At 42.2% G+C, this 60,948-nt stretch overlaps 7 protein-coding genes and 1 pseudogene across 8 annotated transcripts; 3 read left to right on the forward strand and 5 right to left on the reverse strand.

Moving 5' to 3' along the window:
- Positions 1 to 8,841: 8,841 nt before the first annotated feature.
- LOC127784042 (heavy metal-associated isoprenylated plant protein 23-like) lies at positions 8,842 to 10,540 on the forward strand. The gene is made up of 2 exons (XM_052311222.1): positions 8,842 to 9,242; positions 9,837 to 10,540. Exons 1-2 carry the CDS (start codon positions 9,077 to 9,079, stop codon positions 10,151 to 10,153), a joined length of 483 nt encoding a protein of 160 aa, XP_052167182.1. The 5' UTR covers positions 8,842 to 9,076; the 3' UTR covers positions 10,154 to 10,540.
- A 7,954-nt stretch (positions 10,541 to 18,494) lies between these two features.
- LOC127784495 (SNF1-related protein kinase regulatory subunit beta-3) lies at positions 18,495 to 22,046 on the forward strand. The gene is made up of 4 exons (XM_052311819.1): positions 18,495 to 18,580; positions 19,044 to 19,121; positions 21,379 to 21,435; positions 21,520 to 22,046. The coding sequence occupies exons 3-4, from the start codon at positions 21,409 to 21,411 to the stop codon at positions 21,826 to 21,828; spliced, it is 336 nt and encodes a 111-aa protein (XP_052167779.1). The 5' UTR covers positions 18,495 to 18,580; positions 19,044 to 19,121; positions 21,379 to 21,408; the 3' UTR covers positions 21,829 to 22,046.
- A 559-nt stretch (positions 22,047 to 22,605) lies between these two features.
- LOC127783724 (putative disease resistance protein RGA3) lies at positions 22,606 to 24,656 on the reverse strand. Its single transcript, XM_052310904.1, has 2 exons — positions 23,417 to 24,656; positions 22,606 to 23,324 (listed from the first exon to the last, which is right to left on the reverse strand). Exons 1-2 carry the CDS (start codon positions 24,654 to 24,656, stop codon positions 22,606 to 22,608), a joined length of 1,959 nt encoding a protein of 652 aa, XP_052166864.1.
- A 705-nt stretch (positions 24,657 to 25,361) lies between these two features.
- Positions 25,362 to 27,671, reverse strand: LOC127783725 (trihelix transcription factor GTL1-like). The gene is made up of 2 exons (XM_052310905.1): positions 27,175 to 27,671; positions 25,362 to 26,526 (listed from the first exon to the last, which is right to left on the reverse strand). The coding sequence occupies exons 1-2, from the start codon at positions 27,393 to 27,395 to the stop codon at positions 25,362 to 25,364; spliced, it is 1,386 nt and encodes a 461-aa protein (XP_052166865.1). The 5' UTR covers positions 27,396 to 27,671.
- Positions 27,672 to 29,127: 1,456 nt separating this feature from the next.
- Positions 29,128 to 29,844, reverse strand: LOC127783727 (probable sugar phosphate/phosphate translocator At4g32390). The gene has a single exon (XM_052310906.1). The coding sequence runs from the start codon at positions 29,842 to 29,844 to the stop codon at positions 29,128 to 29,130; it is 717 nt and encodes a 238-aa protein (XP_052166866.1).
- Positions 29,845 to 36,644: 6,800 nt separating this feature from the next.
- On the forward strand, positions 36,645 to 39,653 carry LOC127785436 (putative disease resistance RPP13-like protein 1). Of its 2 annotated transcripts, XM_052312888.1 has the most exons (3): positions 36,645 to 37,077; positions 37,219 to 38,980; positions 39,082 to 39,220. In XM_052312888.1, exons 2-3 carry the CDS (start codon positions 37,664 to 37,666, stop codon positions 39,082 to 39,084), a joined length of 1,320 nt encoding a protein of 439 aa, XP_052168848.1. In that variant the 5' UTR covers positions 36,645 to 37,077; positions 37,219 to 37,663; the 3' UTR covers positions 39,085 to 39,220. The 2 variants fall into 2 exon arrangements, with proteins under 2 accessions (XP_052168848.1, XP_052168847.1); XM_052312887.1 differs by having other exon boundaries at positions 37,219 to 39,653.
- A 9,692-nt stretch (positions 39,654 to 49,345) lies between these two features.
- LOC127785235 (putative disease resistance protein RGA3) lies at positions 49,346 to 54,068 on the reverse strand. The gene is made up of 2 exons (XM_052312668.1): positions 53,783 to 54,068; positions 49,346 to 53,655 (listed from the first exon to the last, which is right to left on the reverse strand). The coding sequence occupies exons 1-2, from the start codon at positions 54,013 to 54,015 to the stop codon at positions 49,809 to 49,811; spliced, it is 4,080 nt and encodes a 1,359-aa protein (XP_052168628.1). The 5' UTR covers positions 54,016 to 54,068; the 3' UTR covers positions 49,346 to 49,808.
- A 1,774-nt stretch (positions 54,069 to 55,842) lies between these two features.
- On the reverse strand, positions 55,843 to 57,639 carry LOC127783728 (zinc finger protein GAI-ASSOCIATED FACTOR 1-like; annotated as a pseudogene).
- Positions 57,640 to 60,948: the final 3,309 nt, after the last annotated feature.

Here is a 60,948-nt window from a genome sequence, read left to right on the forward strand (position 1 = left end):
GTACAATCATCATTAGACAATATTGCTGTTGCCCCACTAAACGCTGCATGCATTGCACTATATATACCAAAGTACCAAACAAAACCAATTACCAAGAAAATCAAAATCAGAATTGAACAAGTTGTGCATACCGAATCTAGTTTAAGTTATTCAGGTTGTCAGGAACATTCAATTACACATAAAACAATTCAATTCATGTTAAAAAAAAAAAGCACTACTCCCTCCATCCTAAAATATGTGCTCATTCTAACATTCAAAAGCTAAATTATGAGGTGAGAAAAATGACCCTGGATGTCACTTATTAAATCCCTAGATTATTGGAAGTGGAAGGGTCGTTGGGATAAGACGGGGAGAAATTTGAATAGTGATTGATGTGATAAATAATACAAAGAGCATTCTTTCCGAACAAATTTTGAATCCGAAAGGAGCAATTATTTTGGGATGGAGAATAATTGAATTAATAGTAAATTTCACTTTGAACTATCTTTAATAACAAAGTTTCACCATGAATTAAGGTTGCTATTTGTTACTGTTTGGACCTGTCTTTGTCCAAAATGTCACGAGACTACCACAATAGTAATGATTTAGCCCAACAAATTTGAGACAATTAGTGGCCGTCCATTATTGCGCTAAAAGTTTGCTTGCCAATAAATGGAAGTTGTCACTTCCAGTAAAAATATAATAGAAGTTGCATCGACTGTGTCATTAAGCCGACAAAGCAGCCTCTGGGTGGAGGTGGATGCTACTCCTACAAAGATGGATATGTGGCACCCCCTTTTGTTGGTCTTTTGGAAGGAGGAACAAGTGCATGTCTCACTAGCTAACTAGCTAGAATGAGTTCCAATTATTGATCATGCATATTGTAATGTGGTCACAACCTATAGCTTAGACTCTACCAACTAAATGCACCATGCTTGAGCGTGGCCAAATATATTTCTCACCAGTCACCCCAGAGGGCCAGAGACCCAAACGTGTGATCGGAATGTCTTTAAGTTAAACTTTTAAAACTTTTAAGTACCAATATATTTTTAAGTACAAATTTGTATTAATTTATCTCAAAAGATAGATTTCATAATGTTTATTAGGTTTTGCAAATGAATTGCAATAGAAGCTAGCCGCAAACGCTAATTAGCGACTAGTCCCACTCTCTTTCCAATTTTTTTTCTCTTTTTATTGAATTTTTCTTTTCTTTTGGGCTCCCCCTAAATTTATGGCTCAATCCGAGATAGCTGATTTCTTGTGTATGATTTTTTTTCTATACAAAGTTTCAACACTAGTAGAAAGTTTCTATATGCTAGTACAAAGTTTCCATATTGTATTGAACACGGCCTGTTTGCCTTTTTCATGTGCTGTTCAATTTTTTCTAGATGCATATGTATATATACAAACTCTGTATATTATGCGTACAAACTTTTTATGTCTAAAATGTATACGTGTACACAAACTTTGTATATTATGCGTGCAAACTTTTTAGGTTTAAAATGTGTATGTACACATATAATTTTATTTGATACATATATAAAAATACCCCCCCCCCCCAAAAAAAAAAAACCAAGCACGGGGAGACCATAATGGGGTGCACATGAAAATCTTTTTTTACGTCCATGAGTAACATGCATGGCGTGGAGAACAATTAATTCCATTGAAGAAGTGTATCGAATTTTCACTTTTGCTATAAAGTAGTATATGATAAAATCCTTATTTATCATGAAAGTTGACTTCTTATTCTTAACATGAATCATGTTTTGGAAAATAAAAAATTGCGTGAAAAATTCTACAATGACAAATAAGGAACAAAATATATTGAGAAGCGCAGCATGATGGTACCCTGCAATTAATTAATGATGCAAAATTTCATCTCATAGTCGTAGTACGTTCTAGTATTAAAAGATAATAAAGATGAATTTTACATGATTGTATATATCTTGCCCTATTGAACAAATATTTTTCCCACAATAAAAAAGAGAGATAATTTAAATATACTTTTTTTGTGTATTTGAAGCACGGGAGTACCCATCTTTTTGGAACTTAATTGTATATACTCCATCCGTTCCATTTTAAGTGCAACCATAAATTTTCGTGCCTAACTTTGATCGTCCGTCTTATTTAAAATTTTTTTATAATTAGTATTTTTATTGTTATGAGATAATAAAACATGAATAGTACTTTACTCGTGACTTATGTTTTTAAATTTTTTCAAAAACTTTTGAAATAAGACGGACAGTAACGCGAAAAAAATCATAGTTGTACTTGAAATGGGACGGAGGGAGTATATTAGAAGTGCTCTCCCATGCCGTGGTGCTAGCTAGAGGTAGATCTCTCTTTATCACACCTAGCTAGCTTAGCTGCCTTTTATGTCTTCTCTGCCCTGTCATTTTACTGTCAATAATCGAAATCGAAACCAATCACACTCGCGACCGACCGACGCCCTAGCCTAGCCACTGCACGCTGTTTCCAAAAAGAACGGATGAACTTTTTGATAGATCATATCGATCGATCATTAATTGGTCCATCTTTTACGATCTCGATTGATTGATTGATTATTGATGATCTGGTTCGTCGCCAGATGATCATTCATGCATTATGCACGTACGTACATTGGCGGAGCCAGAAATTTTCTAAGCCTAGAGCTTGAGTAAGGCTCAACTAATAACTAATAAGATATTAGCTTTCTCAAAAACAATACAAGGTGATTTAAAAGGATTTAGGCATGTTTATGGAGGCAAGCCTAGGGCACACCTCTGCGTACGTATGTTCTGAAGTTGAAGACAACTTATGTATGCAAATATTTAAGTTATGTATTCTTAATTCTTGCGATGTTTCATTTGTCACTTCTTAAAAATACATTTTCACATGCGCATGGCTATAAAGCCATTATTTCTACCGGCGTTTAATTACCAACCCGCTGATGGCTCCGCTATTTTCTTTGAGGGAACCGTCTATGGAAATAAAATTTTCCCATTTCAAAATATCATATTTCACGTAAAAAAAAAAAATCCTAACACCCCATATGGGTTATTATATGCCCACGCAGTTGCAAGCCACGAGTCATGCTTCCTGTAGTCTTCAACAATTGAACCCACGACCTCAAGTCTAGCATGATTCTATATTACCATCGCTCTCATACTCACAAATGAATATCAAAATGAATATTTGGACCCAAAATAATTTGAAATAAAAAAATTCAACTTCAAAGTTGTAGTCTTATCCAGGGCTATAATTTTTATATAAAGTTTGTCCAGCCTTACATTTTTAGATGCGGTTTCTTAAGATAACTGTATGCAAAAAAAACATTTTTTTTCATGTGATTTTAGACCACAAGACTACTTGTCATTATCACAAGAGAATTTTTCTATTATTCACTTTTAGAAATGAAACCAGCTTCTTTGGAAAAATCGTTTTCTAATAGTGTTTGCAAATACCAATGCAAACACATGTATACATCATGCTCTTTATTAAAGCAGCAGATCGACTTGGACATCCATTAATTAATTATCTATATATCTATTATGCATGCTCTATTAATTCCTTATTGACTAAGTTTTCGATCGCAGCACACGTAGATGAACCAGTTGACAAGCAATAGGAAGGGAAGGGAGATTCGATTTTAGGCGTGTGAAGCTTCGGAATGAGGGAATCTAGCTCGAGCAATTGTTTATATGCACGCATAAGTGTATAAATGTAACTTAAATATATACTTTTTTGTGCCAAAAGTAATTGTTGGTTTTGTCTTCGGATTACCAAGATTTGATCAACAATTTTGTTATAAATAAATTTACCATCGAAGTTGTTTCACAATTAGATTTATATAATCAAAAGTAATTTACAAATATCTAACAATCAAACTAATTCCCTTTGATGTTAGCACTTATATAAAAATATGAAGTTTATCTTCTTTCAGTCAAACTGAGAGGAAGTATCACTAGCTGAGGACCAATTACTGATGTTTGATGCCAAACTCATGACTAAATATTCTTCACCCAATAAGTGATGCCGAGATGTCAATGTCCCTTGATTTGATCTGCCTGCATACACACTACTGGTACAGCTTTTGAGAGTGCCAAAGCTCCCCAAAAATGATTTTTGAAGCTGACTGGTAGTAGCAACTACTCGCGCCGTGCATGAATATGCTCTAGGGATTAGAAGAAATAGAATTTTGTGGTGCTAGGCTTATTCTATTTTACTACTTTATAATTAATTGTAACCTCAATTTTTTGTGTGGCTGGCATGATCTTCGAAATTCACAAGCATCACACTAATATGTTTTTCTTTTCTTAAATAATTTCTGATATTGCGGAGGCTCGCAATTCATGTTGATTCGGAATTCCATTGGTCGTCTTGATCGTGAAAGTATGAATATATATGTTCCATTTTTTTAAAATGTCTGCCATTGCGGAGACTATCCATTGATTCTAAATTCAATTGGCCGGATTGATTGTTAAAATAATTTTCCCACTCTTCCTTTCTAGTATGATCTATCATCTTTCTTCAGAAAAAAAAGGATCAATTCTTCATAAAGTTTTTATTTACATCGAATAGGAATTAGTGCTACTTTGATCATGTGTCAATCACATGACATGACTTTGTTTCATTTAAGTTATCTGTGGATTTTATAGATATATAGTAATTCCTCTAAACTAACAAGAATACGGTCAAGCATGCATGTTAATAGCCATTTTGAAACTTTTCTCTGTTTGTCACATATATATGGTTCAAACTTATTTAATTATGTAATTTCGCATTTGTATATTCATGAAATGAAAGTTACCTACTGGACTACTAGTTCAGATATGGCTTTCATTGTTGTTGTGTGATAAGCATGGTTTGCAATTTCATTAATTCTTTTTTTAAAAAAAATTGAAGAAATTTTGATTAAATTCACAAAAAAAGGAAATTTTTGAAAATTTCAGCCAAAGTTGTGTCGTGCCACTGGACGGGAGGCATTCTGTTGACGGTCCTTAAGTACCAAATCCGACCGTCAATTCATGCATAAAAACAAATGAAAGAATATAAAGTGGAATACCAAACTTAGAGGTAGTGGTTATTACTAACTATTTTCACAAATCTTGGTGAATATTTGTATGCAGGTGAATTATGGACGAAAACCATCCGCCATACGATGAAATACACCTCCGGATAGTCGGACACGAATACACAAATTGGAGGACCCACATGTCAATCAAAACCACCAACAATTAAACCCAACCAAGATACAATATGCAAAGGGCCCACCAGGCAGCCCCCCAGTAGAAGGGAGGTCAAGAGGTGGGCCAAAGGAGTCGGTTGAACCACTAGGTCGGCCGAACTGCCTTTCCTTCCTCTCGCCATCTGCTGATATGTGGAGCAAGATCCTAAAGTCCCAATGGAAGTTATGTGTGGTTCCCAAATGTTGGTTTTCTGTCTGGGATGTTCTACAGATGTTGGCCTATCTTCAAGAGAGTCCTGGAGGAGCGCCGGAGTTGTTGGCCCTCTCTCCTCGTTTGTACCTCAGTTGATGCTTCTTCAATATAAGTAAGTATTTGAGATTCCCTTCTGGTATTTAATTAGCTTACTTAAGTGAGATGTATTGTCATCGTTGTGGGTTCGTCGCTTAATATTTATATTGAGTGCTCTAATACTAAGACTCTGGATAAAGAAGAAATTTTTTTGGCCGAGGCTAGAGTAGTAATCGATAACGTAGACGTGGTGTTTAGGTTAGATGTTGCCTTCGTTTGTTGTGTGCTCCATGGAAAGTGAGGTAGGCGACAGGTGGTGACAGTTCAGTCCGTCCTTCGTATCCCTCCACGTATGGGTACATCATAGAGCTACAGGTCGAACTCAGCTGGATAGACATAGCTGGGAGAGCTGGTATCCGAAGCAATCGATAGAGTTTTACCTTTAACTTAAGTATACTCCCTCCGCCCCAAAATTTAAGCATTTTTGGATTCTGAAACGGTCTCCGAGATGCTACTTTGACCAACAATATCTATAAAAGTAAGATATTTTAAATAAAAAGAGTTATATATTATGATAGTTTTTTAATGATAAATCTAGTAACATCAATTTTGCACGATTGATCTTTTTTATTTTCTTGTTATTACTCCCTCCATTCTATAATACAAGGCATAACTACTTTTTAAAGTTGTTTCATAATATAAGGCGTGCATGCATGCATGTCATTAACTAGCACATATTTTCCATTCAAATATTATTATTTAAATCCTCCACCATCAAGATCTCTAATTTTATTGGGTGCATGTATTATATTTATTAGGGTAATCCAAACTATGAGGTGATAATAATTATTTCTTGGTCTTTGGGTTAAGAGTGGTTGTGCCTTATATTTTGGAATGGAGGAAGTAATAGTCAAAGTTGAAAATATTTGACTTCTCACTATTCTAAAAATGCTTATATTTTGGGACGGAGAGAGTAATTAATTAACTCATAGGAATCCTCTAGCCTAAGCCTACCATTTATTGTTGTCCTTAGTTGAATCCTTTTTCTAGATGTACATACATATTTCTTGTGATTTGATATCCTTAAAATACTCCAAAGTGAAGTTCTATAATAGTATCCGTGCAATTGCGGACTTATCTGTGACCATAACAAATACCAGCACGCTCCGACATTGCTAGTGAGTAATCCCACTACCCACACAAAACCCCGCTGCTAGTTTCATTTCCTATATGGTAGTACAAATTTTCGAAGAGAAAATGAACTAGAAGTGAGATAAGCGGGTAAAAAAATCATGCTTGCCCATCCCACTTGCATCCCTAACCCCAAGATACTCGAGCTCCATAGATTAATCACTCTCAGCAAATTGATCATGAGTTGATAATTAACAGGGTTACAATAATATGATATAAATCTTGCTTAGCACAACCTTTAGTGAAGCAGATATTGTATTTAAGTTCAAATCATGTAGATTTTAGCTCTAGGCTAGCTGCTCTGTGCAATTGCACAATTGATGTGTGCATATACCTTCAATAATTCCATATCTTAGTGCTACTTTATCAAATTGTGTTGAATTGGTGTCCATTAATTTCTGATCAAACAAATTGGTATCCACTTAAAAGAATAAAGGCACACTATTTCTCCAAATAAAATGGACACAAATTTATTAAAAGAAGACTGGCCGGCTGGGGTCTAAAGAGGTTAGGCAACACCTTCAAAGTGAAGAAATTACTACCATGTTTCACATAAGTGGCTAGTCCTTTTCACATACCATTTTACTTTGCAAAGTAGTGTAAAAAGTTCACTTTTCAATGTAAGGTAAAACAGAGTAGCTTTCACTAGCTTAAAAAGATTAATTTTGTCCTTGCTTTCGGTTAAGTTCCAATGATTAGCGTGGAAAACACACGAGTTAGAGACATGCACAATTTATATAATATATATGGTGGTATAGCTTTTTTTTAGTGCTCTATTGCTTAAAAAAAATCAAAGTATAAATATGTTTTATGATCTTACAATAGTGAACTGATTTTGAAAAATATGCACGGATCTTATAAAGTGATCAAGATTATAGTGGCATGTTTAGTTGAAAAGGCAGTCTTACTTGTGTGGTTCTCCCGGATTCTTCACACAGATTTCTTCGACTGATAAAATCATAACCCATGCCAAAACCATGCATATATTTATGTGAATTATAATATAATAGTACTTTTTAATACATGTAATGAGTGGACTGCAAGCAGGATAGCATGCAAATTTATCACAACCAGACAAGATGGAAGAACTGACTGTATATTTGTCTTCCATAAACATTGTCATTTGCCAATCAATCATCACCTCCTCTGGCTGTATACTCCATGTGTTGCCAAACACAGATTTCTTGCAGAATCTCTGAGTGTTTTCAGGGCCAGATGTAAGGAGCAGAGAGGAACTACAATTCAGAGCCAAATCACACAATATTTTGAGACCTGAAAACTGGGGCCTTGGCTACCCAATGAGGGAGCAAAACGACAGCTCAGCAATCACCATGAAGCAGTTGGCAGCCTCTGATTGGGCTGCTCCTTGCTTACCTGTCCCTTAGTAGAACCCCACTATACCTGTTTCTGTTTGTTCTTCCTGTTGACAGCTTACTTACAACTGAAGCACAAAGGCACCACCATCATTCACACCCAGCACACAGCAAATGCATGACCCCATGTTTTCAGTTGTGCAGAATTCATGCCCAGGTTGTAGTGGCCTTTCAGAAACTGAAACCAGTTGAGAGTGGGAGCCAATGCAATCATGAGGATCGCGCCAATTTTGCGCAATATTCGCAGTATTTACCTAGTAAAATTCTCTGAAAATTAATCTTGATATAGTGTTCCGTTCAAAGAGGTGGATCAAATCCTGAACAATTTTGTTCGGTTCAATAACTCACGCTGTTTGCGCAAATATTATTCGGCTTATATTTTCTTAACTAGTATCACAATATCACTATGAAATTTATATTGCAGATTCAGAAAGGAAAGAATAATCAAATTATGAACCAAAAAGGTAGCCAGCACAAGGAACACAAGTACATCTTCTTTTCCTCCCTGGTGTCCCTCCTGCAGTTTCCTTTTGCTTAGCAGAGGGGGGATAAAACTTTTACTGCTGACAATGGCCGGCCACAGCAAAAGCCTCTTCATCTGTGGGGTTGGCTGATAGCTCCCCTGCCCTACTACATGCCTTTCCATGTCTAATATCTGAAGTCGGTTGAGAGGTGAATTCAGCAGAAAGGGGTTGTTGCAGGGGGCAAGGTATCTCAGGGGAAACTTGTTTCAGCAAACTGCACACGGTTTGGCTTAGCTGTGCTGCCACATTTTCTCACTGGCTGCAAGCAGCTTAGCTAGCTTGTACTCACTACTCCCCTATATATACACGCACAAACTCTTGTAAGGTTCAGAGAGTTCAGGTCCATTCCAAACTTGCAATCAATCTGTCTCGATTATTGCCTCTCTGCTCTGAGTGTGACTGTCAATCTGTTAGCTTAGCTAGTGACTGGCCATTGTACGAGAAAAGAACAGGTTGATCGATCATTAGGTGAAGTGTTCTTGCCCTGTTCTTTTCTTGGGTAATCAACTGGTTGGGTTCGGTGAGTTTGAGAACTTTAGAAACTGTAACAACAATGGGAGGCACCATGGATTACCTGTCTGATCTTCTCGGCGGCGGCGGGAGCAGCAGCCGCCGGAGGTACAAGAAGAGGAAGCAGTTCCAGACGGTGGAGCTCAAGGTGAGGATGGACTGCGACGGCTGCGAGCTCAAAGTCAGGAACGCCCTCTCCAGCATGAAAGGTATAAACACAACCAAAATCTCTCTCAATTCTCACCAGAAAGATCAATTTCTACAGTTCTTGGAATCATTTCATTCATGGCTGAACTGAAATGATGCCATTCTGTGAACAATTCTGGTTAATACGCACAAACATACGACCAAAAATATCTCTGAAATCATGCCAGAAAAATCAAATTTCTACTGCATGAAGGTATAAACACAATCAAACACACCACCAAAATCTCCCTGAATTCATGCCACAAACATCAATTTCTACAGTTCTTGGAATCATTCATCATGCATGGCTGAACTTAAATGATGACATTACTTAATCTCTGTGATGATTTTGGTTAATACACACAAACATACGACCAAAATATCTCTGAATTCATGCCAGAAAGTTCAGTTTATACAGTTCTTGGAATCATTCATGCATGGCTGCAATGATGTCGCTACTTAATATCTGTGAAGAATCCTTGTTAATACAAACAAACATACGACCAAAATCTCTCTGAATTCATGCCAGAAGCATCAAATTTCTGCAGTTCTTGGAACAATTCATCGATCATGCATGACTGACAACTGAATTGTTGTTTGGATTTGGATGGATGCAGGGGTGCAGTCAGTGGAGATAAACAGGAAGCAGTACAAGGTGACGGTGCAGGGGTTCGTGGAGCCGCACAAGGTGGTGAAGCGGGTGCAGGCGACGGGGAAGAAGGCGGAGATCTGGCCCTACGTGCCCTACACCCTCGTCGCCCACCCCTACGCCGCCCCGGCCTACGACAAGAGGGCTCCCCCCGGCCACGTCCGCCGCGTCGACGCCGTCATGCCCGTCGCCAGCTACGGCTCCGCCGCCGCCGCCGCCGCGCCGGAGGAGCGACTCACCACCATGTTCAGCGACGAGAACCCCAACGCCTGCTCCATCATGTGAATTACTGTAACTGAATATTAGTGTAATCTCTTCAGAGTTCAGATGAATGTATGAAATGTATGTGCAGATATGAGAGATTGTATTCCCTCCGTTCCAAAATATAAAAATCTAGAATCTGGACAGTTGTCTAGATTCATAGTATTAGAAAATATCATATCTAGTCATAGATTCTTATATTTTGAGATGAGAGTAGAAAGGAGGGATTTTTCTGCGGTTTTGGTCTCTTGTCGCATGTGCATTGGAATCTTAGCCCATATAGCTTTATTTATACTACTCCGTATATATAGTTTAATTAGGTTGGTAGATTAGATTACAATATACATATATGTATGGAGTTGTGTGCTGTTATGAGACATATGGTTGAGTTAATAAAATACATGATATGCTTGTACTTGGTGGTGCAGCTGGATTTCTTCCGTCCGGCCATTGCCTTTTGGTAATAGCAATTAGAATAAGCAAGTTAATTAAAGGTACGTTTGATTGGTTGGCGGCTACAGTTATCATTCTAAACCTTAGACGTGTCACGCTTTGTTAACCGGTTAGCTCTTATAATTATGATGATGTGCCAGTACTTCACTAGTTCTTATGTGTACACTCCATTTCTCGCTAAATCTTGTCACACTTGTGACCAAGATAGAAATTGATCATCGCACATAGCAACATTAGTCCCCAGATTTCTCTAGGACAAGAGCAAACTTCCCATTGATTTGCTGCCACTCATCCCAGGCTGCCTGTGCAAGGTGCATTTTCAGCCCATCCATGATAAGATAAAGGGTTGTCTCTCGGGATTGGAGCCATCACTGTTTGTATGCATGCGGGGTTGGGGGGGGGGGGGAGGAATTATGATGAACAAAGTTGTAAGTGCCATCCCGATCCCGATGTACATTATCACGGTAATGAAACAACCAAAACAATCCCTTCAAGAAATTGACAAAACGAGGCGACGCTTCCTATGGGTTGGAAATGAGAACATGCATGGAGGCAAATGCAAGGTCAATTGGCCCAAGGTTTGCTCTCCTGTTCATTATGAGGGCCTTGGATTTTCCAATTTAGAAAAAAAAGTAGAGCCCTATGGCTGAGGTGGCTCTGGTATGAATGGAGGGCACCAAACAAACCTTCAATAGAAACCGAAACATCTTGCGATGAACTGGATAATAACATGTTTGCAACATCAACCAAAGTCCTTATTGGTGATGGACGAAAAGCGAGCTTCTGGGAATCAAATTGGATTGCTGGCCAAATCCTAAAAAGCCAAGTGCCAAATCTTTACAGGCACTCCAAGAGAAAGAACCGCACGGTTCAGGAAGCCATGCGGCAAGGAAGATGGATCAGCGACATCCGCCACAGCCTCACGATCGCCCTTCTCACTGAATTCTTCCACATTTGGGGGTTCTAGCACAAGTACCCCCACAACTGACAGACAGAGTGCAAGACTCGATCGTTTGGCGATGGACAACCAATGGGGAGTTTAGTGCAAAATCCTCTTATCAATTCCAATTCAACGGAATGGTAATCTCGCCATCAACAAAGTTGACCTAGGAAGCGTGGGCCTCGGTAAAATGCAACGTCTCTAGTTGGCTTGTGCTGCAAAATCGGATGTGGACAGTCGACCAATTGCAAGCTAGGGGGTGGCCAAATAATTACTTCGGCCAGCTATGCTTATGAAACCTAGAAACCGTCAACCACTTATTGTTTGAATGCCGATCTTTAAGCAAATCTGGTTTGGCGTACTCATGTGGTTAGGCCAAGGACATATCATCTCGAGGTGGAACAACAGTACTGACCTATTGGATTGATGGGCACAAGGAATAAGCAACCCGGAAGCATCAAATCACAAAGAGCTCAAATTAGTCTTCTTGCTCATTGCTTGGGAAATCTGGAGGGGAAGGAATGTGAGAATCTTTAGAGGGAAAGAGGCGTCAGTGTAACAAAGAATCAATCGCAGGGGCTGGCCGACGCAAAACACATTGAGAGAATGTTGCCGTGAGGTGTAAGGAGAGTTGACTTGCAAGTTTGTTTGAACTCAAGTATGTACAATTTTCCTTTTCTTTTGGCCTTTGGCTGTGTATACTTAAACTCCCTTCTATTAATAAAACGTCAGTTGATTGGCTGTTAAAAAAACATTAGTCCCCATATCAAATAAGCCCTTAAGGGCATGCTCAATTAATGTTGACTACTTATAATATAGGTCCCACTGAAGTCATGTACAAGAGAGGATATTAAAGGGTATTAAGGTAGACCTCATGAACCCAAGACTAACCGTTGAGAGATGGAGAGAAAGTCGCACTATTATGGGAGAGGAAAGCGTGATAGATTTTTTTTTATTCCTTGTGAGTGGTCTTTATACATATGGCTAGCTCAACCAAATGTCTCCTATCATAATGTATAAGGTTTATTTAAAAAGCTTAAGACCCCCTTATGTCTACATTGTCGCTGCACTAATACCAACTAGTGGCAAGCACATACACTTTTACCTCCCTATTTCCAATCATTTGAACACTCGTCACAACTATCCCCAATATTGGGATTTGTTCGGTTAATCCATTTCCCATAGGGATTGAGGAAGGAGATAGGAGGATTAATTGTAAATATCAATATATGTAATTGAACCCCACCAAATTTTATAGACAAGGGATCGGTCTAATTCTCCCCTCTCATTTCTTACACGGGGAATAATCCACTTATACAAAATTGGCGGCCCAAAATGATGGATTGCGTTGTAGTCTTAAGCTTACTTGTGCCCTAAACTAAGCCTCTTATTAGCTCTATGGCTAATAAGTTGTGAAAAAGGAACAAAGTAACAATTAATTATTTATGAGTAAAACTTTTATTATATATGTTTTTAAATTAAGATTTAAAAGATAATGATGAAAAATGAACTACAATGAACAAAATCGTTCAAATGAACTCTAAATTAAAATTTAAAATTGAAAGTTTAGTTGCGACTAACAAATCAGCAAACAAACAGATGATTAATAGCTTTAAACTACTTTCTCCATTCTAAAATATATAAAATAACTACTTTTTAAAGTTGTTTCATAATATAAGACGTGTATACATTAATACAATTAATTAGCACCTTATCCTCCCTAAATTATGATTTTCTAAATCCTGCACTCCCAAGATCTTTAATTTTATTAGGTGCATGTATTGTATTAGTGTTGATGGAAAACACATGGCCTGAAAGATTTGCTTTACTTTAGTGCAGGTCTAATTTTTTAGTTTAAAAGCGTATAAGATGGTTTGATCCTACAACCAACAAGACAGATAAATAGCAAAAATCAGTAAACGGTAGTCTATCGGCCGATAGGGAGTATTAAAAAGATCCGGTCAAATAATCACAGCTCTACAATGCTTTGAAAAGCAGAATTTCCTGTCTCTGCATGCTTTAATGCAGTTTTAAAGATGGATAATTTTAAGCTGAAACTCTTTTCCCTCGCTTTCTCTAATTTCTGAAAGAAAACAAAAAGCTTTTCGGACGAATTTTGGTGTCGACACGAATAGACCGTGTTTCACAAAGCAAAAGTTATTTTTGGCGAAGCTTCCATGGAATAATCAAAGCATGCATCACATGCTTGCACATTCGACTAGAAGTGCAGAATTGATACTCCACAATTGACTGCCGGAGATGAAGTCGAATGAGAAGCTGAAACAAATACTTGCGCCACTAACTAAACCTGCCACGTTGGTATGGCCTCTGCGACGAAAACTGAATAATTAATTACTACTTAATTATAACAGAGGTTTTAGCTATTGGCAAAACCTTTATTACGCTTTTTACTGTACTATTCATTTGTTTAAGTTTGTGTCAGCAAGGTGCTTAAACCATGCATTCTACTCCCTCCGTTTCACAATGTAAGTCATTCTAGTATTTCACATATTCATATTGATATTAATGGATCTAGACATATATATATATATCTATCTAGATTCATTAACATCAATATGAACGTGGGAAATGCAAGAATGACTTACATTGTGAAACGTATATGTCTAGATCCATTAATATCAATATGAATGTAGGAAATACTAGAATAACTTACATTGTGAAACCGAGGAAGTAATGAATAAAATGGCGGGTTAATGTGATACGCTGCGCAAGTTTATAAACGGCGCGGTTTTCGTAAAACTTTTATAAATATGGTTTTCTTTAAAAGCCTATTTTCAACTTTATAGTAGTTCATTTATATTCTAATTAAGGAGTGAACACAAAATCATTTAGCTATTCTGCCATTCAGCTACACTACAATTATGACAAATCTTATTGTCTTTGTATTGGCTTATGATCTACTAGTACAAAACATACCTCATCTCAGAAATAGGGATGAAAATAGAGCTCATACAGACAGAAAGTGCTCATACTATATTTATTTTTTACCTTTAGCCGGATATAAGACAAATACAAATAGCTCGGATACATAAACAAATAACAATTATTTCGACAAATATAGTCAGACAGGAATACTGAAACAAATATTTCTCGCAATAAAAAAGACCTAAACTACTAATAGAGACAAATACTATCACACACAATTAGCTCGTTTTACACAAAAAAAAAGTTTCATTGTAAACTAAAAACATATCAATTAACTTCAACATGTACATCATTATACTGGTACAAAATGCATGTCTAGTCGATATTATAACATATAACATACAATGTAATTTATAAAAATATTTAAAAGTTTAAATAATATTAATAGCGGGAACTATGGTTGTGATATGGATTACTATTAAAATCTAAAGAGGTAGGTTGAAGGTCTAGAGTTAGAAAGAAATAGGTTGTGTTTTATACCTTCAGCTGATATCCGAATAGCATTGTTCATAGGATATTTGTATTATTGTTCGTATCCGTCGGAAACTCCAATATAATATTCGTATTCATATCCAGGAAAAAAAATATTCATATGCGTATCCATATCCGTATTATCCGAGAACTGTCCACTCCAAACGATATCCGTATTTGTTTTTGTCTAGAGTGGATGAAAACTATCAGCTCTGTTTTTATCCCTACTCAGAAACTTATTAAAACACCACAAGCAAAATTATCTAAAAGTGAAAAATGGACACCTTATTACTACTATATACGCAATTCTCAAATAACAGGGATGGTTAATAGGTATGCATGGAAGTATATAAGTGGAGTGTTAAGCCCATACTTCAAACACCTTAAGACATTTGAAATGGGCCGGACTGCATATCTAGATCATTGGAAGGGAATTTCCTTCTATTTTGCATGATGATTTTTTATTGGAATTTTCTTGGATGGTCTGCTAATATTTCTTATTCTTTTCCTCTTCTACATACATTTTTTTACAGGATTTCATCTCTACCTCATGTCTACTTCCTCTGTCTCAAAATAACTCAATCTACAATGCAACAAGTCTTTATCCATATTTATTGTATTATGATGAGCCATATCCATTCTTGGTTGAGTTATTTTGAAAGAGATAGAATATGAATGGCAACATAGCTACCAATTATTTAAGTAGAGATTGGGTGGTTGCTATTGGAACATGACAAATTGATAATCATTGTTGGCACCGCTATAGAAAGGCAAGCTCCTAATCTATCTAAAAGGTGGAAAGAATCGTGGAGCCACCTTCCTAACTTGCAAGCTCACTCTTTTAGAGCAAGATTCTCTTCTTTAAAAAACAGTTTTCATGTTGCACTCTATGACACTGACATGTGGGACTAAAGAAAAGTGCCGTCCACATATCGGTTACACTTAATACATACTACATACCGTAGAGGATGTGTATTATATCCCACCCTTTCAATTTGAATAATTAGACTAGCGCCTATAATACTCACTCTTATCTAGAACAAGTAGTGGTAGAATGCTTAAGATAAAAATCTAAACAGTAACTCACTAGTAAATACGGAGTATAAAAGTATCAAGACATGGTATATGAAAAATGACGCCAACAGATATTTTTTTATGAAAATACTTTCATCTAGTTATACTTTAATTATAAAACATCCTCAAAAGAAACCGATGTCATACACTCATACCTTGTTGTATTAGAACATCGGCTACATGCACGAGAGCTAGGGAAAATAACGAGAGAACCAAAGGTTGACCGCATAGTGATAGTGATGAAGTGAAAATACATCGTTGATCATGAGTCAGTGTCGATAATACCAAAAGTAAAACCCGTGAAAACAAAATAAATAAATAAATATAGTAATCACTAAAAGGTAATCGTTTACCAGTTATGTCACTTAGTTTTCTACCGTATTTACACTAAAATTTCTATACGAATATTTTATTCTAATCAATCTATCAATCATCAATAGTTCTAAAGCTGGCACTGGAACTGCAAGCCTATATTGGTCCAAGTGACAGTGCTATACTTTGTAAGATAAATCTATAAATTATACTCACTCCGTTTCACAATGTAAGTCATTCTAACATTTCTAATATATGCATCTAGACATATATATCTATCTAGATTCATTAACATCAATATGAATATGGGAAATGCTTGAATGATTTACACTGTGAAACGGAGGAAGTATAAGAGATAAAAATTAGAGAAAAGAAAGCACCTCAAGCTTCTCGATTGGGCAGAGTAATGGAAACCTTGAAATTAGAGAAATTTGCCCTCTTCCAATTGATGATAATTGTAATGATTAAGGAAAAAAAATTTAGAGATGAAAAAAATATTATATTTAAAATTTAAAATTTATATGTTGTAAATTAACTCTAAATAGAACACACGGGTTACGCAATGCTCACACCAACAGAAACAACTTAAAAAAATACCGTGATTGTGATTACGTACCCTTTATTTAATTAATTATATTCAAAACGACAACGGTTTTATTTAGAAAAAGTCTTGCATTTCGACTCAAAACTAGGTCACACATTAGGATAATAAATCCACCAATTATTTAGTTGGTTAGTCTTCTTTATTAAAAATGATTTTATCTCTCTTTGATGACTAATATTCAACATTTGTTATTGTAGTATCACTTTCTTATATTCATTATTCGATACGAGTAAATAAACTTATTTGGCCATCTACAATACCGAAATGTAAAAAAATTAATTAAACAACATAAACGGGATATAAAATATAGGCGTGCCAATTGACGCACTGATTTTCTAGTGTTTCAAATAAATATTGGGTCTATTTGGCTGCAACAAGCCAGCTGTTGCTTAGTTCCTGCAGGTAAAGAACTAGAGTCCGGCTTCGCGGAACATGCCCACTAAGATTATGTACTATAAAACATCTAAGTATAAATCCCTAGATGATACTTCTACCTAAGCTTGAATGGTGAGGTGGAGGAGAGAAGAGAGAGGATGAGTCACCCCTCATGCAAGAGAGAGGGTGTGTTCGGACTGTTGATACAGCCAACAGCAGCCCAACAGCTGTAATATGTAGCTTAATCGAACACAGCCATACTCTTTTCACAAACTTTAAGGAAGAAATGGAAAATAGTGATGTTGATCAAAGTTGTTAGTATCCTGATCTATATCTTAGTATTCTGTGATACTACAATCCTATCAAGCTGAAACAGTATCGATCCTATGTAGTATCCTAATTTTCATAGTTTCTCAATCTTATTATTCATTTTTATACGATCGTACAAAATCTTAGGTAGTAGCCCGATACTACGATCCTTGTGATCCTACCAAATATTATTTAAAATAAGACGGATTGAAAATAATACTGAAGTTTACATAAAACCAATTAAATTTATCAGAATTGATATTATATGCTTTAATTTATACAAAATATTATATATTTTATATAAAAGTTATGTATAGTAATACCGATACTATGATACTATAAATCAAAGAACAATCCTACCTACTATCTTGATACTTATTATCTTGATGTTGATTGGATGAGAGCGAATAAAATAAATACTTATGTATTGGGGTTAGTAAATTAGAGGCAATGCGTAGCATAAATTGTTTTCCAATTAATTAATTGATAATGTGAATAATATTAGATGTAGCAATCACCTCTACCGTAAACTTGCGCTCTTATGTTGTGACTTGTGAGCTTAACTCATGCTGAGTTCAGGAGGTGGAGTTAGGAACTCCATCTTCTCGCACAAAAACGGTATTACTTATTAATAACACGTAATTAATTAAGTATTAACTAAAAATACTTAATAAAAGATTAATACGATTATTTTAGCGATCTTTTTATAAAATACTTTTAGAAAATATATCATTTAGTAATTTGAAAATATACGTGGTTAAAAAAAGAGAGGTGGGTTTGAAAAGAAGGAGAAGAACACAGACTTAACACTAACCGAAAAGCCTCACCTTACCTGAGCTTAAGCTTAAATACCACTCTTTGTAATAAACGACGGTAAATCGGATGGAAGTACCCAAGCCACCCCCAATTCTCCTCCTCGTCGTCGTCCTCCGCCTCCTCACCACGCGCGACGCCCGCCGCCAACCAGGTGAGCTCACCACTCCCCCCGCCGCCGCCCGCCGCCGCCATCCATCCTCCCTTCCTCCCCCCCTCCCATCTCCTCCTTCCGCTTCGCATCCCTCCCGTTCCCAGCCGCCGCCGCCGCCCCCCTCGCCCCTCTGCGGCTCCGCCCGCTGACAAACCCTAGATCGCCGCCCCGCCGCCGTGCTCTCCTCCTCGTGCCTCCCCTATGGCCGCCGCCGGACTCCGCCGCTTCGGTAGTGGTCGTCTTCTCATCTGCCGCCCCCCCGAACCCGAACCCTAGCTCTCCGCCGCCCTACCCTAGGTCTCCGCAGCAGCAGCTGCTGCTCCTCCTCTACCAGAAATCCCCGCTATCGGCCGCCCCCATGCCGCGCCTCCTTCCCCCTTTGCCTCGCTCGCCCTGTGATTTCGCCTTTCGAAATGGAGCCTCTGTGTGTGCGGCAAGCTCACTTTTATCTGTTGATTTTTAGTTTTGGTCGCAGGTGGCTGAGGAAGCAGTCTTCGGGTGGCCTTTGCGTGGTTTGCTTCATCAATCTCTCCATCCTAAGGTGAGTGAAAGACTAGCCCCACCTGATTATTTGTGGCTTTTGATGATCAATCTGGGTAGTTGGGAAATGTAGCTGCTGGAATTGTAGTTACTGAGATGGACATGAGCAGTTTACTTCTGTGCGGATTTGCGTGTACTTCAATTTGCTTTGAAATGCTTGAAGAACTATATGATTTAGCTTATTTTAGATCTGTACCTATTATTAGATGCTACACTTTACATGGAAGGAAGACTATCTCGTGCTATTTTTGTGCTTGGGATTTATAGTTGGCTGTGGTGGAGTACTTGAATTTTTGAATTATTTGTGTTCTTATCATATACAAAATATATGACTAAAGTCAAAGAAATGTACAGATTTAAGACCCAATTTCCTAACGATAACTGCATGTCACAACTAAACCTGTACATATTTGTCAATATGCTCACATACACCAATTCAAGGGCCCAATCCCACACGTCACGTTGTAATAAATGAATTCCATGCAGTGATCCCGCCAAAATCTTTACCCATAGTCCCCAAACTAAATAACGTGTTGCCTTACGTTATTATCCATATCCCGCAAACAAAATGACACTTTCCTATATTCTGTCTTCTTCCAACGCTTACCAGTTACCCCTATACTTGGAAGAAAGGCATCCCTAACCGTACCAAAGCTCTAACCTCTACTTCATCACTAAACTCCAAAACTCAAGATTCAGAGCAAGCTAAGCCTCAAGTTCACTCCATATTGGCCCATTTTTATGCAAGAGGCCTATGCAGCTATCATGCACAGCCAAGGATGGTATTGATGAATTACGTTCATGGGGTGCCAGCAAAAGGAAACGAATAAATGGAAGGGCGCATTTAATAAACACATAGCAAAACCAGATTTACCAAACTAGATCAAAGTCAAATGAATAAAAACAAATTAGGGATTCCGTACGAATAACAGACATCAGTTTTCGGTATCTCTTCACACTGATCTCGCTTAGGAGAGGAGGAGAGTAGTTTGAGAAGGCAGATTGTTATGGTATAAGGCAGGCATGCACTGCTGTGAACATTGATGATTCAGGCAGCAGTGTTGAATTTGAGGGAGGGGATATGATGGAAGAGATATAAGAACATGTTGGGGATCACCAGATGAGGTTGATTGAATTCTTGCTTATTTCCTCCTCTGCATTGGAACTGGATCAATTTACAAGGGAACTTTGTTTATCCTTGATTTCTTACCATGTATAGGAAATGATTTCTCTTTATGAGGCCCCTAACAATGGAAAATTAAAGGATTGTCTAAATGTTCCCAACAGATATGCTTGGATGCAACTACACAACATAGTCCTTTAGCAATAATCTACGCTGCTGGCCCTGCCATTTATGCACCACCTCATGGGCCATAGCATGACATTCTGCTACTGACTTTTTGTATAGTCACTGCATATGAAGTTTTCCTTAGTGCATAAATTTCTATATATTAATCACCACTTAAGAACTGTGGATCATGTAAGCTTTATTCAACTACCTCCGTCCCAAATATAACAACTTCCGGCTATGAATCTAGACAAGCACATGTCCAGATTCATAGCTAAAAATGCTTAAATTTGGGGATGGAGGGTAATACTTAAGCATGGTACCTGGATTTTGGATTAGTGGGCTCTTACGGTCTACCATGATGATGTACTGATTACTATGTCTCTGTTTATCCATTAAATTTTGGTTACTTCGTTTCATTTTTTTTTTGTTTCAAATACTTGTATGTGCTGATAAGGCTTTACTTCAATTTATTATGTCATTTTTTAGCAACAACCAGTTTTTCATCTTTTGTCTGTATTAGTTCAGTTTAAGTGGTGACTGTTAATTACAGAGCGAGTTGCTTCTCTTGGTTATGTGTATTTGAACGAAAAATTTAGCTAGTATAATCTTTTTCTGAGGGAGCAGTTTTGGGTTGAAATTGGTCATTGAGAAAACATTGCAACTGTTTGAAACTTTGAATTCAATTTTACTTTCTCCTTTCTGATGACACCAAATGCTTAGAGCTCTTCCGTACTGAAGGTGTTGCTAGTGATTCATATCTCTGACCCATTTGGTTCGACCAAACTTCCAAACTGTCTTTTGCATGGAGTGAAGACAGGCATTATGTAAATTTGATGTGATGTTTATTAGAGAGTATATGATTCTTATAAGAAATTAATGTTTGCTCTTAATTTTATTTTCAACTTCCCAAGTGTACACAGATTATTCTGATTCTTTACTCACTTGAGTATTTTTTTTTTCAAACCAGGATAGGCAACAGAGTGCTTTGCTAATTGCTATGGACCGGCAAGTCAGGGGTGACCATGTAAGATATATTGGAATGTGTTCCTATGTTCTTTAAAGAAAGTCTTGATTGCATTCATTGTTATGATGGATTTCAATAATGTAGGAAGGGATCAACGTTGTTGGGTTTGAAGTGCCAACATCACCAGATTCAAGCTACAACAACCCTGTTCCTGGAAATGAGGATGAAGCTCGAGAGCCCCCATTGGTTCCTCCTCATCTGCAGCATACATTATTGAGCTTCCCACCAAGCCAAGATGATTCAAGCAGCCTTCCTCCACCTCAAAACGTGGTACTCAACCACCTCTACATAGAGAAAGAGAACTCTAGATCCGTCGTCGCCCTGGGGATTACCCATCGGTTCAGGGCAAAGTTTGTGACTGTTGTGCTGTACAAGCCCGTACAAAGGCGGTAGGGTGAAACATTTTGTGTACCTGCATTCCTGCTTCCATTTCCTCGTGCAGGGGCTAGACACCCACGAGGTTGAACTGCGAAACAAATAGAAACCCTCCTTGTTGTAGTCCTGAGGAAACAGAGGAACAATCTAGCTGCCCATGAATCTCAAATGATTCAACCCTTGTACTTAATTGGCTGTTGGTTGCGGTGATTGGTGGTCCAGTTGAATGTTGGTTTTATCTTTTCCTGCGTCTTGAACAGTTAAACCCCTATTGTGATCTTGGCGTCATGCATGTGTGTGGGGGACAACAGCGCTGGTGCTTCTTGCTCCCATCTGATTTCGTCCTGGCGTTTGGATCTGCGGCAACTCAATAAAAGACCAGATGCCTTGTGTTTCAGCTATTCTGCTAGAGATGTGATAAGAATTGGAGGTGTCCATCGCAAAGCCGATTGTGCTACATGAGCAGTTGATCATCCTGATCTAAGTACATCATTGCCTGATTTTTATTACAGTTGGTACAAATAGTCAGCTCTTGTCAATTACAGAACATACATATACTCTTGGTAATAACAGAACATACATACATACATACATACTCCTACATTACAAGGGGAGGCTACAGACTCAAATTGTTTTGTCAAGACAAAAACACGATCCATTGGTACATTGCAGCAGGGATAACAGCAGTGTACATTTACAGCAGGTGCAGGCCTAGAGGTGCTTAGCTTTGCTTAGGTGGTCCTCTCAGACATTTTGGGTCGTGGCAACAGCAGGCAGCAGCAGATGACAGTTCAGTTAGCCCCTCTGAAACGGCTGCTCCAGCTCTCTCAGCTTCGGGCAATGCCTGATATCTATACTCTCCACCCTTGCAATGGATTCTCCTCCTCCGATGGAGCTCAGCTCCTGGCAGCAGAAGATCTTCAGCCTCTGGAGAGACGGCAATCCACTCCAGATCTCAGCGCCGATGCACTCCACCCCGGAGCAAAACTGCAACTCCAAGCTCACGAGCACAGGGAGTTCACGCAGGCCGCACCGGAGAACTGAATCCGTGAGCTCTCCGCAAGCTTCCAGCTTGAGCGATTTCAGGGATCTGGGCAGGGTCAGGCCTTGCTCCCAGCTGAGGCTCCAGCAGTGGGACACCTCCAGATCCTCCAGGTGAGTGAATTTGATGAGCTGATTCGTCGGCAATGATGCTAACTCCTCGCAGTTGGAGATCCGTATCACCTTGATTTCAGGTAGAAGCTCTGGCAGGAGGAGATTGTCGAGGCTCATTAGCTTTCTGCACCAGGTGATGCTCAGCTTGGTGAGTGATCTGAACACTACAGGTGAGCTGCCTCTGCTGCTACTGCTGCTGCTCCCCGTCTCGGTGATGAACAGGTTCGCTATGTTAGGGCAGGAGCTGATCGAGAGCGATTCCAACCTGCTACTAGTTTTGAAATCGAAGAGGTAGCTTGAGAAGTCATTGAAATCAAGGATTGAGAAGTCATTGGAATCAAAAGGGTAGCTTGAGAAATCTTGTCCGTCAATGAGGAGCCAGCGTGGATGAAACCAGAGCCCATGTAAAATCTTATTTCCAGATTCTTGATGCTGGGGTTAGGGCGTAGGCCTTCAAGCACCTCCATCTCCTGTTCGCCGTTGTGTTTGTCAGGCCTGATCGAGTCATGCCATGAAAGAGTCAATGTGTTGAGATGGGTTTTCTTGTCTAGATCAGCCTCAACTGCTTGCTCCTTGCTTGTGACATTGTGAAGGCCACTGATCTCCAGTGCACCTCGGAGATTGTTCAGGTTTTTCAGCTCATGAATTCCCCTTCCTGGTGTATCATCAACAGCATAGTAAGGCATATCTTGAAGATAGATAAGATTGCCTACTCCAGGCACATGTCCGAGCTGGTTGTTAAGATCACTCCTCAGTCTAACCTTCCTCAATTTCACGAGCTTGACAATGTCCTTGGGAACATCATCAAATCTGCAGTTTTGAGCATCCAGGATTTCCAGATTACGAAGACGCCAAAAAGAATCAGGAAGTGCCTCGAAGTCACAGGAGGAAATGTCGAGATAGCGAAGAAGTATCAGGTTACCAACATTCCCCAGTAGCTCCTTCAGCCGGCATGATATGAACCTCAGCATCCGGATGTTAGTGAGATGACAGGACCATGTTTCAAGTACAGAAGTAGTAATGACATCAGAGTCAATGCTAATGCAAACAACTGACCGCAATGTCTTGTACTTGTGCAGGCTTTCTAAATCGCTGCTACTAAGACCACTAAAGTGGAGTATTGACACATGACGAACTTTGGGAGGTATTCTCAACAAGTCACTGCTGTCTTTAATCACAAAGCATTCGTTTGTCGAAATTTTCTGCGCAGTTTCATACAGCAAACCTTGCATGACATATGCATGCCGAGAACTGGAAGATGTTGGAGATATCTGAAAGAAGGATCGTCTCACAAGCTGATCAAAGTACTCATGGCCGATATCTACAGCAGGCACGATTCCATTGGACACAACTAATCCCACTGCTACCCAGCTATCCACAAGTGTCTCTGCGTCAAATTCATGACTCTTGGGGTACATAGAACAGAAGGAGAAGCATCGTTTCAAATGGAAAGGGAGATATTGGTAGCTCAAGTGAAGGGCTGGCCAGATTCTGGTTTCCTTGTGATGAGCCAACTCCCACAACTCACTTTCCAATATACTCTTCCAGTATACAGCATCCAGTTTCAACTTCAGTAGACATCCAACAATTTTAGCACCAAGAGGAGAACCATTTAGCCTTGCAGCTATTTTTCTGCCAATACACTCAACCTCTTGATCACTGTCAGAAATCGGTAAATCAAATGCATGCATGCTAAACAAATGCCAATTAATTTCCTCGGGTAAACCTGCCAATTGCAAGCAGACTGAACTAATATGTTCAGCAACCTTCATCGATCTTGTGGTCACCAAAACCATACTTCCTGGACTGGCACATTTTAGGGGGGCAAGAAAGCTTTCCCATCCAAGGTAATATTCTTGGCATACATCCTCCTGCAAATCATCAAGCACAAGCAACAACCTCCTTGAGTGATGAATCATGCCATTAGTTAGAACTCTCTGGAGACAAATTAGATCATCAGATTTCATTTCGCTTTCGGCAATAGCCCATGCTAACCTCTTAATCAGCTTCTTGTCATCAAAGCCATCTGAGACACATCCAAACAAGAAGATCAAAATGATCCTGAACTTTCTGATCATTGAAAGAACAATGAGCCAGGGCAGTCTTCCCGATACCACCATCTCCTACTATTGTCAAAACGGACAGATTCTTTTGTCCAGCTCGACCACTGCTGGGCACCTCAGCGACTTGCCCGCTGGTCGGACTGTTCTTGTCCAAAATAAGTGAATCAATCAACACCTGCAACTCTTCCTGATAGCCAAAGTTTGTTCTGTCGTACATGAGATTGCCGTATTTCTGGCTGACCGATTCAAAAATAAAATGCTGTGGTTGCATGTCATGCAAGCCCAAATGCCCCATTTGTTCTTTGAGAGAATTGAGCTTTCCATGGATTTCCGTCATCCTGATGTCAGAAAATTGAACCCAACTCCATCCTGGAGCTCATAGTAATTGAGCTCGTCCAAGAGGTCTTCAGCACAGTACACTGTATCCTTGGCTTCTTGCAGGAGATTAGCAATGGAATAATCCTTGTGAACCCAACACTCCGCGAGCTTAATAAGTTCGTACATACCACGGAGAGTGGTCTCGAGCACAAACCGTTCATCCTGATTTGATGAGTTGAAACCGGGTGAATGAAATTCGTCCGGCGTCCATGTGACGAAGCTGGGTGAATGCTGAAATGTGGTGGGATCATGAGTGTTCTGCGCCGAGTCGGGGGTAGCAATTGGATGCTGTGTTGAAGTTGAAGTAGTGCTTTCCACTGTGCCTGGGGTGGCATAGTTCAGTACTGACGGCTCATCCGTCAGGCTCTTTGAGGGATGCAGGCTGAGTGATGCCCACGCATCATCTTGTTGTGCAGTTTCCTTGTGCTTTGGCTGCTGTTGGAACGGCGGGGCATGAGCTAGCTCCTGCTGCAGCGGCCATGGGAAAGGTTGTGCTGCTGCTGTCGAGATGACACCAGGAGGGGGTTGACCAATACGATGGAGGAAGGCGATGATCGCGGCATGGTCTTGCGCACGCTGCTGCTCGTGCTCACGGTTGAGCCGGGCCATCTCCTGCCTCCGCCATGCCTCCTCCCGGGCCGCGCGCTCCGCCTCCTCCCGTGCCCTCCGCTCCGCCTCCCGCTTCTCCAGGGCCTCCAGGAACCGCCGCTGCATCTCCTCCTGCCTCTCGACGACTTGCTTCATGAAGCCATCGAACAAGGCCGCTAGCTCTTTGCCACCACCACTGCTGCGGTTGCTCTTACTGCCAATCTCTCCAGTGATCATCATCATGTCTTCCTCACATCCTTTACTCGACTCCAGCTCTGCTGATTCTGACATTGGAAGGAAGCTGCTGGTGTTGTCCAGGTTCATAGGCTGCGAATGGTGGAGCTCCACCGCCCCCGAGGCCATGGATGGCGAGGGCGCTACCACTGGGCAGCCTGAGCTCACTACTGGTGCTTTCAGACTTTCCTGGCGCGGCGCACCTGCTGATTTGGTGTGTTTATAGATCTTGTGGACCTTCTCAAATTTCTCCTTGCACCTTTTGGCGCTCCTCCTGTAGCCCAACCCCGCAAGTGCCCTGAAAGACGGAGCACAGCACTGGTAACCAAAAGGACATTCATCTATTTGATCAAGTGACTTGTTTTTCTTATCAATCAATCAGCAAATTAGCACCTACTCCCTCCGTCCCAAAAAAAAGGCAACGTATGAGGGAATGTGACCCCTCCTAGCAATTTACATTTTGTTTTTTTGGTAGGGTAAAACAAAGCAATGGCTACAATTTCATGTTTATGTCTGCTAGTACAATATAAAACAAGGACTTTACTAAAGTTAAGTACAAAACACATATAAGATCATGATGGGAAAAGCAAAGCAAATTAATTACATTGAGATTATACTAAATTATGGTTTTTTTTATATTGTGCGAATTTAGATTATATACAATGTGAAAAATCTAGGTGACATGTGAATAGTTAAAAAAAGCCACTGGTAAAATATAGTAACAAAAGTTAAATAAAAGGTAAAAAAACAAAAAGCTTTCTTACTTTGCACTCTGTGAATATTGAACACATACAACATCACAAAAAGCTTTCTTACTTTGCTCTCTGTGAACATTGAACACATATAACATCACAAAAAGCTTTCTTACTTCGCTCTGTGTGAACATTGAACACATATAACATCTATAAAAGTATGAAAATATCAATCGCTTTCTTACTCTTACTACCTTGAGATGTCCTCCCAAAGGTTACCCTTGATGGTGGCACCGCGGAAGGCGTCATCCATTTCCGACCGGATCTTGATGAGCGCCTGCGTCTCCTGTCGAGACCACCGGCTGCTGCCGCCGCCGCCGGCCTCCGTGGAGGTGGCATATTCTTCCTTGTTGCTCAGCCTCTCCTGCGGCTTCGTCGTCGGCACGGGTTCGCCTTCCTGGTTCTTATCATCCATCGGGAAGGCCGCAACCTTGACTTGAGCTGTGGAGATCTCTAGCTATGTGGGGGACTGACGAGTACTAGTACAGCAATTGGGACAAAATACTGAACTGTCGCCGATCCAAATTACAATTACAGGCAACTACTCCTGCTGAATTGCTGATGAATCGCAAAAAAGAGAAGAAAAAAAAATACACCTACTGAATTGCTATTGAATTCCAGCGTGGTTCTGAATCGAAATAGATGAAGGAGAGAACGTGTTGGTTAGAATAGAATCAATTGGAGGTATCGAACCATTCAAAAAAAAAAAAAAAAACTCGGCTCGGCGATGGGCGACCTGCCCTCATTTGCCTGGCAACGGCGATGGGCGACCTGCCCACCGAAGCCTACCTGGCGATCCCTGACCCGGTCAACTCGGACTTCACCTGGCGAAGCAGCACGTGCACGGTCGTCGATGCGCAATGCAGCCGCGAGAGTTCGCCCAAGGAGCCGCATGACTCAAAAAGTCAAAAATAGGTTGAAATCAGAACATCTAAATTGATTAATCGTCAGAGAAAATAGTAAATTTCACAAAACTAGGGATGGTTTGGTCAAATTATCATAAAACTACATATTTAACACTAATTTTATCCCAAAACTACAGATTTAAGGTAAAAATAGCATGGTGGCCCGCGAAAATTGCGCGGCTAGCATCATTATATTTTTTATCATATAATATCATATATATTTTCTCAATGTATTATTCAAATATATTAAAATGATAACATAATTTTAAATTTTGTACTAAATTTACGAAACTACTAATGTGTAATATTCATATTCTATTTTATATACGTGTTAGTTATTAATTATTTTTAATATCAAATTTTTGTTATTTCTAAATTATATTCCTATATAGACTCTAGACTCGTCTTTCAATATTTCTTTTTTTTAATTCCGAATTTTCGTTATATGTAAATTGTATTTCTATATAGACTCTAGGATCTTCTTCCAATATTATTTATTTTAATTATGAATTTTTATTATTTCTAATTGTATTTCTATGTGGACTCTAAACTCATCTTTCAATATTCTTTAATTTTTAATTTCGAATTTCAGTTACTTCTAAATTGTATTTCTATATTGACTTCAGACTATTCTTCCTATGTTTTTTAATTTCGAAAATTTTAGTTATTTGTAAATTGTACTGTTTTTATATGAACTCTAAACTCTACTTTGAATTTTATTATGTTTATTCTGAATTTTAGTTAGTTTTAAATTCCTATATAGACTCTATACTCTACTTCTGATATTCCTTATTTTTAATTCTGAATTTATATTATTTGTTAATTGTATTTCTATATGAACTCTATCATCTACTTCTAATATTCCTTATTTTTAATTCTGAATTTCTATTATTTCTTAATTGTATTTCTATACTCTATACTCTACTTCTGATACTCCTTATTTTTAATTCCGAATTTCTATTATTTTTTAGTCGTATTTCTAGGCAAAATTTGCTACAGGACACCCAAAAAACGCGTAATTAGCTGAGGGACACCGAGAAAACGTGGAACTGCCCCAGGACACTACAAAATTTGTGAAATTTGCCGTAGGACACCAAGCTCATTATTTTATTATTTTCTGGCTGAAAGTGACGAGTATTTTTTCAAAATGCCCAGATTGCCCCCGTGTCCAAATCTATGCCGACGCGCAGTCCGGTGGAACCAAACTCGGTCGCATGGTTGGATGGAGGAGCGATTTCGCAATCAAGAACCTGGCTGTGGCTTCGTCGCCGGCCGCGACGCGCTGCTCTCGCCGCCGAGGAGGCCCATCTCCACGTCGCGGTCGGCCTGCGCCAGCACCGGCGCCGGCGGGGGCGTCTCGCCGGTGAGCAGTATCTGGATGAGCACGAGCCGCGTGGCTTCGGCGGTGACAGCGACGAGCTGTAGCATGACGCCGAACGCGTCGAACCACGCCTCGCCGTAGGCGGCGACGGCGATGCCCGCGGAGATGCCGAGCATGTTGAGCATGGAGGCGTGGCGGAAGGAGTCGGTGCGGGACGCGACGGCGAGGCAATAGACGGCGACGGGCATGAGCGCCTTGAGCATCTGGATGAAGGAGACGGAGATGTAGATGTATGCGGAGTTGGAGAACCAGAGCGACAGCGCGTAGAGCACGCCGATGGGCACAACGGAGGCAGCGTAGAGGCTGGGCGTCATGGGCGGCGACGTCGGCTCAGCGACGACGCGGAGGACGCGGACGAGCACCACAGTGAGGGAGGCGCAAAACGCCATGTGGACCATGGTGAGCGATATGGGGAATGGCCAGTTGTACATCGTGGGATCGAAGATGTACTTGTTGTACATGATCACCGAGAAGCTGAATGTGATCCACACGCTCACATACGCGTAGGACAGAAGCACCGACTTGAGCACCGACGGCGCCGGCGCCGGAGAAGAAGACAACGACGACACAACGTCCATGGCCGTGGTGAGCGCAGGGGCCTTGGTAGGAGAGGATTGATGTGGCTTGAGAGGTGTGACGCCGGCGCCGGCGGGGGCGTCGCGCCGCTGCAGCCCAGCAACCGGAGAGAGGAGCAGACAAGTTAGACGGCGTACGTCGTCGCCGGAGAGAGGAGCGAGAGCTGCAGGCTGCAGCTTGCCAGTGATCTCCAGCCAGCACACGTCCAAGAGCTCCGCCACCTCAGGAACCTGATGACGGCGGCGACTCCGGCCATAGGTCCCACCGACGGCTGCACGCGGCGGACTCTCCGGCGGCGAGCTTCGTGATGCCGTCCGTCGAGTGGTGTGTGGCGACCGAGTTTGGGACGCGGGGGCAATCTGGACATTTTGAAAAAATACTCGCCACTTTCACCCGGAAAATGATAAAATAATGAGCTCAGTGTCCTACGGCAAATTTCACAAATTTTGTAGTGTCCTGGGGCAGTTCCACATTTTCTCGGTATCCCTCAGCTAATTACGCATTTTTTGGGTGTCCTGTAGCAAATTTTGCCATTTCTATATGTACTCTATACTCTACTTATAATATTCTTTATTTTTACTAGCAAAAGTGCCCGTGCGTAGCACCGGGTTATTACGGAGTGTGTATATTGACCAAAATTGTTATTTGGTTTAGCAAAAGTGTCCGTGCGTTGCATCGGGAAGCGCACAGATCAGAAAAAATATGCAATTAATTAAAATACAAATTTGCTGAAATATTTGGTATTTTTAAGTAGGTATGTGTATAATTAAACAAATTTACAAGTAAAGCAAGTGTGAGAAATAAAATGACATTGTTAAATTTAATTTTATTAAATTCTCCATGATTAGTTACGCTCTTTGGAATTTTATTGAAATTTTCAGAGCTTAATTGCTAATTTTAATAATACAAACATTATTTAATAATTATTTAATTGGAAAAAGAAATAAAATACTTCCTTTTAGGTTTGCTTAGAAATAAACACATTCAATAATAACTATAATTGTAAATGCTTCTGGAGAAAATGAAGGACTAAAAATAAACTTCTCTTTTTTTTTCGGCCCGAGGGACCTAAAATAGACTTATTTCCGGCCCTTCCGGTCGGCCCACGGCCTTATCAAAACCCTAACCCTAACCCTAACCCTCCCTATCCCCCACCCCTCCACCCCGCCCCCCCCCAAAGCCGCTCGGCCACCTCCCCCACCCCACTCCCGACGCCGCCTCTCCCCCTCCCCCTCTCCCCACCGGCGCCGCTTCCCCTCCCCTCCCTCCGGCGGCGCCGCTCTCTCTCCCCATCTCCCGCCTCTCCCCCTCCCCCCAGCGGGCCGCCTCTCCCACCATCGGCGCCGCTTCCCTTCCCTTCTCCCTCCCTTCTCGCCGGCACGGTGCGGCAACGGCGGGCTACAGCGGCGGCGACGGAGGGCTGCGGCGGCAGCGGCGGCGGCGGCGGTAGCGCCGCCCTTCCCCCACGCTAGCGGTGGCGGCGCCCTTCCCCACGCTAGCGGTGGCGGCGGCGGCGGCTCTCCTTCCCGTCTCGCCGGCACAGCGCAGCGACGGCGGGGTACGGCGGAGACGGCGGCGACGGCCGTCCCTCCTCCTCTCCCTCTCCCTCTCCCTCTCCCCGTCAGCGTCGACGGCGACGACGGTGTCGGCTTCGTCCGAGGGTGGATCCGTCGGCTGTGGCAGCCACCGCGGGCGGTTCCGGTAGCGGCGCTCCCTCCGCCGCCTCTCTTCTTCTCCGGCGGCGGTGTTTTTTTTTTTTGCAATTTTTTCTATCCCTATTGCTAACCGAATAGGATTGTGTATGGACGAAAAACGGACGAAAATTAGATGTGACGACCGGAAAAATACGAATATTTATATTAGTTATAGAATTCAGAATTTCTATTATTTCTTAATTGTATTTATATATGGACTCTATACTCTACTTCTAATATTCCTTATTTTTAATACCGAATTTCTATTATTTCTTAATTGTATTTTTATATGGACTCTATACTCTACTTCTAATATTCCTTATTTTTAATTCTGAATTTCTATTATTTCTTAATTGTATTTCTATATGGACTCTAGTCTCATCTTCCAATATTCCTTATTTTTTAGTTCCGAATTTCAACTATTTCTAAATTGTATTTCTATATGGACTCTGTTTTCTTTTTCTCCGATTAATATGAGAATTTCTATACCGTGAGAGCGAACGTGGAGGCTCCTTTTTCTATTCCTTTAATAAGTTAATAGATATCGCAAACTATAAATTTAATAACAAAGTTATCACAAAACTATAGGTTTAATGTCAATTTAATCATAAAACTTGGACATTTATAACTCAAATATAATATTAGTGCAAAGGATTTAAATCCCAAAATCTATAGTTTTGTAATAATTTTATTATTAAATATGTAGTTTTTTTATACTTAATCTTAAACATGTAGTTTTGTGATAAACTTATTGCTAAATCTGCAGTTCTATGATATATGACCTTAAATTTGTAGTTTTATGATAATCTGGTCAAAGTATCTAGTTTTGTGAAATTTACTCTGTATTATATTTTGGAATAAGTAGTCATTATTATATTTTTTTTCTAAGAAAAAACTCATCTTGCAAAATAGGCAATATTCGCCTAGCTGTTCGAACCGCTATGTTAATATGTACTTTAGAGTAATTAACCCGGATTTCAACTCATAAATTTAGTTGTAATAATTTAAATTAGCGGCCTGACACAAGGAGACTAGCGATGCAGGGTGATTGACACAAGGCGGCTTACAACCTATCTAAGAGGGCTTACGAAAGAGGGTTATAAATTCAAGGCTGCTAGCAATTCAAAACCGAGTAGAACCCGATATCTCAAGGAAAGCTCTCGCACAGAGCAACAGATTGATCTAGAACTATGAAAGCGACTCTAAACCAGCGACTACAACTCTAACTATAGGACACAAACTCAACAAAGCGAAACTGAAATTAAACTTGCAAAGGCACAAAGGGGTTTGAAACAGTGGAAACTAACTATTTTTTGTGGCGCTTTTCTGGACTCTAGGTAGGGAGAAACAATACGAGTAAAGACAGATATACCTTACGGTCAATCTAGCGCTCTGATACCACTTGATGAGGAGTAAGGTCCTGATCTGTCATTAGGTATTGGATAGGTTGATTGTGGAGACTAGCTCGATGTTGATAATCCAGAGGCCCCGATCAGGATGACCGAACCCCTTGCAATCGCTACACTACCCCCTCCATTGGTTATCACCCGAGCCGAAACACAGTTGACCTCACCAATAAGGCTATCTCCTACAAGCGAATCGAGAACGGAAGCAAGAGAATAGAAGATGTAATCTAAATATATTGTGAATTGTGACATCATGGCCCAATTAGGATGGGACATGTATGGTCCATGAGAGCTGTGTGCGCATGTTTAGCATGGGTGGAACCAACTTATAAGGCACTCCAACCATACCACTCCCGGGTTAACCCTTTTACACAAAACAAGGACAAAAGTATAAGTGAAGTGGTATGTGTGAGTGGGGCCCACCTGTTGGTTGGACTGGGCTGCGTAGTTCTGGAGGGCGGACTGTTACAAATGGTATCAAAGCTGACCCTCGCGGTTACTCATATGGGTCAATGTACGACCATATGGCGCATGGCGCATGTGGGCTTTGTGTGAGACACATGGCATGGCATATGGCTAGCACTAGACATACAACATGCGTTAAGAGGGGGTGTGTTCCTGGACATTTTCCTATATGCATGTGTGGCTATGTGGTTAAGTTGGACCGACGGGGACGTCGGATCCTTTAAGGGGATGTATGTGACCGTATAAGCATAAATATAAGAGAGAAGTGCACTAGCGTTAACTAAACTTGTGCGGGTGTGTCATCTAGATCCCTGAACTCTCAAAATGCATTTTTGGGTCCCCGAACTTGTTTTGGGTGTCATATAGGTCCATCCGATGACGTGGCATGCCACGATGGTGCCTACGTGTCAGTAGGGATCCACATGTCAGTCATACGTATAAAAATAAAATTAGAAACCATATTTTCTCCTCTCTACCTACGCGTCGAGCTCCGCCGCCTCCGCTCACCGGCATGCACGCGCCGGCCTACGTGCGTCGGCTCTGTCGGCTCCGCCATGCTGGCCTCCTCGCCGCAGGCGATGCCGCACCCGCCTCGGCCCGGGCAGCCTCAGCCGGCCCTCCGCATCGAGCTCTGTCGCCTCCCCCGGTTGTACCAGCTTCCGTGCACCGGCCAACGCGCCGCAAGTGAAGCCGCACTCGCCTCGCCCGAGGCCGTTTCCTCGGCACCTCCGCTGTCGACGTCGCGACCTCACGCGGCTTGCCGCCGCCGCCGCCATGTGCGACTCCGCCGGCCGCGCGTGGCTCCGTCGGCTCCCCGCCCAGGCGTGACACGGCAAACCCCTCTGCACAAATGCATGTGGGTCCCCACCGAGGCGCCGGCGCGGCAAGGCGGCGGTGCCGCATGCGGCCAGCAGAGGCGGCGGAGCCGCGCGTGACTGGCGCAGGTGCTTTGCCCGCGGCAAGCAGAGGACCGCAGCATGAGATCACGCGACCGAGCGAGACCGCAGCGGGGGTCCCGGAGGCAGAGTCGTCCGGGGCCTTGACGCGGACGCGGAGGTGATGCGGCGAAAGGTGGCTTGCACGAGGCCGCGCGTGTCCGCGTCATGGCGGAGTTCGGCAGAATCGTGCGAGGCCACGGCAGTACCTCTTGGAGGTGGAGCCGCGGTAGACCTTGCACATGACGCTGGAACCGGCTCCGAGCACCACGGCCAACCGGGGGAAACCGTGGCGGCGGAGCGAAGCTAACACGGAGGAGGCCTCGCGCGAGCATGCAGGCATGGGTGCAGGTTGACACATGAATAGGGCCATGCACTGCGTGCATCTATCCACACGTGCTACCGAGCGGAGGCTGCGGAGGCACGTGGTGCCAGCAGAGGGTGCCGGTTGCCGCTCATGGCGGCGCCGCTAGGAGCTCGCGTAGGCGGACATAAGCGGACTCGGCGGTGGTCGACGCGGAGGTGGCTCCGCACGGCATTGGTTGGTGGCGGAGGCCAGCGAGTAGTTGCGGTAGTCTGGCCGCCGTATCGCGCGGAGGGGTTTGCCATGTCGCGCCTGGGTGGGGAGGCAACATAGCCGCGCGCGGCCGGCGACGGCGAGCCGTGTGAGGTCGCGACGTCGACAGCGGAGGTGCCGAGGAAACGGCCTCGGGCGAGGCGAGTGCGCCGTCGCTTGCGGCACGGAGGCCGGTGCACGGAAGCCGGTGCAACCGGCGGAGGCAGTGGAGCTCGACGTGGAGGGCCGGCTAAGGCTGCTCGGGCCGAGGCGGGTGCGGCATCGCCCGCGGCGAGGAGGCCAGCATGGCGGAGCCGACGGAGCCGACGCACGTAGGCCGGCACGCGCATGTCGGTGAGCGGAGGCGGCGGAGCTCGACGCGGAGGTAGAGAGGAGAAAATATGGTTTTTAATTTTATTTTTATATATATGACTGACATTGGGGTCCCCACTGACACATAGGCGCCACTATGGCATGCCACGTCATCGGATGGACCTATATGACACCCAACATAAGTTCGGGGACCAAAAGTTGCATTTTGAGAGTTAAGGGACCTAGATGACACACCCGGACAAGTTTAGAGACCGCTGGTGTACTTCACTTTAAATATAATAACAGTATAAGCATAAATATAATAACAGTAAGTCCATCGATTTATTAGAATATCACATGGTGATTTGAGAGTACACTTAACGATTTAGGAGTTTGTTGGGAGATTAATAGATAATAGATAGACTGATTTTCTTAGCACCCGTATCTAACTTAAAAAAAAATATGAGATGGAGGCGGGATGGCTAACAAGCCAACTCAACTCGGCTCTTAAAAACTCGCTAAGTGAACGAGCTAGCTTGGCTTGACTTTTTAACATAATGAGTTAAAAACGGAACTCGACTCGACTCGTTAAAAAGTCCGAGTTAACCCATTAAACTCGTTACACCGAAATATATGGTTTAAAATTTATATGCAGTATAATTTGTGATTCTATGATCAAAGATTATGATTGGTATGCTATGTATCATGACTCACAAGATTATGATACAATGTATAATTATGAGTTTTTGACTTTTGCACCTGCAAAATATAAACATTTAATCCTATCTTAATACATCATGAGCTCAACGAGCTAACCGAGTAACTCACGAGCTAGCTCAAGTTGGCTCGTTAAGCAAACGAGTAAAAGTTCACACTTAACTCGACTCATTAACTGTCGATTGAGTTTTACAAGAGTTAAGCTAGCTCATTAGTTTTGACTTTTTTTTGCACCCCTAGATGGAGCCATAGTAATAGTAGTACGTTACGTACCGTAGAACGAGAAGTAATTCAGGATAAGACAAACAGTCAAATGTTGGGCACAAAAAATTCGTCACTTTTTTTACGGAGGGAGTATTTATCATTTCGCGGCTGTCCTTGCAAAATGCGGCGAGTTGATTTTTCTTTTTTTTTATTAACATCCAGCGAAGCATTCTCTCTCTTTTTTTTCTTTTTTTTTTTCTGCTGGCATGCACAGGATAGAGACAAACCAAGTCGTCCGCAAGTCGTCCGCTTCCTAGATTTGACAGGGGTGTTCGTATTTACGGCTAATTATTTTTTCAGTGATAGGCGATGTACCCGTCGACAGCGAGGCGTCTGTAGTGACTTCATCGATCTTAAGATATGCCGGCCCAGTCTTTCGGAGGTGCTCATAGGGGTAGGGTGTACAGGGTGTGCGTGCGTGTTCTTAGGGGTGAGTGTGCTCACATTGCGAGCGCATGTTTGAACTGTGTTTCTCAAGAAAAAAAAAAAAGTCGTCCGCTTCCTCGCTGTGATTCCGCCGCCCGACGGCCAAGCTCACCGCACTCCAGCCACTGCCCAGACGCTCCTAGGGTTAGCGCCGCGTCCTCCTGCCACCCGCTGCTTCGATGTCACCGCTATCCGGCCGGCCAAGCTAGCTGCGCTCCTGGCCTCCTGCCGCTGCGGCAGCTCCAGGTCGGCACTCTCCGGCTGCCCGAACACGCGGCGGATAGATCTCACCTGGCCTCTCTCCGGCCGACCGAGATAGCCGTGCTCCCTCTGTCACTGCCCGCTGGCCGCCGCGCCGATGGTGCTCGCTTTGAGCGAGGTGACGACGGGGAAAGAGATAGAGATCTAGGTGAAAGTATAAGATTTGGATGCAGAAAAGGTTTACAAAGGGTTGAGTTAGGTGAGATTGGCAGAGTGCAAATTTGCAATTGCCATACCCAAAATTCCTTTGCTCCAAACATCCATTCATATGGATTTCACTGTGTTTGTTAATTCTTTGTTTTGCAAGTCATTTCGTGTCTGTTTTGCTGTCTCCCAACAGGGCCTTATCTGATTTCTCGAGGACGATGGAAGGAAGGGCAAGGCGATTTGGTGGTGCAATAGAAATTTTACCTTCTTAGATAATCAATAGAATAATTGTGATACTGTCATATTGGTGTTGGTTTTAGTAGTTGGCTTTTTGGAAGCTATGGACTTGTTCCTAAGTGCGACGTCCGTCGTCTCTGACGCAAACAATTGGTTTTAATTCCTCGGGACAGCCTTCTCCGCTGTCTCCAAGTTGCAATCTTGGTGGAGGAGTAGGCTGGAGCAGAGGCAGGGCGGGTCGGAGTTGAGGCAGCTGAAGTGCTCAGAGGACGGGAAGATGAAGCAACTCCGCTACTGCATGCTCGATTTGCCTGATCTGATCAAGCACGCAGAGTGGCTCAGTTATGTCAAGGACGACAAGGAAATGACCAAGCTCCTCTGTGAGCTCAAGAGCCGGCTGTATGATGCCTATGATCTGCTTGAAGAATTCAGTCACCACCACCGTCAACTCCAACTTGGGCCCGATGCGCAGGGCATGGCGGAGCAACTGGGTGGACAATTTCTTGCAGAACATCACTGATGGCAACATTGTAATGGAGATCCTCGATGATCTTAGCTGCCTAAGAAGCACTATAGGGAGCGTCATTGACCGTCGTGTTCGTGCCGAGCCACAGCAGTTTGGCAAGTTGATGAGGCCGGCCATGAGCGCTTTCTATGACAGATCCAAGGTTCGCAGCCTGGGGAAAGAAGTCGATGAGGTGCTGGATCTGCTGGAGGTGAAGATCTGTCCTGTCCCAGTGCGCAAACGGCGTATCGATGGTGGAAATATTTCAGGCTGCAAAAGGGCAAAGGGCACAAGGGCAGCATGCGACAGCAGGCAAGAAACATTTGATACTGACAATGTGATTGTTTCAGCAATTGCTGGGATAGGTGGTGTTGGGAAGACTACCTTGGCTCGCCAAGTATTCAATGATGAGAGGGTCAAGGGGTACTTTGATCTGAGGATCTGGATTTCTGTCTCGGACGACTTTGATGTCAAGAGATTAACAAAGGAGTTCATACAGTCTGCTCTTGAAAATTCGATGCAGTCCGATAACCTGTTTAGTCTCCAACAGGTTCTCACCCAAGGGATAGTCAAGTCCAAGTTCCTGCTAGTTCTTGATGATGTGTGGGACGATGTGTATGCCAATCAAGACAACAGATGGCAGAATTTTCTTGAACCATTGAAATCTGCGGAACAGGGAAGCGCGATTCTGTTGACGACAAGGTCTCAAAGGGTTGCAGATCTAGTGAATGAAAACAGGCACTTTCATCTAGAAGGGCTGCCATCGGCGATATTCGATGAATTTTTCGAGGCATGTGCATTTGGAACAGACTGTTGTAGAGTTAATCCAGAACTGAACCCCATTGGGAAAATGATATTCCCACAACTGAAGAGATGCCCGTTGGCTGCTGAGACTCTCGGACGTTTACTGAAGCCTATGCTTGATAAAGAGCACTGGAATTGGGTTGCAGGAAGGGAGCTGTGGGAGCTGAAACAAGAGAAATATGACATTTTGCCAGTCCTTCGCTTGAGTTATCTGTATCTACCTCGCCATCTGAGGAGCTGCTTTTTGTTTTGCTCAATGTATCCTAAAGGCCACCGATTTGACAAGGATACTCTGGTGAACAATTGGATAGCAGCCGGCCTAGTTGAGTCCTGCAGGGGTGGCAAGCTAGAGAGCGATGCATATCAATATTTTGAGGAACTAGTTCATCGATCGCTCTTGCACAAAGAAGTAAGTGAAGAATCCTCCAACTCCAAGTATGTCATGCACGAGCTGATGCATGATATGGCGCAGCTGGTTTCTGATAATGAGTGTTTCATTGTAAAATGCAGTGAAGATCTGCAAAAGATCCCTGAAGATGTTCGACATCTGTCAATAATCGGCAGCGGTGATCTCAATGAAACCAACCTACGAAAGCTGTGTGAATATAAGAAGCTTCGATCCATTGTGTGCCATGGTGTTGACTCTGAGATAGTTACTGCTGCAGCTAAGCACTGGTTTGAGTTTCTCACTAAAATACGAATGCTCAGTTTCCTGTCTTGCAAGTTGAACTATCTTCCTGAGAGCATTGGGAACTTAAAGCTTCTCCGGTACCTCAACATTGGCGAATGTACTTTCGAAGAGCTTCCTGTATCTTTCTGGCAACTCCAAAATTTGCTAATTGTAGATGCTCAGAAATGCAATGTCCAACACATCCCTGAGGACTTCAATCAGCTGCGAGGCAAATTATTGAGATTTAAGTTGAGAAATACAATTGTCGATGTACCTGTCAATTTTGTGTTTTAATCATGTAAGTTATTCCAGCATATTTCAACAGTATCACGAAAAATGCTACATGTGTAAGTTATTATTTCATATCAACAATGGTTTAGTAAAGATGGGAATAATAGGTGTTGATTTCTTATGATTAAAGGAGTGTGGTTAGTGTCTTTCCATGGAAGGTATGTAATGTTGTAGCGCACACGCACTGTTTGGTGTATAAGCTAGCAAAAAAAAGATGAAAATGTTTCTACCCTTACTTCTAAAACTAATTTTACTTGCTTTAAATTTTACGATTTGCTTGTTAATTTATAAGATCTCACTACAATATCTCGTAAAATCTCCATGGTGTCAGGCTATCAGCAATTATTTCCTATTAATGATATCTATCTTTATATACTAAAAGTCCATAAAATTTCCTACAAACGCTCCTAAACTGTCATGTGGCGCTCTACAAACGCTCCTAAGTCGCCACATGACATTATCTAATCTCACCGTTGATTTTCACTTAAATTGGTGGTCCCATTAGTTTACACCATTAGATTAGATCTATTATTAAAAAATAATAACCTCCTCATGATCTGTACGCATGTATTTGTACGATACTACTGCTATCTTTCCATACGTTTGTACATGATCTTTTCTAATCTTGCTGGAAAAAAAAAACGTACACATGAAAATAAAGATAGAAAAAACATAATTCCATAAAAATCAACAGTTTTTAAAATATGATTTTAGATAAAATATATTACTTCACAAATATAAATATATTTAGTTAAATAAAGATATATATAAATATCTAATCAATGTTCTTTAAACCATATTCTAAATCTATCTACTATATATTATATATTAAAAGTACATTAAACTTTCTACAAATGCTTTTAAACCGCTACGCGGATCTCAAATAAATTAGAGAAATCCTCTACCCGTCACGTGGTGCTTTACAAACGCTCCTAAACCGTCACATGGCACTCTAATATAGTAGAGAAAATCTTAAAAATTATGATAGAAAAGAAATACATCTAATCATTATTTTCCTTTAAATAGGCGGACCCATCAATTTTAACCATTAGATCTCTATTAAAAAATCCGGTGTACAACACCCCGCACCGTATTTGCGCACGTACATAATCCGTACTCCCTCCACCCTCCGTATCTCTTCTCCTCTCCTATTTTCTAACTCACCTTTCATATTTTTCTAGCTAACACTTAATATATAAATAAAAATATTAATTAGATAGATTATAACTCCCAAGTTACCAGAAAAGAAAAAAGATGAATATCCATCCGTCGATTTCAACTAAAGCTGATGGATCCACTATGCATGTCAGATAGTTAAATTAGATTTGCAAAATAACAGGCCTATGTTCGGCCTTGGAGTGATCCAGAAATAACGAGCTCTCTCTAAGTGTACGTATATAAGTTAGTTAAAAAATATAGTGTACTTACCGTGGTTAACTACTTAAAAGTAATATTCAAATAAATATAACTGCTTAACTGTGCATCTAATTTCCAACTGGTTTGAATATTTATAATATTTGTGATTAAATTAATAAGTTAAGACCTATGTTAACTATATTTTAATTATAGAAATGATATGCTATGCATCAAGACAGTGATGAATTTTTTTTCAATAAATACGATATCAAATGTGCTATTCTATATTAATCTAGAAACATATATGTAGCTAAATGTCACGCCCCGAACTAGTCCCGAGCGGAACTAGCCCGTGACGCTCCAAATTAACCTGTTAATTGATACCAGTCCCAGGAAACAGTGCTGGTATAACAGGAAGACAGAATATCACAGCAACAGAGGTCTCTTTATTATAGAGTAGGGGTACAGTCATGTTGGGCTGCGGACAGATCCCGAGCTCACAACTGCATTACAAAAGGAACGCGGAAGCCAAGACTGGGACCACACATCACAGGCGCGACTTGGGAACTAGGCCGAAACCCTAAAACTCATCGTAGCCGGCTTGCTCCTGAAGGAACTCCTCGTCAGCGGGATCCGCTTCATCTTCTTCAGCAACTGGGGGGGAAATAATTTATATGGAGCAAGGGTGAGTACGAGAGTACTCAGCAAGCCATGGGAAATAAGTGTTTAATGCAGGCTTCAAAGAAGGGCTGCTGTTTTTGCAATTGATTTTATTTGAACTCTTTCTTGAAACAACTAAGTGAGTGCTTCTCAAACGACACGGATGAGAAAGTGCGTCTCGTCCGGTCGGAGTTTATGCAATGTATCAATCTTTTGAATTGATCAAGATTGGCACCCGGCCAATAGCTTTCAAACGGCCACCCGGGCCTGGCTGGTCCCATCAGCCGCAGATTTTCCAAACATCAAACCCATTTCACAACAGCAAAATTTCACAAGGCAGTAGTCAAACAAAACTACGCTAGGAATCACCTCACATCCGCCCATGACCGTGGGCACGGCTGTTCGGACAGTTTAATAACCTCTGCAGAGGGGGTACACTTTACCCACACGACATTACTAACCCGGATCATCCAGCCCGTGCAGAACGGCCACGACTAGAGACCTTAAGGCTTTCATGACAAGGCATTTCGAAAGCCGACACAGGTTCACCATATGCCAACGAGAGGGGTCCCAGACCAACACCAGGTTAGGTCCCAGACCATACTGTGCCAGGAAGCCCAGGGGTCCTCCCCGACACCACCCCGGCGAATCCACATGTCTCTTGGCATCAAGGCTCCCCCGATTAGCTAATTACTCAGCCAGGGGTGTCCCATTCCACCCATGTGGTCGTACTTGTCTTATGTTCGGATGAAATTCCAAGGAAACGGTCCTTAAGTGCAAGAGCGGGAAAACGTACTCCCGGTACGTTCCCCGGTCCGCGGTTTTGGAAATTCATTTAGTTCGCAAGCACCGACCCAGGTGTCGGGTTTTCCAAGTCTTTTGTAAAAATCCAAGTTTTACCCAAGAACTTACTCAGATTTTAAGTTTGAAGGCGACCGTCGATACTCGCACAGAGTGCACGAATATCGAGGCGCAACTAGGTGGTTACAAGGGAACATGGTATAACAATTAACAGTGGAAGGGTCAGATGCAACAAGTTGGGTAGGCCCACCGGTCTGCCTTGCAGACGGGGCAAACAGATTAAGTGCAATCCTATCAATGCATAATATTTTGCAAGCAAATTAATTAAGTTCAAATATGGGCTCAAGATGTTCAAAGGTGGCTTGCCTTGCTCGAGATCTTGAGCTTGATCCTCGAAATCCTCGCACTGCGGGTCTTCGGGCTCCGAAACTACACGCGAAACGGGACAACTCAACAAACGGCGAAAATAAAGCCCTATTATTGACCTCTAAGCGTGCCATTAGATAGATCTCGAGATTTGAGGAATTTTGGAAGTTGAACGGAGTCAAACGGACTCACGGTTGGGAAGATATTGAATTTCTAAGATTATTGGATTTTTGGTCTAAAGGAAAAGGATTTATTTAAACCCTTTTTGAAAAAGAAAAGAAAAGAAAAAGAAAGAGGGAGGGAAATTAGACTTCCCTCGGGCGGCTAGGGCGCGGCCCGAGAGAAAGGGGCGGCTCGGCCGAGCTTAATGGGCCGGCCGGCCCAAGAAGGCGGCCCATGGCGCGCGCGAGCGGGGAGGGGAGAGAAAGAGCCGGTGGGCCGGGTCCATTCCGCGTGGTCCCGAGTGGGACCCGCTTGTCGGCGGCTCGGCTCACCGTGAGCGAGGTGCACGCGGGCGTGCTAGGGTTTGGGGAGGGGGGCGCGGCGCATGCGCGCGGTTCGCGGAGGACGCGGTGCGACGGGCCCACGCGCAGCCTCACGGCTCGCGGTGGACCGCGCGCACGGGGAGAGAAACGGAGGGGGCGGCTGGCCGGGTCAGCCGATCCGGTCGTGGCCGAGGTGGCGCCGACGTGGCGCCTACGTGGCTGCCACGCGGGCCGGCGGGAGGTAGACGACGACGTCGGCCGAAACGGACGGCGGGCGGCGGCGGCGAGCGGCGGAGCGAACCACGGCGATACAGGCGAAAGCGAGCACACCGGGAGGTTGCACGGGACGAGAGGAGACGAGCCAACGGCTCGGATTCGCCGGGGGATGCTCGACGGCGGCGGATTGCGGCGGCGGCAACCGGCGGCAGGAGAAGGGGGAAACGGCGATGAGGTCACGAGGGGTCGATTCCCGGCGGTGAGAGCATCTACGCGGCTACGGGAATCCGTTGCTAGCGTCGGATTGGGCGGAGCTACGCCGAGCGAGGCCGGCGACGAGCGGCGCTTCCGAGCTCGGGCGGCGACGGCGGCGAGCACACGGCGGGCGGCGGCAACGGTCGGGGCGGCGCCAGCTAGCTACGGGGAGGCTACTCGTGCTACTACCCGAGTCTAAGGGGAGGAGATGGAACGAGGAGGGAGAACGGAGGGCGACACTACCGTGCAGGGAAGGGCGCGGTGACGAGAGGCCGACGGCACGGGAGCGATCTCTCCGGCCTCGGGCCGGGGAAGAGGAAGGAGAGGGTGCGCCCGGAGTCCCCTTCCGTGTCCTCGCTCGTGCCGGCTCCTCCGACACGCGCGACGGCGAACGGCGACGGCGAACAGAGCACGGGAGGCGGCGACAATGGAGTGGAGACGATGGGACAAAACGAGAAGAGAAAGGGAGGGAGGGCACCTGGGCTTTAAGGGCGGCAATGACGGTTTGGAAACCGACCTTGGGCGGTCAAGGCGCGAGCTGGCGCTCGGCGCTCGCAGCCAAAACGGCGACAGAGGGGGGGGAGGATGACGCCGGCGATGGGAGGAAAAGGGAGAAAGGAAGAGGGAAAGGAGGCTTGCCTCCTTGCCATTTCGGGAAAAGGAGGAGGGAGAGAGGGCGACGCGGCAGAGAGGGCGGAGGGCTCTGCCTCCGGCCCTTGGAGGCTAGCTCGCGGAGTGGCGGGGCCGGGTTGTGACGACGGCGATGACGGCGGACCGGCTTGGAGCGGAGCGGCGACACGGGCGGCAGGCGCGGGCAGGCGCGGGCAGAGCCTGACGGCGGCGGCGACCAGGCGGTCGGCCACCACGGCGCGCGCGCGCGGGGAGCCGCGGCTATTTGGGCGGCGTCGGCGGGAACGGCAGCGGGAGCAGGAGGGAGGGCTCGGCGCGGCTCGCGCGCTCGCGCGAGCAGCGCTCGGGCAGAGCGGGGAGAGGGAGAGAGAGAGAGAGAGAGAGAGAGAGAGAGAGAGCGAGCCGGGGAGGGAGGGGGAGATGGGCCGAGAGGGATTCGGCCCATCGAACCCTAGGGAGGCAAAATAGACTTTTGCGGAGGGATTTGATTTGGGAAGGATTTGGATTCGGGATTGAACTCGACGATGGATCGGGGACTTGAGACCTGAGATGGCACGGGCACTAGACAACAAGCAAAGAAACGGATTTCGCAAATAGGATTTTTAAGAGCTAGTTTTCCCGCTAGGCGCCAAGACGGAACGGGCGCTACACTAAATTAGATCCATGATAACAATGATAACGATGCTCTACGTATTTTCAATGTGTCTATTAAGTGTTTTGAGTCTATTTTTTCAATGTGTCAAATAACCAACTACACTCATCAAATTTAAAAGACGAAAAATGTTTATATACTACTAAAATTTGATAGTATAATTTAAGTGTACAAATTACTTAATAAAAAATGTGTCTCCACTAAATAAAACATGCAATGATACCCTCACGGTTCCAATATATTCTTTTGTTGATCGTCCCTATCTTCTCTGTCTCCCTGACTCTTCTCATTGTCCTCCCTAATAGTCCCCAATTTATCCTATAATAAACTATCAGAATATATATGCAATTAAAAAACACCTTACTTTTACTTCTGATGATATGTTTTCTAAAGAAAATAAGTCTACCTTCTTTTCAAATGATGAGGAAGAATATAAAAATATGATAGTATAATATAAAGCTAATAGGTTAAAAAATTATAATACGATTAATGCCGATGAAAAAAATGTATGGAGAAATTGTGGCAGATGTTCTCCAGTTAATATTTAGCTTTTATAACTATCTGAAACTTAGCATACGACGCATGCGCGGGCTACCTTCCTAGTTATTATATACTAAAAGTCAATTAAACTTCCTACAAACACTCTTAAGCCGCCATGTGGCGCTCCTACAAACACTCCTAGATCGCTACGTGCCACTATTTAATTTCACCGTCGATTTTCACTAAAATTGGTGGACCCAATATTATAGACCATTCGATTTGATGTATTATTTTAAAAAGTAATAGTTTCCTCCTGTGGGACGGAAAAGAAAAAGGAAAGTATCCAGTACGTACGTACATCTGAAATAAAAACGATGAAGCTTAATTATCTACTCTTCACCGGATGAGAAGAAAAAACTAAGTATAAAAGCGATAAAATAAAGAAAAAACATACGTACGTAGTATCATTAAAAAATCTGATGGGCTTTAAAGTAGGATTTCCTACTATTTAAAAATAAAATATATCGCTCTATAAATATATGCGGTTAAATTAGATCGTATATAAGATATCCAATCAACACTCTTTAACATTCTATATTTCAATTATCTATTTATCTATCTATTATCCATTACATACTAAAAGTTTATTAAATTTTATACAAATACTCTTAAGCCGTCATGTAGCACTTAATAAATTAAAGAAATTCCTACAAATTCTAAGAGAAAAGCAAAACACATAATCCTTGATTTTTCACTTAAATCGGTGATCCGTTATTTACCGTTAGATTAGATCTATTTAAAAAACTACCATCTTATAATCTCCCGTTCACGAAAGTACTGATCGTAAAAAAAAAACCCAAAATACAAAGTACGTAAGTAACGCACTATCAATAAAAGAAGATTAAAGCCAACAAACATAAAAACACAAATTATATACATCAATTAAAAAAATACATCTGCTTCTCTCTCCTTTCCGCCTTTCTCCATGTACATGTGAGAAAACAGTTATATTAGTGATAATAAATTTAAAATAATTATAATTTTACAAACATAGACTATATATATCATCATAAATTAACTCTTTACAAATAAATATAACTAAAAATTAGCTCTACAATGTTTAAATGTAAAGTTTAATTTTTTTTTATTTTTAACCCATTAAATTAATAATATAAGATAATTTTTTTACTTAAACTGGTGGACTAATTTTTTTCAAATAAAAAATTGTTTGAATTTTACACCATTATATTTTATACCTATTAAATTAACAATTTATAATCTATATCGACTAATTTATACTTAAACCAACAAGTGGACCCAATATTTGAGACTATATTGTTGCTAAAATATCTTGCTATCGATTTTCATTTAAACTGATAGATAATAAACCATCAGAACTATTTTTCTAAAAAAAATAAAGCCTCCAAAAACATCACTCTGGTCCTCTACACAACACATGCATGCGTGCACCACGACAATCCGGCGCACCAAATTGAGGCAACTAAGGTGATCACGATCACCACACCGTACCAGTTTGCCAAGGTGAGGACACATCAAATCATCAATGGATAATGATTGTTTTGTTAATAAAGTTAAAACAAATTGAACGACTATTGTAGAAGGAAAATAATGAAGTCCAGTGGGTTAAGTTTTTGCAACATGCAACTCTATGTAAGCTAAAACTAAGGGTTGAGTCTTACTCCTTGTTTTTCCTTTCGATCTAGATTTTGTATTTTCATTTGCATGTTTCCCATGTTCCTAAATGATGTGTTTCGGGAAAACAATTCTATATTTTTTTTTCTTAAAGCGCTTTTTTCAGAACAACATTTCAAATTTGTAGAAGTTAATTCATTCATTTATACCCTCAAATAGATATCATAAAAATCAAATAATCCATTAGTTCCATCCTAAACCCGTAGTACAATTAATTTTTTCTACTACTCAAGGTGATCAAAGATAGTCAGAGTCATGAGATGAATATAATTAAGACATATTCTAATTAGGTAGATAACAATTGTTAATAGGAGTCATCATTGATTGTCGTTACACTCTTTACATGTATGTAAATAAGGGTGAATCTAGAACAAAAACTACCGTGTGTTCCACACGTATATGTTGTATAGTTAATGTTCTAGATACATATGTTAATGCAGAGCATTATTTGGAAAAATCATTTTGGACTCTATGACCATGCATGAGAAAGGAGCAATGTGGTGTTGCCCTTTATGTAAACTAAACAAATTGATAAATATTGTCTATATGACTATCACAAGATGATCGGTGAGTGAAGGACACTACTGAGCAATGAGTGGACATAGAGTAATAGCTTATAGCTATATATGAGCCATGGTATGATTTGTCACTTTTTCTTTGATTCAGAATAATGACAAAGGCACCAGTAAGCAAGGAGAAAAAAACAAAATAAGCGAACAATAATTTTTAGGTAGTCATATTTTTTAACTAAGTTTTATTAATTATGATGATATGAATCATATTGAACTTATTGATTATAATTTACATGATAAAACAATATTCTTTGATACAATTGGATATTATATGACAAAAGCAAACTTTACTATAGAACACTTCAAATGCATAAGTACACTACACATACTAATCAAATTTATACAATTTTGATCTTATTTCAAACAAATGTTGTTTCAAAGAAAACAATCAAACATGAAAAAAAAAGAAAGAAATTATCTTGAAACAATTGCTAATATTTTGCATTACCAAGCCAATGAATTGTGTGAGTGATATGTGTCCTAACATACCTTTAAAATTCTTCAAAACTGTGAAAAAAAATGAATTTGTTGAACTTCTACATAGGAAAAAAACAAACATTTGATCTATCCTTAATTTGGTTGTCACTATATCATGTGCCTTCATAAGACGATTCAATCCAAAGAACTTTGATTTTCTTACTCTCACAAGTTTAGCTTATAGACATATTTCACACTGTCACACTATGTGTATAAATGATAGAAATGATAATTACCTAGCAGCATTTTATTATTCAGTCGATTCAAAAGTCATGTGACCTTAATCCATCCTCTATTCAAATTTCGATGAATGATTTTTTTAGATACGTGTGACCATGAGTTGCCCTTAATTTATAAGACATATCTTATGAACAAAATATAATCTTTTATTTAAATAATATGGATGCCCACGCATACGCGTGGGCCATCTTCCTAGTTATGTAGAATAGGGCTTTCATGGGCTTTGACTTCTTGTAATGCAATGAGCATGGTGGGTTGATCAGTGTCTTTCTCTTGCCACACTCATGCAATGGAAGTGAAAAATCCGTTGATGCACTTCTAAAGTAGTTACCATCTTGGATATAGAAGTTTCATATTCAAATTTGTTCGATGATGTCCTTAAAAAGGAGAAATTGATGACAACTGATTTAAAAAACAAAGGACTAGTGCTACTATTATTAGCAAACCCATCTCTTTTTCTCTTCTAACATACATCAAGTTTGGATTATAAATTTTGAAGGATCAACGAGTATTTCATGATCCTAAGGTGTGCTAGGTGATGTAATTTTTTTTATCCAAATAAAGAGGCATGCTGTTCTGGTGCTTAATTCCTCTATTCAATAGTTGTATTCTTGACCATCTTACAAGGGCAAGTATCTAAACTTTGTGTGCACCTGGTGACTGGCGTACAAGCTTGTAAGTAATTCTAAATTGAGTTTCATTTTGATGTTTTGCAGGCTTTTTTTTTTCAAAAAAAAAACTAAAGAACCTTATTGTGTCAATTTCATACAAGAGAGCGATTGTTTCTGGTTACTATTATATTTGTTGTCCAACACAAAACTAGCTATCCTGGTTACCAGTATAGGCAACAGAGTGCTTTGCTAATTGCTATGGGCCACGTAAGATATATTGAAATGTGTTTCTAATGTTCTTTACTAAAGCATGTCTTGATTACTTACGTTGTTATGATGGATGACAATGATGCAGGAAGGGGTTTCTTGTTCCCATCTTTATTTCATCCTGGCATTTGGATAGAAGGCAAGTCAACTCAATAAAGAGACTAGATACCTTGGGTTTCAACTATTCCACTAGAGAAGTGGTAAGAATAGGAGGCGTACATCAGAATCAGTAAACTGTTCTGGCTACATGCGTGTCTGATCATCCAGATAATCTAGTAAGGCATTGTCTGCTATTATTAGAGTTGGTACAAACTGACTGTCAAGGCCTGTTAATTACAGAATATACTCAAATTCTAAGGGTTTAATGCAGACTAATGTTTTCTCGTCGAAACAAGCATGGTTGCATTGCAGTTTCGCAGGCATGGATAGTCTGTTGGAGAATTCACCCGAATCCAATGGAACATTTCAGACATAGTTGGGTTGTAGCAGCGGCAGCTAGCCTCTCTGGAACGGCTGCTCCAGCTCCATCAGCTTTGGGCAATGCCTGATATCAACGCTCTCCACCCTCGCAATGGATTCCGCTCCTCCGATGGAGCTCAGCTCCTGGCAGCAGAAGATCTTCAGCCTCCGGAGAGACGGCATCCCGCTCCAGGTCTCACCGTCGAAGGACTCCAAGCCGGAGCAGAACTGCAACTCTAGGGTGGCGAGCACGGGGAGTCCGCGCAGGCCACAGCTGAGCGCAGAATCCGTGAGCTCTCCGCAAGCTTCCAGCTTGAGCGATTTCAGGGAGCTGGGCAGGATCAGGCCTCGCTCCCAGCTAAGGCTCCAGCAGTGGGACACCTCCAGATCCTCTAGGTGAGCGAGTTGCCAGACGAATGGCAATGATGATAACTTCTCACAGTTGGAGATCCGTATCACCCTGATATTCGGTAAAGACCACGACCGGATGAGATTGTCTAGGCTCCTTAGCTTTCTGCACCAAGTGATGCACAGCTTGGTGAGTGATCTGTACTCAGGCGAGCTGCTTCTGCTGCTGCTGCTGCTTGTTTCGACGACCAACAGGTTCGTGATGTTAGGGCAGGAGCTGATCGAGAGCGATTCCAACCTGCTGATAACTTCGCCACAGAGGTGCCCGAGGAGCCACTGATCTTCCACGCCATGGAGAAGCCAGCTTGGATGAAATCCTGAGCCCATGTAAAACCTTACTTCCAGGTTTTTTATGGTGGGGCTAGGGCGTAGGCCTTCTAGCACCTCCATCTCCTGGAGGCTATTGTGCTTGTCAGGCCTGATCGAGTCATGCCATGAAATGGTCAATGTATCAAGATGGATCTTCTTGTCTAGACCAGCCCCAGCAGCTGTCTCCTTGCTTGTCACATTGTGAAGGCCACTGATCTCCAGTGCTCCTCGGAGATGGTTCATGTTCTTTAGCTCTTCAATTCTCCTTCCGGGAGTGTCACCAACAGCATAGTAGGGCATCTCTTCAAGATACACGAGCTTGCCTACTCCCGGTATATGCCCAAGCTGGTTGATAAGATCACCCTTCAGTCTAATCTTCGTCAAATTCACTAGCTTGACGATGTCCTTGGGAACATCATGAAACCCGCAGTTCTGAGCATCCAGGATTTCCAGCTTACGAAGACGCCAAAAAGAATCAGGAAGTGCCTCAAAGTCACAGGAGGAAATGTCAAGATAACGAAGAAGTATCAGGTTGCCGACATTCCCAGGTAGCTCCTTCAGCTGGCATGATATGAATCTTAGCATCCGGATGTTAGTGAGATGACAGAACCATATTTCAAGTACAGAAGTAGTAAGGACATCAGAATCGATGCCAGTGCAAACAACTGACTGCAATGTACTGTACTTGTGCAGGCTTTCCAAATCGCTGCTACTAAGACCACTGAAATGGAGTATTGACACATGACGAACTTTGGGAGGTATTCTCAACAAGTCACTGCTGTGTTTAATCACAAAGCATTCGTTTGTCGAAATTTTCTGTGCAGTTTCATATAGCAAACCTTGCATGACATATGCATACCGAGAACTGGAAGATGTTGGAGATATCTGAAAGAAGGATCGTCTCACAAGCTGATCGAAGTACTCATGGCCGATATCTACGGCAGGCACGCTTCCCCTGGACACAACTAATCCCACTGCTACCCAGCTATCCACAAGTGTCTCTGCGTCAAATTCATGACCCTTGGGATACAGAGAACAGAAGGAGAAACATCGTTTCAAATGGAAGGGGAGATATTGGTAGCTCAACTGAAGGGCTGGCCAGATTCTGGTTTCGTTCTGACGATCAATCTCCCACAACTTACTTTCCAATATGTTCTTCCAGTATCCAAGATCCAGTTTCAGGTTCAGTAGACATCCAAGAATTTTAGCACCAAGAGGAGAACCATTTAACCTTGAAGATATTTTTCTGCCAATAAAATCAATTGCCTGATTGCTGTCAGAAATAGGTAACTCAAATGCATACATGCTAAATAAATGCCAAATAATTTCTTCAGGTAAGCCTTCTAATTGCAAGGGATTCATTGTGCCAATATGCTCAGCAACCTCAAGAGATCTTGTGGTGACCAAAACCATACTCCCGGCTCTGGCACATTTTAGTGGGGCAAGGAACCTTTCCCATGCAATGTAATTTTCTTGGCCTACATCCTCCTGCAAATCATCAATCACAAGCAAGAACCTCGTCGAGTGATGAATGATACCATTGGTTATAATTCTCTGTAGACAACTCAAATCATCGAGTTTCATCTTATTTTCAGCAGCAGACCATGCTAACTTTTTAGTCAATTTCTTGTTATCAAAGCCATCTGAGACACATATCCAAACATGAAGGTCAAAATGATTCTGAACTATGTTATGATTAAAAGCACAGTGAGCCAGTGCAGTCTTCCCGACACCACCCTCTCCTACTATTGGCAAAATAGACAGATTCTCTGGCCTTGCTCGATCGCTGCCAGGTACCTCAGCTCCCCCAGCGCCTATCCTGCCTGTCAGACTGTTCTTACGCAAAACAAGTGTGTCAATCAACAGTTGCAACTCTTCCCGACGCCCAATGACCGTTTCCTCGTAAGTAAGATTGGAGTAGTTCAATTTTGATTCAAACATAAACTGCTCCAGCCGCACACCATTCAAGCCCAAATATCCCATTTGTTCTACGAGATAATTGATCTTCCCATGGACTTCCTTCGCCCTAATGTTGATGTCAGAATACTCTGGGCGTGCAGATGGATTTGCATTATGCTCAATTTCGTCCTGGAGCTCATAGTAATTAAGCTCATCCAAGAGGTCTTCAGCGCAATACACTGCATCCTTGGCTTGGTGGAGGAGATTGGCAACATCATCATTGTGAACCCGACACTCCCCGAGTCTAATAAGGTTGTATATACCACGGATAGCGGCCTCAAGCAGAAACCGGAGGTACGGCAAACACGATGTCGTGTAGTCATCAGGAATCTGCCGCACGGTGGTGTTGTGCGTCAGATCCGGACTACCTTGCCCATGTGGACCTTCTTCGAAATGCGGGAATTTTTGTCTACTCCTCTGGTGATCGAACTGATTCCTATAAAAATGTAGAATTCTCTTAAAACTAGTAGCACGTTTCGAAGGAGGCCACTTAACCCAAGTGTCAACCGAGGAAGCAGCAGTTGGATGCTGTTCGGTAGTATCGATTTCCATTCTAGTATCTGGAGTGGAAGAAGAGTCCAGTACGAGTGGTGATGGTGACGGCTCATCTTTCACCCTCTTAGTCTTATTTGTGAGATGCAGGCCGAGTGGCGTGCGCGCCACATCGTGCTTTGGCTGCGGTGGTCGCATTTGGAGCGGCGCGAGAGGGACTGGCCGCCGCAGATGTGGAAAAAGTCGCAGCGTTGGAACGACAGGAGGGTGCAGGTGCTGCTCACCGTCGCCGGTGTGCCGGAGGATGGCGATGATCGCGGCGAGCTGCTCGTGCTCGCGGTTGAGGCGGTCCATCACCTGCCCGCGCCACGCCTCCTCCCGCGCCGCGCGCTCCGCCTCCCGCTTCTCCAGAGCCTCCAGGAACCGCCTCTGCATCTCCTCCTGCCTCTCCATCACTTGCTTCATGAAGCCCTCCAACAAAGCGTTGCTGCCGCCATCATCTCGCTTGCGCTTACCGACGCTGAACGGGATCCCGCCGCCAACCTCCGGTTTGACCATCCTGTCTTCTTCGATCTCGTCACCCATCTCCACCTCTGGATCCGACATGTCCTGCTTCCCAGCGCAGCCATCCTTGCTGCGTTTGTACCTCTGGACCTCTTCATACTTCTCCTTGCACATTTGGGCGCTCCTCACGTAGCCCATATCTGAAAGTTTACTGCAAGACGGAGCACAAAACACTAAAGAGAAGGGAAAAAAAAAAAAGAACGAAAAGGGTCCAAACATAAACCTTTACTCTCCTTAGGGTGAACAAATACACATCCACCATATTGGTTTTATGCTACCTGGAGATCTCCTCCCAAAGGGTGGCGTCGCGGAAGGAGCCGTCCATTTCCGACCGGATCTGCAGGAGTGCCAGGGTCTCCTGCCGAGGCCACCGCTTGCTGAGCGAGCCCGACCACCTGCCGGTCTCGCCCAGCACTTTATCCTCCGTGAGGACATCAGCGGCCACCGGGGAGAGATACTCCTCCTCCTGCTTCGTCGGCGGCTGTACGCCGGCCAAGTAAAACGACTCCATCGACACCTTCGCAGGCACAGGAGCAAGTCAACGAAGGGAAAACTTGAGTTCAACTGCCAAGTTGTGACTTGTCGTGAAGCTGTCATGGTTTGTATTCGACGGGAATTCCCTGCTGACAAGTGGGCCTCACATCCGTACCTGGTGCCATGTACTAATATTTTTCCCTATGTGTGGAGCCACAATTAGTAAAAAAATAATACTACCGAATTATCAGCGCCCACCAACACCATCCCACATTCCCACTACAACTACCACCACAAAAAAAAAAAAGGTTAATTCGATACATGCCATTATAAATATGCCTGATTAGATAAACTAGCATGGTGGCTCGTGTAAATTGCACGGCTAGCATCATTATATTTTCTCTCGTATAATAGCATATATGTTTAGATAAACTAGCATGGTGGCTCGTGTAAATTGCACGGCTAGCATCATTATATTTTCTCTCGTATAATAGCATATATGTTTTCTCAATTTATTATTAAAATATATTCAAATGGCAACATAATTCTAAATTTTATACTAACTTTACGAAACTATATTCATATTGTATTTTATATGCATGTTACTATGTTAGTTCTTAATTATTTTTAATATAAAATTTTAGTTATTTCTAAATTATATTTCTATATGGACTTTAGACTCGTCTTTTAATATTTATTTTTTTTATTCCGAATTTTCGTTATCTGTAAATTGTATAAATTGTGTTTCTATATAGACTCTAGGCTCTTCTTCCAATATTATTTATTTTTAATTTTGAAATTTTATTGTTTCTAATTGTATTTCTATGTGGACTCTAAACTTATTTTTCAATATTCTTTAATTTTTAATTTTGAATTTCAATTACTTCTAAATTGTATTCTTAACTTTAGACTATTATTTCCATGCTTTTTCTAATTTCGAATTTTAGTTTTTGTAAATTGTATTTTTATACAGACTCTAAATTCTACTTTTAGTTTTACTTTTGTTATGTTTATTTCGAATTTTAGTTAGTTTTAAATTCCTATATGGATTCTATACTCTACTTCTGATATTCCTTATTTTTAGTTCCGAATTTCTACTATTTCTTAATTGTATTTCTATATGGACTCTATACTCTTCTTCTATTATTCTTTATTTTTTAATTCTAAATTTCAGTTATTTCTAAATTGTATTTTTATATGAACTCTAGTTACCTCTTCTAATATTTCTTATATTTTAATTCCGAATTTTAACTAATAGTAGCATTTTCCAAGTCGTTCGGCATGAACTACCAATATCTGCCGTTCCATTTGAAGCGTTGCATCTCCTTCTGTTCTATGTACCCTAGGGGCTATGAGTTTGACGCAGAGACACTTGTGGATAGCTGGGTAGTTCTGAGTTTCGTGGTGACTCGTGGAAACATGCTTTTGCAGTAGATATTGCCAATGTGTACTTCCGGCAATCCTTGTTGCTATTCAGTTATACTATGGCCGTGTTTAGTTCCAAAATAATTCTTCAAACTTTCAACTTTTCTTCAAACTTCCAACTTTTCCATCACATCAAAACTTTTCTACACACACAAACTTCCAATTTTTCCGTCACATCGTTTCAATTTCAACTAAACTTCCAATTTTAGTGTGAACTAAACACAACCTATGTATAAAGTGTTGACGACGAATGTGGATTTGATATAGTAACAAATTCATGGTATAGGTTAAATTAAAAGTGATGCATGAATTTGTTAGTATCAGGTCATCAACACTTTATATATAATATATAGTATAATGGTATAGCATGGTTAAATTAGGAGTGATGCATGGTTATCACCTTCGGCGAGGTGGGGGCCGACCGTGGAGAGGCTAAGTACTAAGTTGGCCGCGTTGGTGGAGTCGTAGAGGTGGCCACCGGCGGGAGGCACAGCCACGTGCCATCCTGGAGGTGCTCGCAGAAGGCACGGTGGGTGATGAAGCTATCCCTCCTACGCATGTACCCAACACCAATTTATCTGTCAGTATTCGATATCTATTAGGGCATTAGCAATGCGTCATGCCTGAATGAGGAGCCAAAACGTCCACGTTGGAAAAAAAACCCCACAAAAAACAGTCCAAGCTCCTCTCCCCACAGTGCATGGCTGCATGTGTAGCTTACCCATCATCAATTTCTTTTTCAGGTCGGTCCCACCACAAAAGCTCCTCTCCCCACAGTGCATGGCTGCATGCGTTCTTGCGTCGTTCTTGGCTCTGCGCAAGGTGTTCTTCGAACGAAGAACGAGTGTCCGTGTTTAGCTACGAGAACCTCGTTTGGCTCCGCGTCCAGCTGATGTGGCATCGAATTTTCGCCTTTTTGGTGTGAGTCTGAACACCACGTCTTCGCACTGTAAACGCCCTTACTACCTTCGTTCCAAAATATAGCTACCTAGTATAGAATGAACTATTTTTTAAGTACTACACAAGCTTTCTTAGTATTATAAATCTAGACATGAGTAGAAAATATTCTATCTTATAGTAGTACTAGCTAGATAACTATATTTTGGGATGGAGGCCATCAGTATGATTGAGTGAGACGGACCGTGAGAAGAGGGTGCCGCAGTCGCAGCGCGGCAGCGGTACTCGCGGGTGCCGCAGATCTTGGAGTGGGCCTTCCAGTGTGACTGGACGGCGTAGCGCCTGGAGCACTTGTCGCACTTCCACTTCTTCTCGCCGTGCTTGCGGCAGAAGTGCTTCATGATCCCGGTGAGGTCGCTGAGCGCGTGGGCGGGGTCGTGGTGGACGCACGTCGGCTCGGGCAGAGGTACACCCGTTGGCGTTGTGTTAAGACCTGAGGTCAAGAACACTAAAAATTCAGAGAGAAATCGAATCAATTTTGGGTGGTCGCCGCAAGTCCAGATCTAGGCTAAGTTCCTACGCCTAAAGACAAGTAAAATAGGGTTTCTTCATACTCCATTACTCGGGCCACTGGCCTTAATATAGTTTGTACATTCGCCTGATACACAGAAAAGTAGCTCTGAGCTGTAAAGTAAAAGTTTCAGTAAAATGACAAAATGAGATAGCTACAGCGGTCCCCATTCAAGTTCTGTCGTACGATCTGTCTTGATGAGATCTCAGCCCTCCATTCCTCATAATCTTCTCTCCTCAATCGTTTTCTTCAGTCTTATCTCTGAATATCTTCAGAAGTTTCAGTTTTCCCCATTTCTGAATCCCTGTTCCTGACACGTTGCACCTGCAACAGGTTCTGCTTCAGCTTCAGCTTCCACGGCAGGTTGTGCCGTTGTGGCCGTGCCGGTGCAGCTGCAGGCTCTAGTCCTGCTGGAACCCCTTGCTGCACACCTCGCAGTCTCGCACACGAACTGCTCGTCGCCAGCAGCGTCTGCAGCGACAGCGCTATCACCTCCGTGTTGTCAGGATCTCCATATATACATCGTCACTGGTACTGCTTAGTCGATTCATTAACCAAATACCAATAAACAGTCAAACTAATTAATCGATTAATGAATAATGATCGCCTGGTGTGACGGGGAGGGAAGTTTTCTTCTTCTTTGGTTGGTGGTGATGGGTAGGGCGGGGGTGGCGCCACCAGGGAGGCTGCTGGCCTGCTGCAGTGGTGGCGGCGGTGGCGAGTTGCCGAGCTTCTCTCGTCCGTCCTGGACGACGTCTCCACCTCCATGCGAGAATCTTTACTTCTGTGGGAAATTCGGTCACCGGGAAACAAAAGGAAGGAGAGAAGATGTCCAACCTAGGTGAGTTCATCAAAGGTGAAATTGATATGAACAGCACCGGTCTGGTTTGCAGGTCTTGGGGCCGGAGGACGATGGAGGGTTCTAATAAGTTGAATGGACATGGCCTCATCCTTTCGCCTATACATGTATATTCTTATCTGAATTGTTTATTACCAACTTAAAAGATAATCTATTAGTAATTTTTTTAAGAGTGAATTGTACGGGGTCCTTAAACTTGTAAGGATGTATAGTCATACATGTCCTTAAACTCTCAAAATGTATTTTTGGGTCACCGAACTTGTCATGAGTGTTGTATAGGTCCAAATGGGTTCCAACCCGCTCCGTATGATGATGTGGCATGCCACAGTGATGCTTATGTGTCAGTGGGATCTACATGTCAGTCACATAGAAAAAATTAAAAAGAGAGGGGAGAGAGAGAGGAGAAAAGAATGTTTTTAATTTTCAAAAAATCAATGAAAAAAGAGAGGAGAAAAATATGTTTTTAATTTTTCTATATATGACTGACATATGGCTTGTACTGACACATAGATGCCATCATGGCATGCTACATCAGCACATGGAGCGGGTTGGAGCCCGTTTGGATATATATGACACATGAGATAAGTTGAGGGACTCAAAAAGACATTTTAAAAGTTTGGGGGACCAAGTTGACACACTTGCACAAGTTTACAGACCGCTAGTGTATTTTACTATTTTTTTATATGTGAACTTAGCTATTCAAAATACCGATAAAATATTACGATGAAAAAGGCCATGAAATCAATTCGAAAAATTAAGTTTTCATACTCAAATTTTGATTTATAAGCCCAATTGAAACTAGTTGTTAGCGAGCAGAATGGAAATTGCTACAGTAATTGTAGGAGAAAAAAAAACTACTTTTTTACTGCTCCACCTCATTTTTTTTAGAGATACTACAAGTATTTCGAGCGTCAAATATGTATCAGCCCAGGTCCATCTCACCCCACTTCCCGTCATCCCGCTCCCACCGTTATCGGAGTAAACGATTTACTTCGATAAAAACAACTTCCCTCCTTCCGATTCCACCTCACGTCCCATCATCCTGCTCCCACAATCATCGGAGTAAATGGTTTACTTCAATAAAACAACTTTTCTGCTTCTGGTATATATTATATTTTTCCCGTACCTACCCAACCACTCTCGCCCCACTTCACTTTTTCCTTTTTTTTATCTGAATCGATCCACCATCCCAGCCCATAGATCGGTGACGCACCATGTAGAAGGACGACAACATCGTGGCGGTTGATGGCGGTGGCCGACGGCGGTTGAGGGTGAAGGCCCTTGCTTCGGGCCTCGCAGCTGGACGCCGGTGTTAACAGTGAAATTTGGTAAGCCCCTAAGAGGATTATCACATCACCTATAGTCGGATTCCTGCTATATTCAGTTAAGGAAATTAATCTATTAAAGGAAGCTTATCCAGAAGTGACCGAGTTCAAGGAGGATGCGGCGTGGCAAGTTATCTATTAATTAGGAATAGTTTGTTAGTTTCCTTTTATCCTTAGGAAAGTGTGTTTAGTGTCCTATAAGCACTTCATGTTTTCCTTTTATTTTTAGTAAAGTTTCTTTCTTATCCTACAAGGACTATTATCTCTCCATGGGTATAAATATGTACACCCGGGGTCATTGTAAGATATCACACAGATCAATACAACTACTCTCAGCGCATCGACACCCTTTTTCTGAGGTTTTTACTTATTCAACCGGTGGAATTTGGCACCTGACGCGGGGCTGCATCGGTTCAGTTCGATCTCCGGCGAAGGGGTAAGTCCTACGTTCCGCGGGCCCTGGCGAATCTATCAGCTACGTTGGTTTTGTTCAAGTCTACATCGCTCGATCTCTTGGATCGCTCTGCCCACCTAATATCCCAATTCTATCTCTAATTACATTGTGTTTAGACACGCATCGGTTTAGTTGGGACTGTCTCGGTTAGGTCCGATGTTCTATCTTAGCTAATATATATCTACAATCACAATGTTGTTCTAAATAGATTTGTTATATCCATCACATTAGACAGATCTATCGGCACATCGAGTATTAGATTATCATATACAATCTCGTGCTGTATCGGTTAGGTTCGACCTACTAGATTGTTGTTGATAATATAAATCTTGTTGAGCCGATAGGTTCATGCTAGTGTTTTATCGGGGTGCTAGCCGATAAGTTATCTGGACGTTGCATCAGTTTATAAGGATTACATACAAGTTGGGTTTAGCCGATCGCAACAAAGGTTTCACTATTTATTCTAATCGTGTGGATTTTATGACATCGAACCTCCAGCCGATGTGCTTATTTTATGCTTCATATCTGTGCTTATTCTATCATGTCATTGTTAGCCGATTAGTTTCTATTGGATTGTATTATTGTTATATTTCATTATCATCAGCCGATTGTCGTTATATCATTATCTACATTAGACATACAGCTGATTGCTCAAAATCTCATCGACATCGGCTAATGTTAGCTATCACCTGGAACCACTTCATCGGATTGTCAGCCGATCGGGTCATTGATCTATTATTTGCATATCTTGACAGTTGCAGGATCAAACGACTGGCACGCCCGCATCTCATCAAGTTTTGGACCTGCACTAGAGCTATGCAGATCTCCTAGGCCAGTGTGTATTTTTCGCATCAACACATTTTTGGCACGTCCGGTGGGACACGAGTTTTGCACCCAACATGTCTGAGGAGGAAGTCAATGCTAAGAAGGAACAATCTCCTAAGTCGATGGTTGAAACATTTCAAGCTACATTAGATGAAGCAGTTCATTGTGCCTTGTTCGATCTACCTGAAGTTTTGGCGGATACATTGCAAAATTTGATCAAAAGGACAGTTGATGACTTAATTGTTCAAAGACACCAGCTCGGGGGGCAGAATGAAGAACAACAACAATATCAGCTCGGGGGGCAAACATATCAGTATCAGCATGATGAGGGATATCAACAATATCGGCCAGAAGGAATTCAAAGACATCAGTATGGAGAAGATTTGGCCGATGGAATTGCAAAGTTAATAGAGGAGCAGTTTGGACTTAAACCCAAGGAACAAATTTATGCGTATCGGCTGTCATATCCTGAGTGGTTTGATAGGGTTCCATTACCACACCGATACAAGGTTCCAGACTTCTCCAAATTTTCAGGGCAAGGTGATATATCTACAATGGAACACATCAGCCAATTCCTAGCACAATGTGGGGAAGCATCGACTGAGGAAGCTCTG

The sequence above is a fragment of the Oryza glaberrima genome, chromosome 9 (genome assembly GCF_000147395.1).
Source record: "Oryza glaberrima chromosome 9, OglaRS2, whole genome shotgun sequence".
NCBI classification, from domain to species: Eukaryota; Viridiplantae; Streptophyta; class Magnoliopsida; order Poales; family Poaceae; genus Oryza; species Oryza glaberrima.

Bases quoted from the DNA above. Each gene is read 5' to 3' on its own strand.
- LOC127785436 (XM_052312887.1), top strand. From the start codon at position 37,664: ATGATGCCTATGATCTGCTTGAAGAATTCAGTCACCACCACCGTCAAC.
- LOC127783724 (XM_052310904.1), bottom strand. From the start codon at position 24,656: ATGCATGCATTTGATTTACCGATTTCTGACAGTGATCAAGAGGTTGAG. The intron at 23,325-23,416 runs GCCTACGCCCTA...TTGACGGACAAG, and splicing joins GGAGATGGAGGTGCTTGAAG to ATTTCTCAAGCTACCCTTTT.
- LOC127784042 (XM_052311222.1), top strand. From the start codon at position 9,077: ATGGGAGGCACCATGGATTACCTGTCTGATCTTCTCGGCGGCGGCGGG. The intron at 9,243-9,836 runs GTATAAACACAA...GGATGGATGCAG, and splicing joins CGCCCTCTCCAGCATGAAAG to GGGTGCAGTCAGTGGAGATA.
- LOC127784495 (XM_052311819.1), top strand. From the start codon at position 21,409: ATGGACCGGCAAGTCAGGGGTGACCAT. The intron at 21,436-21,519 runs GTAAGATATATT...TCAATAATGTAG, and splicing joins GGCAAGTCAGGGGTGACCAT to GAAGGGATCAACGTTGTTGG.
- LOC127783725 (XM_052310905.1), bottom strand. From the start codon at position 27,395: ATGGATGATAAGAACCAGGAAGGCGAACCCGTGCCGACGACGAAGCCG. The intron at 26,527-27,174 runs GTAGTAAGAGTA...TCCGTCTTTCAG, and splicing joins CTTTGGGAGGACATCTCAAG to GGCACTTGCGGGGTTGGGCT.
- LOC127783727 (XM_052310906.1), bottom strand. From the start codon at position 29,844: ATGGACGTTGTGTCGTCGTTGTCTTCTTCTCCGGCGCCGGCGCCGTCG.
- LOC127785235 (XM_052312668.1), bottom strand. From the start codon at position 54,015: ATGGAGTCGTTTTACTTGGCCGGCGTACAGCCGCCGACGAAGCAGGAG. The intron at 53,656-53,782 runs GTAGCATAAAAC...TCCGTCTTGCAG, and splicing joins CTTTGGGAGGAGATCTCCAG to TAAACTTTCAGATATGGGCT.